Genomic DNA, 72,089 nt, shown 5'->3' with positions numbered 1-72,089 from the left:
GAAAGAGTCAGTTGCATAAAAGACTGGGGGAAAAATCGAAATTTAAAAAATAGAAAAAATAAATAAATTTAATACTGATGTGTAAAACTGTGGAAGATTCAAAAACTTTGGTTTTATATATATATATATATATAGATAAATAATGCACATAATTAATATCAGAGATTCATGAGAGAAAAAAGAGATTCATGAGAGAAAGAGAGAGATACTAATATTGTGTAAATTTTTTTTTTTTTTTTGAGAGAAAGTGTGTAAAAATATTTTAAATGTAAGTTAAACTAATAAAAAAAATATTTTATATATAAATTTTTTTTTATTAAGTTAGGAGGTTGCTCCCGAAGAACTGTAACGCCGCCCCTGAGTGATAACGCCGCCCCCGAGTGACGGTGTTTTGCTCTTTTCTTTTGTCCACTAGAGTTTAGCTTTATTAGCTTTTCTGCCTCTTTTATATTTATTTCAAGTTTCTTTTTTTTTTTTTTTTTGGTAAACTATTTATTTCAAGTTTCAATATTTCATTTTGCTTCCCCTAGTGTGAGCTCACGTGATTAGCTTTCGGAAATGACAGAGAAAAGTTTTTAAAAAGTACAAGTGAAGTGAGTATCAGACTTATTAACTTTTTTTCTTTTTTTTTTCTTTTTTGGCGAGAATCAGACTTATTAACTTTATTTCTTCTTAATAAGTTTTTATTTTTATTTTCCCCATTATCTAGGTACAATGGTACATGTTAATGTTTATTTATTCTTTTTTAAAAAAAAATTATTATTATTATTTGGGCTTGAAATCCATATATTAAATTATTATTTTATATAATAGTAACACTCCTTTGAATTGATAATTTATGTTGAGAGAGAGAGAGAGGTTCAAATTACACATTTTTTAAACAATTAGATTTAAAGAGAGAGAGAGAGAGAGGTTCAAATTACACATTTTTTAAATCATTAGATTTAAGTAGATCCAACGGTAAAAAAAAAACCCTCATTAATGTTAATATTCTAATTTATTTCATTTATTATCCCTTATTTAATATATTCCATACTTACTTTTAAACCCAAAAAAATTTATACGACTAACTCTTTCTCTCTCCACTTCACGTCTCTTTCTCTTTCTCTTTCTCTTTCTCTTTGCACATTTCTCTCTCTATCTTCTCCATGGCTCTTCCACCTCCATAGCCTGGTTGCCAGCAACAACCAAAAAAAAAAAAAAAACCCACAATCTACCATACTTTGTTGAATAACACAACGTTTCTAGACTTTGTTGTAGGTATGAACTTTTTTTTTTTTGAGTCGATGAACTATTTTATTCTATTGCATGTGAGTGTAGTTGGTTAGTTGACTATTTTATTCTATTTTGTTCTCTATCTCCAAGTTTCTAGACTTTGGCTAGGATTTCGGAAAAAATTGCTTGTAGGACTAGGAGTTGATTACTATATTATTACTATAATTTTTGAGAGGATCACAAAGATCATCCGCTTTACTCTTTCTTGTCGCTATTGTAGATATAGATGTGTGATTGTAGTTGGTTTATGCTAAAGGAACTTATGTATTATTTTTTACCTTGTAACAACACTTATTTTTTCTTGAGCACCTCCGATATATCTTACTGTTAATTATGATTATCCATCTGATAGTGAGTAAAGACTAAATAAGAAATGTTTAATTGAAGGAGTGTTGAATTATGTGGCAGCATAAATTGTGAAATTTGTTTAATTTATTTTCTCACATGAATCACTGATATTATATTAGACTTTGCTTTTATCATTCTCTATCACTAATATTTTGTTCTATTGCATCTATATTTAAACCTTGATGGAGTTTGATTTGCAACTAATCCTATAATCTTGACCGTGGTTACTTATTTGTTTGAGTAATAGAAGTTGAAAAAGAATAAAGAAAAAAAGTTTGATTACTTAAAGGAGTTGTCCACCACAATTTTTTTTTGTCTTCTACCCACTATGCTACTTTGGGCCTCTTTTACAATTTACTCATATAGAATAATAGAAACAAAAGAAGAACTTCTTAACTTGTTAGTGGTTGGCAAAATAAATATTATATATTTTTTGGAATAAACCCCACCTCAGCTTTATAGTTATGCATCACAATAGTAAGGATGTTTAATTTTCTTTCTTATTCAAGAATAAACCATCACGTATTCATCAATCCTTTAGTGAGGGTTGCATCATCATGTCCTTTTACGACAATAGTTGTGTTAGCCACACCATTTAAAGATGAGCATGAAAAGTAAGGATTTATGACTCATCACTCACTCCATTTAATTTTTTGCAACATTGCATTGTTGTTTGCTAGTTGTAATAAGAAGCTCAGAAGGCAGATTTTACTTCAATCATAGCTTTGAAAGGGTGATTATTCTTATTCTTTTGATTCTTATCAAGTTGATTATTCTTTCCCCCATTTTGTAGCTACTATTGGTAATATGTTTGCATATTTTTTTATTTGTGTTCATTATTTATATTGGTTCTTCTAGTTACTAAATAGCAAATGAAACAAGAAGAGTTATATGATGCCCCGAACAATTCAGGACTATCAGAGCAAGAGTTACCATTTGAAGATTTTGGTGATTGTGAGTTAAAATCTCAGCCATATATCAGAATGAAGTTTGACTCCCTTGATGGAGTTGAAACTGTTTACAAAGAATTTGCCAAAAAAGAAGGTTTTGGAATCCGTATACGTACGGGTAAAAAAGCACCCAAAAGTGATAATGTAACAAGCGTATTTATGTATGTTGTAGTGAAGGGCAACGCAAAACAAAAAATGCATTTGATAGTGGAGAGAGAAGAGATGATGAAAAAAAGGACCATAGAAGTTGCTTAAGTCTTAGAACTGGATGCAAAGCAATGCTTAGGGTCATGAAGAATAAGAAGTTACAGAAATGGGTTGTGAAGGGATTTGAAAACAACCACAATCATGGTATAATTAGTCCAAAAAGCGTGTCATACCTCCAATGCCACAAAAAATGTCTACTGCTACTGAGAGTCTTATTGAAAAATTTGGTGAAGAAGGTCTTCCAACAAAAAAAGTTGCCATGATGTTCAATGTAGGTGACTAGACATTTACAAGTAGAGATTGTTAAATTACTTGAGAGATGTTAGGGGAAAAAATCTAGATGCTAGGGATGCCTCAACTATCCTTAATTATTGCCAAAAAACAACAAGCTCAAAACTCCAATTTCTTTTATGCAATTCAATGTGATGATGTTGGCCATATGGTTAATTTTTTTTTGGGTGGATGCATGATCAAGAATGGCTTATCAATACTTTGGGGATGTAGTGACATTTGACACAACTTACAAAACAAACAAGTATGATATGTCATTTGGAGGGGAGAGAGAGAGAGAAAAGTAGACTTTTTTTTTTTCTTTTTTTTGGTTTAGAGATAGGTATAGAAATGTATTAAATATGGGATAATAAATGAGATCAATTAGAATATTCGCATTAATGTGGGTCTTTTTTTGACCGTTGGATCTACTTAAATCCAATGGTTTAAAAAAAATGTAACTTAAACTCATCTCATATATATATATATATATATATATACCATAAAGGGGAAAAGGGACGCACAGCTGATGGGAAGAGACAGAAACACAGCAATATTGTAAAGAAAGTAATGTACGTAACTTGAAAATAACTTGAAAGTAAGAACAATTATAAGGTGGTAGAACCAGCCAAGTTTATATGAAAATAATTCAAAGTAAATGAAAGCAATTTAGAACCGTCCGTTATGGCAGTAATCCGTCCAAGGTGGCGGTAGCAACAAAAGAACAATGATCATAAAACTGAAAATACTTGTTATTGAAAGTAGGATAAACACTTACAGTAGTAGTGAATACAAGATCTCAACAGTACAAGTTAACAGTTACAAAACTTGAACTAGTTCTAGTTACAAGGTTTGTAGGATTACAAAGTTTGTAGTGAACAAGGTAGTAGTAGTAGAAGTATGGTGAATTCTCTCTCTAAGAAGGCTTCCTAAGGGAAGGAGTTCTAAGGGAAGAGAAATCTGAACTAAAACCTTAGTAAAACTTGTTTCAAACATAAGGGACAACCCCCCTTAAATAGGCCAAATTTGGAGTGAACAGTGTCATGAATAGTAACAGTGAATAGTGACAGATGAATAGTCACAGGTGAATAGTGACTAAATAGTAATTTTTTTTTTTTACTCCAAATCTTGGGGAATCATCCGTAGAGTTGGAATATCTGAAAATTTGAGAACCTAGGCCATCTAATGAGTGTCTTTAGATTCTAGGCCATCTCATCCTTTAGGCCATATTATTGGTGCCCAAAAGAACCAATCACAAGAAAAAGAAACAAACTTTGTCATCTTGTGCCCATTGAGAGTAATTATTAGGAATCTTTAGAAGCATCATATTAGTGGGAAACAGGCTTCTAGCAGTAGTAAATATTGAAGCATTTGGCCATTGTGCAGGCCAGACAAATAGGAGAATCAAAATCTTCCGCAAAATCCAGAGTATCATGAAACAGTTCCGAATTTTCAGCAACATATACGTCAAGGACATTGAAATATTTTGGCTTTTGTGCAAGCCAGGCAAATAAAGTAGCATCAATCTTGTAACAGTAGTAACCTCAGGAATAAACTCATCAATCAGTAGAGGGAGCATCGGATGGATAACCATCAAAAGGATCAAAAGAACCTTGTGGAGAATCACATTCATGCTCATGGTAAACAGCATACTGGTTGTAGAATCCACAACATAAAATTGGCTTAAACGTTGGAGTTTTCTCCGGGATGAGAAGACTTCTTGGACTACAATGATCAGCAATCCGCAAATGAGCAATGGCATCAGAATATGGTCTGGGACCAAAGATAGAAATCCTATCTGTGCTTCCCATGAAATGATATTTTTTCCATAAATTCTGAGCAACATTAATAATTTGGTTATTAAAACAATTTCTCCAACATTCTGCAAGAGTAAAAGGATCATTAAAGGACAAATGAGAATTTCCTTCAAACCATGGCCCTTGGTGAGTGTGACCATTTATGAGAATGAGATGCTTTGAGGGCTGGACATTCATCCAGTTGTCTCTTTCCCATTTTGGCAACGTACTCCAGTATCTGATGGAAACAAAAGGACTGTTAAATCCTTTAATAACATCCTGAATAATTTGTGGGAGTTGGCTAGCTTGATAATGGCTTGTTAATTTTATAAACCTGATAAAGCCATATTCAAACATTTGGGAAAGCCAGTGAGGGTCCCTGTCATCATCATCATCTAAATCATTAGCAACAATTGAATCATCATCATTATTTATCAAGAGGCCAGGAAATGGGTGTTTCTTTTCATACACTCTAAGGGTACTCCCAAAGTGTTCTTCCCAATCAAGCTGAATAAAGACATTATCACCTTCGTCTGATTCATCAGGATCAGGAATAGTGGCTGTAACAAGTTTTTTGAAATACCTAAACCATAGGTCAACAGACCGGAACATAACCTTGCTGTTCAGAATACGAGATTGTATATCTGTTGGCAAGTTGGTAACAGCACTTCTTAACATAGATTGGGTCTTAAGGATCAATCTTGCATAATCAGTGCCCATTATAGTCATTTTATCCTTTGAATGGATATCCTTTTTGCCAAAGAGTTGACTGATGTAACAATCATTTGTAATATTTGGATGGTCAACAAGATGGCTTCTAAAAGCCTCATTTTCTGAAATAAGAATATTTTCTGGAACGAGGTTTGAAACAAGGTCATTTTCCGAAGCAAGGATTTTTTTCTGAAATAAGATTAGCATAGCGGCTTATATAAGCTTCATTCTAAGCAGTAAGATTAACAAGGTGGATTTCAAGAGCTTGGAGGGTTTTTTTAAACAGTGAACGATGGTTTCTAGTAAAAGCAGCATAGAGATTATCAAGAATATATTTTATGGAATCTGGTAATTCACTATAGACTCCATTATGAAATTGTAAGGATCTGGATAAGACTTCCTATAAAGCAATTATCATATCACCACTGGAATATGTCATTTTAGCTAGGACATATCTCTGAAGGGATGTTGATCCCCTAGGTTTTACCCCAGAAGATGCGCCTTCATGCATTGCAAAAGGTCCTGCTGGGAGTCTTTTGTTTTGAGAATAGTCCTATGTAGGAGCTTTTCCCTTGTTTTTTTTTTCCATAATTATCCACTTACTAGTGGTATAAATATGAATATTATTATTATCCCACTTATTAGTGGTATTTATCCACGCATCAGTGTCCGATTCCTGCAAAGAATCATTGATAATGTCAGGATGATTGATAGTATTTAACATTTTGTCACTATGAAAATTACCTTTAAAATCATCAGTGAAATATTGGCAAGAACTCAACACTAGTTCTTGAATAAGTTCATTCAAGGGAGAATTTTTCTTATAAGACAGATTATCAACATCAATTTCGAATTTTGAAGCAAATTTGAATTTTACTTTCTGTCCAAAAGGATCAGTAGTAATTCCATCATGTTCAACAAGAAAAGGATATAAAGCATTTATAAATGGCAGACCAAGAATCACTTTATCAGTCATATTTTTAACAAGAACAGAAGGAATCTTGAAATAGACATTATCATGGCACACATGAGCATTATTCAATTCATACTTAATTTTCATCTAAGAACCATTAGCAGAAACCAATCGTTCAGTAGATTTTTCAAAATATTTTGAAGGAATCAGTCCTTCTTGGATACAGTTCATATCCGCACCAGAATCAATCATAGCAATAACAGTGAAATTATAATCAGGAAAAACAACAATTTTAACTATTGTAAACCATTTTGGAGGAAGAATTTTATTAACAAAAGCAAGTTGAGGATTAGTGAAAGTATCAGGAATACCTTTATCAGAAAGAAGAGCTTGTTGACTGGATTCACCTCCATCTTGGTGCTCATCATGTTCACTATCAGATTTATCAGATTGTTGTTTATCAAGGTTTTTATCAACTTTTAACATTATCAGCTCTTGTTCAAGATTATTGTTATCATTTTTAATATATTTAAAATCATGTTTTAATTCGTTTATTTCTTGTTTAACAATATTAATTTCATGTTGCAAATCATTAACAGTTAATTCTTTGGATTTCTTTTTATCAAATCTTTCCAAAGTTTCTTCAAAGCTTATAGTTGATTTTAGTTTTTTATCAGTTTCATCTTTTACCAAATTTTTCTTGAACTTATCTAAATATTCTTTTTGTAATTCAGGATTTTGAATTTGATTTATCAGTTGAATTATTAATTTTTCATTTTCTTCACTTTTAGTGAGGGTTTTAACGGATTTAATAACATTGCAACAAGAATCTCTACAACCAAGTTTAATATTAGGAGAATCAGAAGAATCATCAACAGATTGATAACAAGAATCAGAAGAAGAAAAATCATCTTCCAAAGAATTAGACAAGTTGTTTGATTCAAGGATTCTGAATAATTCTTCTTGCACATTATCATCAATATTTAACATGTTGAACTTGTTTTTTAACTTGCCTGGTTTTTCTTTACAGTCTTTACTAAAGTGTCCAGGTTTACCACAGTTAAAGCATTTACCTTTACCTGATCTTTGTTTAACATATTTTTTAGAAACATTTTTCTTCTTAGCATAAAAATCATTAGGTTTAACAAAGTTGGTTCTGTATCTTTTATGTTTTTTATGGCTGTAATCTTTGTGACTTTTATCATGTTTTTTTCCTTTTTGCCTGGAAGGAGCAATAGGGGGTAAACCATATTGTTCACAAAAATTACCCATTTTATATTTAGCTTTTCTTTTATTTTTTAATTGGTGTTTTAACAGTTTTTCATCATTACACATATTGATACCAAGTTTTTTAATAGTACTGAAAAAATCACCATAGGTTAAATTATCATAATCAATAGAATCATTTTTACCCATTAACTCTTGTTTTACCTTATGAGCAAAGATAGGAGGCAGACCGTCAATAAACTTTTCTTTCCAATAAGGCTTATGACAATCTTTCCGGACTCTGGAAGTAAAAACATCTTAATACCATCTGTAATCAGACATAGTAAGACAACTCAAATTATTTAAATAGTTAGAAACACGAGATGAAATATTGGATGGAGTACCAACAAAATGTTTGAGAATAGTATAGATCAGCGTATTAACACCATCAGGAATACCATAAAGAGTGGCTCTGATACCATAAACAGTATTAACACTATCTTGAGGTTCCTCTTTCAAGTAACAACACTATGGTATCAGAGCCACTCTTTTCTGGCCGGTGATAGTGTTGTTGTGTCTTTGTTTCTTTTTCGTGTCTACTCGAGACTTTGATATTCTGTTGTTGTGTTCCCTTCTTACCGCCGTTGGCGCCACCCTAGTTGTAAAGTGAATTCCTAGAACCGAACTGTAAGGCCCGTTTGAGCCAAGAGGGCGTGTAAGGCATGAGAGGTATAAGGTTGGTTAGGGTATGTGTTACGAAATGCAACGGTTGTAAGAAAAACATGATAACTAAGTGTTGAACCTAGGATAGTATGGATAGGCTATGGAGATCCAACTCCTCTATCAACTCCAGGACTAGTTGTCCTCCTGATATTGTAAATGAAGAAGATCACACTATTGATGATAATGAGTTGATCACTGATTTTTGTAATTGGAATGTTCCTAAAGTTGACACTAAAACTGTTTATAAAACTAGTTTTGTTGAAAGTGCTTTTCATTCTACTTACAAAGTCAGAACAGTTGAACAAATTTTCTCTATTTCAAAAGTTCATGAAAAATGTTGTTTGTTCACTAAAAGAAATGTTAGTGAATTCCTTGCTGCTAAAAAATTCAGTTATTTGCATATTGGTATGGTTCAAGTTGCTATTGAACCACTTACCCGAAAGGGTATTAATGCTTCTGTTCTCATGTGTTTAAGAGATGCTAGATTTAAGATTTTTAAAGATAGCATTCTTGGTATGATTACTGCTTCTATGTATGATGGTCCTGTTTATTGTAACTGTTATCCTGATCTTACTCTTGCTTTGGATGATCCTAATATTATTAAAGCTTTGACATTGAATATTGCTTCATCTGGTTATCACATGGAAGAAGGTAGTAAGCCTTTTGCTTTGATTTACCGCATTTATTATAAATTATTGGGTACTCAAATGAACCCATGCGCTAAAATCCCTAGAGAACCTTCTAGTAAAACCATGTTAATTCAATGTTCAACCCTTGATGCTAAAATTCAAGTTCCAAAAAAGATCCAATGGCAAGATGTTAAGCTTCCTAAGGATTGGTTGTTGGAACAAGAATCCCCTCCTGCTAAACCTGTTTTTGATGAACTTGATCTTACTCATATTCAACAATATCTTGATGGTACTGTTAAAATAAGTTTTCAAAACAATCCACCTTTAAGGATCAACAAAGGAAGACATTCCTTTGCTGGATCTGATAGTATTTCAAAAAGAGATCAAGAGATCAATGATTTTTTGAAAAAGAATTTGGAAAAATCCTCTAATTTAAAGCTAAAAGGAGTTTCCAGTAGTAATTCACAAGTTCGCACTCCCTTCTATTCTGCTAAAGCTGAATCTTCCTCTCCTTATGGCAATGTTGCCGTTGATGATGAAGAAGACTCTGTTTCTGTCACTCCTTTAGACTTTGATTCTCCTCCTATTGAAAATCCTCCTGTTTACCAAAATCAATTAAGAGTTTTGACTATTTTAAATGATGATTTTGAAATTGATTGGTTTGCTTTGTACAATGAGTTTATGCTTTCAAAAAACAAACCTAAAAGAAAATATTTCCAAAATAATTTTCCTCAGTTTGAAAAAGACCGTGTTAAGAGAAAATGGTTGGAAAAGATGAATCAATGGAAAAAAAATATTTTGTTTTTTGATTTTCTTGAAAACCATTATGTTTCAAAAGATGAGGTTTCAAAACAACATTTAAATGTGATAAAAAAATCAAATTGTGTTAAAATAGATAAAACCGTTGAACAAATTTTCTCTACTTTGATAACTACTAAGAAGGATGAAGTGACAAAAGAGGAAGTGAAAGCCTCTCCTTTCAAAATTGCTGATGACCAAACTCCCATTATTAGTCTTATTGAACAAAACAATTTTACTAATAAATCTTTGCATATTATTGGTCAACAGCTAGACCGTATTGAAGAAAAAATTGTTGAAAAACCTATTTCTGAAAAATCTGTTTCTGTTAAAACTGAGAAACCTTTGATTGATTTACCCAATCAAAGAGAAAAAGTTATGTTTAAAACTTCTCTGTCCAAGACTCTTGAAATTGTTGAAAAAATGCTTTCTAATTTAAAAGTTAAAACTGAAGGTACTTCTACAAGTACTCCAGCTACTCGAACTATTTCCAAAAACGAAATTGTTTCTGAAGAAAATACAGATTCTGATACTGTTTCTTCTGTTTCTACAAAAAGAATCTTTGATGATGATTTACCAGAAATTAAAAGATTTGTTAGAAACTCCAAACCCATGTGTTTTACTAAAAACTAGTATTCAAAACCCACTCCTCCTAATATGCAGTTTGAAGAAAGATCTTTTCAAACACAGTTTTCTATCTCTGCTGATAAGCTTTATGAATGGAATATTGATGATTTGTCTGAACAGGAAATCATTAATAAAATGAGTCATATGTCTGTGGTTGGTATTGCTTATCAAAATAACCATGATCTTGATCAACCTGAAATTGTTAATTTACTTGTTACTGGTTTTTCTGGTACTCTTCGTGGATGGTGGGATTCATACATCACTGAAGAATCCAAAGAGTCTATTAAACATGCTGTTAAAAAGAATGATGAAGGTTTGCCTATTTTTGATGAAAGTATTGGTTGTGGTATTCCTGATGGTGTTAATACGTTGATCTATACTATTCTCAAACATTTTGTTGGTACTCCATCCAATATTTCATCTCGTTTTTCTGACTATTTAAATAATTTGAGTTGTCCTACTATGTCTAATTACAGATGGTATCAAGATATTTTTACTTCTAGAGTGATGCTTCGGAAAGATTGTCATAAGCCTTATTGGAAAGAAAAGTTTATTGACGGTCTGCCTCCCATCTTTGCTCAAAAGGCAAAACAAGAGTTAATAGGTAAAAATGATTCTATTGATTATGATAATTTAACCTATGGTGATATTTTCAGTACTATTAAAAAACTTGGTATCAATATGTGTGATGATGAAAAACTGTTAAAACACCAATTAAAAAATAAAAGAAAAGCTAAATATGAAAGGGGTAATTTCTGTGAACAATATGGTTTACCTCCTATTGCTCCTTCCAGGCAAAAAGGGAAAAAACATGATAAAAGTCACAAAAATTACAGCCATAAAAAACATAAAAGATACAGAACCAACTTTGTTAAGCCTAATGGTTTTTATGCTAAAAAGAAATATGTTAAACAAAAATCAGGTAAAGGCAAATGTTTTAACTGTGGAAAACCTAGACACTTTAGTAAAGACTGTAAAGAAAAACTAGGTAAGTTAAAAAACAAGTTCAACATGTTAAATATTGATGATAATGTGCAAGAAGAATTATTCAGAATCCTTGAATCAAACAACTCATCTAATTCTTTGGAAGATGATTTTTCTTCTTCTGATTCTTATTAACAATCTGTTGATGATTCTTCTGATTCTCCTAATATTAAACTAGGTTGTAGAGATTCTTGTTGCAATGATATTAAATCTATTAAAACCCTCACTAAAAGTGAAGAAAATGAAAAATTAATAATTCAACTGATAAATCAAATTCAAAATCCTGAATTACAAAAAGAATATTTGGATAAGTTCAAGAAAAATTTGGTAAAACATGAACCTGATAAAAAACTAAAATCAACTATAAGCTTTGAAGAAACTTTGGAAAGATTTAATAAAAAGAAATCCAAAGATTTAACTGTTAACGATTTACAACATGAAATTAATATTGTTAAACATGAGATAAGTGAATTAAAACATGATTTTAAAAATATTAAAAGTGACAACAATAATCTTACACAAGAACTAATAATGTTAAAAGTTGATAAAAACCTTGATAAACAACAATCTGATAAATCTGATAGTGAACTTGATGAGCACAAAGATGGAGCTGAATCTAGTCAACAGGCTCTCCTTTCTGATAAAGGTATTGATGATGTTTTTACTAATCCTCAACTTGCTCTTGTTAATAAAATACTTCCTCCAAAATGGTTTACAAAAGTCAAAATTGTTGTTTCTCCTGATTATCATTTCACTGTTATTGCTATGATTGATTCTAGTGCGGATATGAACTGTATCCAAGAAGGGTTGATTCCTTCAAAATATTTTGAAAAATCTACTGAAAGATTGGTTTCTGCTAATGGTTCTCAGATGAAAATTAAGTATGAATTGAATAATGCTCATGTGTGCCATGATAATGTCGGTTTCAAGATTCCTTCTATTCTTGTTAAAAACATGACTGATAAAGTGATTCTTGGTTTGCCTTTTATAAATGCTTTGTATCCTTTTCTTGTTAAACATGATGGAATTACTATTGACCCTTTTGGGCAGAAATTAAAATTCAAATTTGCTTCAAAATTTGAAATTGACACTAATGCTGCTTCAAACATGATTCATGCTAAAATTAAACATCTTAAATTCCTTCAGCAAGAGGTTAGATACAAGAAAATTGCTAACCAAATTTCTGATAAATTGTTGCAATCCAAAATTGATAGTTTTCAGAAAATGTTGATCGATGATGTTTGCTCTAATGTTACTAATGCTTTCTGGCACAGGAAGAAACATATTATTGACTTGCCATATGTTAAAGATTTTGATGAGAAAAATATTCCCACTAAAGCTCGTCCTATTCAAATGAATGTTGAAACTATTGAATTTTGCAAAAAAGAAATCCATGATTTGTTGCAGAAAAAATTGATTAGGAATAGCAAGTCCCCCTGGTCTTGTTCAGCTTTTTATGTCCAGAAAAATGCTGAGATTGAAAGAGGAACCCCAAGATTAGTCATTAACTACAAACCCTTGAATAAGGTTTTAGAGTGGATTCGGTATCCTATTCCCAATAAGAATGACCTGGTCCATAGGCTAAGTGAAGCAGTAGTGTTCTCCAAGTTTGACATGAAATCTGGGTTCTGGCAAATCCAGATTAGTGAGAATGATAGGTACAAAACTACTTTTACCACTCCTTTTGGACACTATGAGTGGAATGTTATGCCATTTGGTCCTAAGAATGCCCCGAGTGAGTTCCAAAACAATATGAATGATATTTTTAATTCCTTCAGTCATTTCACCATTGTTTATATTGATGATGTTCTTATTTACTCTAGCTCTATTGATGAACACTGGAAACATTTGTATTCGTTTCTAGATACTATTAAAAGACATGGTCTTGTTGTCTCTGCTAAGAAAATGAAATTGTTTCAGACCAAAGTTTGTTTCCTTGGCTATGACATCTCTGAAGGACAGATTCGTCCTATAGATAGAGCCTTCCAATTTGCTAATAAGTTTCCTGATGTTATCATTGATAAAACACAGTTCCAAAGATTTCTGGGATCATTAAACTATGTTGCTGATTTTTACAAAGACATGAGGAAACAATGTAAACCCTTGTTTGACCGGTTAAGAAGTAATCCCTCTCCTTGGTCTGATGTTCATACTTCTCTTGTTAAACAAATCAAATCTCATGTTAAGACATTGCCTTGTCTTGGTATTCCCACTGTTGGTGCTTTCAAAATTGTTGAGACCGATGCCTCTGACATTGGTTATGGTGGCATTTTGAAACAAAGAGTTTCTCCTGGGTCATCGGAACAAATTGTTCGTTTCTATTCTGGTATTTGGAACAATGCACAGTTAAATTATAGTACTATTCAAAAAGAGATTTTATCCATAGTGCTAAGTATTTCAAAATTTCAAAGTGATTTATTAAATCAAAAGTTTTTGTTACGTATTGATTGCAAAAGTGCTAAATATGTTATTGAAAAAGATGTTGAAAATATTGCTTCAAAACATATTTTTTCTAGATGGCAAGCTATTTTGAGTGTTTTTGATTTTGATATTGAATATATTAAAGGATCTCAAAATGCTATCCCTGATTTCCTTACTAGTGAATTTCTGCAGTGTCCCAATGGCAAGTAGACGGTCGAAAGACAAGACACCTGCCGCTGCTGATCTAATTGTTAAAAATGAACTTGTTTCCTCTTTGGACATTGTTAACCGTTTTACTCCCCTATGTACTATTCCTAAGCCTAATTATTCCTCTGTTTTAGCCTCACCATATAATCCTTATGCTTTAGCCACTGTTCACTAACCTATTAAAACTGTTTACCCTAATGCTTCCAATGCTTCCCAGTATGTTAGAAAACAATATATCCAAAACCTGTTCTCCGTAGAGCCAAATAGGGCCTCCATTACTAACCCTTTTAGGCTTGCTACTAGTTATTTTCCTCCACAATTTCACTGGATTCCTGAGCACTGCCAAAAGACTATGCAATACTATTCTGAAATTCTACGTCATAAGAATTCAATTACTATCAAAGCCATAACTGACAAGGCTAATAGTGATAAGATTATTTATCACGGTGTTTACTTAAACCACATTATTTCTGAAGAAATGTGGGGCTCCAACCCTGCCGCCACAAGAAGATTACCAAAATTTCCTATTCCCTATTCATATCATGATTATGTTACTGCCTGGTTCAGATTCATGCTCCACCAAAATGAAAACATGTCTCATTCATGGTTTGTTAATTTTGATAAAGATTTTGACTCTAAATTCCCTCTCTGGTTCATCCGCTGGTGGTCCCAATTTGGTTCAACTGTTGAAATATTCCCTGTGCCATTGAAGGATTCTTTCCAAAATTTTGCATTAAGGTTCCACACTGATGATCATGGAGCTAAGTTCACTCCTGTGCTTCATTTTGCTAAGAAATATAAGGTTCCTTGGATTCTAAAATGGCAATATGTTAAAGAAGGTGATGTTCTCACTCGTTGTTGCTATGTTAAATGGTGGGATAAGTTTGCTCACACCCAATCCATTATTAACAATGTTGCTAGAGATTTCCCTTCCCCAAGTGCTTCCCCATTAAGATTCACTACCCCTATGCAAAAAGCTGTGGCTGATGCACCTGCTTCCTCATCTGCTAAAAATGTTAAACCACCTGTTAAGACCAAGAAGAAGAGTTCTCCTTTGGATGCAATCCGCAAGGACCCTAATGCTTTATATGCCCTGCTCACTAAAATGGTTAAGGAAGATGAAGCTGCTGATTCAGAAGATAAACGATCCTCTCAAGCCTCTGTTTCAAAAGACCCTTACTACCCCTACAATCAGGAGTGATTTGGTCATGATGACGAAGATGCTGATGACTTAGCAAAAGATTGATTGGAAGTTTGATTCCCCTATTTGTCTGGCCTGCATAACGGCCAAAAATGTTGCAATGTTTACTTTCTGGTCAAATTCTACTGTTGATTTCCAACTCTGATGATGATGTTCTGGAAGAAAGATTCCCATGTTTCTTGCTGAAAAGAAGATTCTCCCTGATTCAAAGGCTTTTGGTCACACCAAAATCACTTTGGCAAGCTTTTTCTATTCACTACACTAATTCACTATTAACTTTTACTATTTGTTGAACTATTCACTTAGACATTTTGCCTATTTAAGGGGGGTTGTCCCTTGAAGTTTTACTAAGGTTTTAGTTCAGATTTCTCTTCCCTTAGAACTCCTTCCCTTAGGAAGCCTTCTTAGAGAGAGAATTCACCATACTTTTACTACTACTACCTTGTTCACTACAAACCTTGTAATCCTACAAACCTTGTAACTAGAACTAGTTCAAGCTTTGTAACTAGAACTAGTTCAAGCTTTGTAACTGTTAACTTGTACTGTTGAGATCTTGTATTCACTACTATTGTAAATGTTTATCCTACTTTCAATAACAAGTATTTTCAGTTTTATGATCATTGTTCTATTTGTTGCTACCGCCACCTTGGACGAATTACCGCCATAACGGACGGTTCTAAATTGCTTTCATTTACTTTGAATTATTTTCATATATACTTGGCTAGTTCTACCGCCTTATAATTGTTCTTACTTTCAAGTTATTTTCAAGTTACATACATTACTTTCTTTACAATATTGCTGTGCTTCTGTCTCTTCCCATCAACTGTGTGTCCCTTTTCCCCTTTATATATATATATATATATATATATTTATATTAGGGCCATCCAAGCAAACCAGCCACCCGACAAAACCGACCGCCAGTGGCTTGATCTGATCCTTTCGTCAGTTGGCTACTGGTCCAGTCTTTTAGAAACTGACTCCAACAGGTCGAGTGGCAGGCGTCCTCCACCGAAACCCAAGCTACCTGACTCGATCGGAAAATGAACCCTTGAATCTACCGGATTCTACCCAGATCTAGCGACTTTTAGACCTTTCACCTCTCAAATTCGGCCATGTTTATCCTTTCTCTGCTTAGATCCGCTGAGATCCGATGATGTTTGATTAGATTTTCTCAAATCTGGCGATATTTTACATAGATTTGCTCAGATTCGACAATGTTTGGTGTGGATCCAGCAACATTTGGCTTAGATCCGACAAGGTTTAGCTTAGATCTACTCAAAATTTGACCGAACTTTTCTCTCCTTTGCTCAGATCCGGCGAAGATCTACCACCACCACCGCTCCATCGGTTCAACCGAATTGACCGATCATCTACCAAAGCCTAATCCAACTTAACCCGCGGTGGTTGTCGGTCAGTTGCGAGTCGTCACTTCTTCCACCCGATTTGAGCAGGTCGAGTAGTAGGTTGATCTCAAACCTAATCCGACTGAACCGTAGACAGCCCTAATACACACACACACACACACACTAATGTATGCCCTTAGGACATGCATTAATAAACTATTTTTAAAAATATTTTATTATAAAATAAAAAAGTGACTAACTTTTTTAACAATTTTTTCAATTATATATATATATATAGGAATCTAAAACATTTTGAAACAATATACCAAAAGAGACTATTATAAAATATTATGTTCTACTAAATGAACCAAAACAGGTTCCTAAACGGAATTAATAACATTGGTTGACTTCAATTAATTTTGAAGTTATATAATTTTGAAATTACCATTTAACTGAAATGTAAACACGAAAATTTTAAATGTAAATTAAACTAATAAAAAAATATTTTATATATAAAAATATTTTTCTTTTGTTAAGTTAGGAGATTGCGCCTGAAGAACAAGTATTGCCTCCCCTGGGTGACTGGTGATTTTTTACTCTTTCTTTTGTCCACTAGAGTTTAGTTTTATTAGCTTTTCTGTCCTCTTTTTTATTTATTTCAAGTTTCAAAATTTTCATTTTGCTTCCCCTAGGTGTGAGCTCACGTGACTAGCTTCCGGAAATGACAAAAAGTAAAGTTAAAAAAAAAAAAAAAAAAAGTACAAGTGAATATCAGACTTATTAACTTTATTTCTTCTTAATAATTTTTTTCCCCATTATCTAGGTATAATGGACCAATGGTACATGTTAATGTTTATTTCTTCTTTAAAAAAAAAGTATTATTATTATTAATTTATTATTACTATTATTTGGGTTTGAAATCCATATATTAAATCATTATTTTATATATAATAGTAACACTCCTTTGAATTGATAATTTTATGGTGTGTGTGTGTATATATATATAATCTGTTCAAACAAACCGGCCACCCGATGAAACTGATGGAACCAACCGCCGGTGGCCTGATTCGATTCCTTTGTCGGTCGGCTATGGGTCTAGTCTCTTAGAAACCGACTTTGATGGGTTGAGTGGCCGATGTCCTCCACCAAAACCCGAGTAACCCGACACGATTGGAAAACGAACCCTTGAATCTATCAAATTCTACTCAGATCCAGCGATTTTAAGACCCTTCACCACTTAAATCCGACCATGTTTGGCCTTTCTTCACTTAGATCCGCTCAAATCCGACAATGTTTGATTAGATTTGCTCAAATCTTACGATGTTTGGCGTAGATCTGCTCAGATTCAGCAATGTTGGGTGTGAATCCAGCGACATTTGGCTTAGATCCGGCAAGGTTTAGCTTAGATCCATTCAAAATTCGGTCGAATCTTTCTCTCCTCTGCTCAGATCCAACGAATATCTACCACCACCACCGCTCCATTGATTCAATCAAATCGACTGATCATCTGCCAAAGCCAAATTCGACTCAACCCACGGTGGTTGTTGGTCGGTTGCGGGTCGTCACTTCTTCCACCCGATCTAAGCGAGTCAAATAGCGAGTTGATCTTAAACTCGATCCACCCGACCTGTAGACAACCCTAATACACAAAATTTTTAGAACAACCCACGGTGGTTGTTCGAAAAATTTTATTAGAAAATAAAAAAGTGACTAACTTTTTTTATAATTTTTTCAATTATATATATGAATCTGAAACATTTTGAAACGATATACCAAAATAGGTTGATATAAAATATTTTGTTCCATTGAATAAACCAAAACGAGTTCCTATGGAATTAATAACTTTGGTTCACTTTGGTTAATTTTGAAGTTATATAATTTTGAAATTCTCATTTAAAACTAAAAAGAAAACACGAATTTTATCTTATTATTGCGCACGCTTCGTACACACGGATAAGTGAAATAAAATTTGTGATCCTCGTCGAACCGTCCAATGACATCACCGTTCCCACGTTGTTCTTACGCACTTCTTTGCTTGCCGACTAAGAAAGTTCCAGAAGTCTTTGCCTTATCTTTTTCTATTTTTTTCATAAACCAAAATTTTTTTTTGCTTCTGGAACTTACCTGAGGCCCTATAAATACGAATATTCTTACATATTCTCTCGCAAAGAGTCGAAATAAGCAAGCTTAGGACAATACCATAGCTCATAGCTCATAGCTCATAGCTCTCTGCATTTTTCACTTTACTTTCACACACTTTCCACTAGAACTGTTCAGTGAGATAAAAAATGGCAGATGGTGGTGAAGAAAACGTTACCGAGACTGTGATCAACGACGAAGCTCACGACTTTAGCTCGCTACTCTCTTCTTCTGAGAGAGACTTTCTTGTCCGCAACACTGGCGATCAGGTACTATTTTATTCTGTCAACTTTTTTTTTTTCATTTAGTGATTATTGATGGGTGTCCTTTTTTAAAAAAATATATATATATATATATATATATTATTTTTACACCTCTCTGTTTGGCTAAGCAAACTGTTTGATGGGCATGTGATGTATTCATCCAACAAAGAAAATTGGTTGATGGGACTTTTCTTGTGATTTTCTCGGGAAAATATGATCTATGAGAGAGGGAGGGAGAGAGAAGAGTTTATGATGACTTTAATCGCTGGTTTTATTTTCCTATGTAATAAGTAAATATAGCTTATAATCAGTTCATGATTTTGATGCAATTCCTTGTTACTTGTCATTTATAATTTAACGAGCACTGATTTCATGCTCTTTTTCACTTTTATTTCAAAAAAAATATTGGAATAGTATTGGAGAAATTTGGATATTTTTTTTATTTACTTAGTTCATATATGCCCAGCAGAGCTTTAAATTTTTTTTTGCAAAAAATTTTATGAGCAAGAACTTAACCATGGCTGATCCATGAAATTCTTTTGTGAAGATCTTGGGCTGCATAGTAGACCCCTGTATTTTATAATACTTACTAAGGTTTTTTTTTTTTTTTGTTCTTTTTAATTGCAAGTAATTTGAATATTTTGGATAAACTAAGGCTGCTCAATAAAATTAAGATTGTATTTAGGTGAAAATCTTTCCATTAGTAAAGCTATTCAGAAAAAATTGTGGCGTTTTTATTTATTTGGTATATGTCAGTACATCCGCATCACATTTTTCAGTTTAGAAGTTACTGTATGTCTCTGGTCCAATTGATAAATAACTTTATAAAACAATGATGTCTGAAAAAACCTATAATAAGTTCGATAAGTTTCTATGGAAAGCAAATTTAACAAATGATGAAGCTTTTTAATTGCCAATGGGTAAACTGGTGAGGGGGTTGGGGGAGTTTAAGAAGAAGAGTTGTCAGCTTATTTATCAAAACTTATGGTGAACTCAGTGGAGTGTAAGTGGCTGGATGTATGGTGTTAGAATGATTAGTTTGTTAAAATTAATTAAAATATCATTTAAACTTGCCTTTTTGATTGTATGAAGTGTTCCATGGACCGTAGTCAAGTATTGTACTAGTATGAATATTAGGGAACGAGTTAAGAGGGAATCATTTCATGAATTGTGAATTTGCAGGTTAAAATTGAGACCCTGAAGGGGAAGAAGTTGGCATTGTATTTTTCAGCATCATGGTGTGGCCCCTGTCGCCGATTCACCCCAACGTTAATTGAGGTGTACAATGAACTCTGTTCAAAAGGTGATTTTGAGGTCATTTTTGTCTCGGGTGATGAAGATGAGGAGTCCTTCAAAGGGTACTTCTCCAAGATGCCATGGCTTGCAATCCCATTTTCAGATTCAGAGACACGTGATCGCTTGGATGAATTGTTTAAGGTTAGAGGCATACCCCACTGTGTAATCCTTGATGAAGAGGGGAAAGTTGTGAGTGACAATGGAGTTGAGATCATTCGGGAGTATGGAATTGAAGCGTACCCTTTCACACAACAAAAGATCAAAGATTTGAAAGATCAAGAGGAAGCAGCCAGGAAGAATCAGTCCTTGAGATCTATCTTGGTATCCAGCTCACGTGACTTTGTCATTTCATCTGATGGAAAGAAGGTAAATTTTCATGATGTTGCTCGTTATTTTGTTCATTAACATGAAATAGAGTATTCCTCTCCCCTAATCTGTATTTATTCTTGATGTACAAGGTGCCTGTCTCTGAACTTGAAGGAAAGACAGTAGGTCTGTATTTTTCATTATTCTCGTACAAGGCTTGTGATGTTTTTACTCCAAAACTTGATGAGGTTTATGAAAAATTGAAAGCAAAGGGAGAGAACTTTGAGATTGTGTTGATACCACTTGAAGAGGATGAGGAATCATTCAATCAAGGCTTCAAAAGCTTGCATTGGTTTGCACTACCTGTCAAGGACAAGAGCTGTCAAAAGCTAGCTCGGTACTTTGAGCTGGCAGCCCTCCCCACTTTGGTTATTATAGGGCCAGATGGGAAGACTCTTCAATCCAATGTTGCTGAAGCAATTGACGAACATGGGGTTCTGGCATACCCGTTCACGCCAGAAAGGTTCACAGAGCTTGCTGAGGTGGAGAAGGCAAAACAGGAAGCTCAAACCCTGGAGTCAATTTTGGTTTCAGGAGATCAAGATTTTGTCATTGGAAAAGATGGAGTCAAGGTAACCTAAGATTTATTCAATGCTGCAAACTTTATAGTAGCTAATGGATTATGTCAGATAATTTGGTCCAAACTGTTGTGATGACGAATGAATTCGTACCTCCCACTAACAGTGGAAATATTTGTATTTAGTTCTTGGTATATATGCGATATTCTATGTGCTATGTAGAGAAGTTTGCATCCTGTTAAAATGAATTTGATCACTTGTTTTCCTTTCCAGATTCCAGTAACAGATTTAGTGGGAAAGAACATCCTACTTTACTTCTCAGCACATTGGTGCCCTCCATGTCGCGCCTTTCTACCAAAACTTATGGATGCATACCACAAGATCAAGGCAAAGGATGATGCCTTTGAAGTGATTTTCATCTCTAGTGACAGGGACCAAGCCTCTTTTGATGAATTCTTTTCAGGGATGCCATGGCTAGCGCTTCCCTTTGGTGATCCTAGGAAGGCGTCCTTGAGTCGCACTTTCAAGGTCCGTGGCATTCCCCTGCTTGTAGCCATTGGACCAAGTGGCAAGACTGTCACAATAGAAGCTCGAGATATTATAATGATTCATGGGGCTGATGCTTATCCTTTTACTGATGAGCGGTTGAAGGAGATTGAGGCACAAATTGAGGAGATGGCAAAGGGGTGGCCTGAGAAGTTGAAACACAAACTCCATGAGGAGCATGAGCTTGTGCTTGCTCGTCGTAGGGTTTATAATTGTGATGGGTGTGATGAGAAGGGACAGGTCTGGTCATATTACTGTGACAAGTGTGACTTTGATCTTCATCCAAAGTGTGCCTTGAAAGAAGACAAAGGAGCCAATGATGATTCCAAGGGGGAAGAAAATCCTCACGAAGGATGGAACTGCGATGGAGAAACCTGCGTCAAAGTCTAATAATACCGTATCTTAAATTTGAAATCATTTGATCTTTATTGTCCTTTTCTTTTCCTGAGTCATTTGTTTGTGAGTTGTGATGTAAGTCTTAAGTCTTTAGTTTTTAAGTGTGCTGTTGTGGTAATAATGGCCTCTCATGTGAATATGGTGCCAGCCTAAAAGTTATCATGCATACTGATGAAAGTGCTAATGGTTTAAGTGAATTGCGTAATTTGAGAGGGGGTTTCTCATATTATTATTAGACTAGATAATTTCCCGCTCGCCTTTTTGGATACTTTGAAATTTATTTGAATTAACTTTTATGTTTTTTAAGACTTATTTATAATACTCATTTTGTTGTATAATATTTTTATGTTTTACTACAATATTGTTGAATGCTTTGAAAATTAATTTTTTTAAATCATATTTTATATAATAAAAAAAATTCTCATAGAATTGTTTTCCAAATATTAAGTGAAATTGCTCTATTAATCTAAATATATGAGGTTGGAGCAGTCAAGATTTTCTTGACATTTCTAGGAAACTAATATATTATATTACAGGTAGACTTTATTTTTTAAATTGATTAAATAATTTTGAAATTTATAAATTTAAATTCAAAGTATAAAATATTGTCATATCTTAAAATTTCAAAAATTCAAGTTATTTGGTTCTAAATATTTAGTCATAAATGTTTAGGTAATTATGTTGTATGTTGGCAAATCTTGTTTAGGATTAGATCTTGGGGTCTATGAAGTTCTTTAGACATTGTTTAAGTTGATGCGAGTCAAGATTTAAGAACATACAAGCTGCAAAAATTAAGAGGATATTTGGTACACGTACTTAAAAACTAAAAATATGTGTTTGTGTGAGTGTACCAAACGGAGCCTAGAATTTAAAATCTGTCAAGCTCAACTGTTTGAGAGAAGCCTTCGATCAATCGAACTGCGAATTTATAGAATTTTGAATAAGGTATAATAGCTTGCAAAATGTTTAGGGTTTGAGTCCAACACTACTAGGTATAAAAGAAAAACTCTAATACACATTTTTCAAGTCTTAAGAGTTACTTTTATGAAATCTGTGAGGTTTTGTATCTTTTGACTTTATCAAGCACCTATCGAAAATTAAATTCATATTGCTAGTATCGGTGAAGTAAAGTTGCAGCCAAGTCTTCAACCATCAAGTGTACTAAAGATCAAAACATGAATAGGTGGTTCATGTGAAAACATATCTATATCAAAGAAGTTTGAGGAATTCAAAGCCTAGTTTGGTAACTGTGTTAAATTTACTATGTTATATGTAATGAATGTTTAACCTAAACCTGAATAATTAACCTAAGTAAACTACTTGGCTAATAAATTAGGTTAAACATATTGTGTTTACTAGGAGGTCTAAAACTTGACAGAAACAATCTCCCAAGCACTTCAGCAACTACTCAATTTTCACAACCAAATACTGCCCCACAAATTTCAGACACCCATTTCATTATCTCAATGAAAGGAAATCATTTGTTAGTAACGATATATAGAGAATGTGATAAAATAAAGAAAAAATGGTTAAAAACATTTCCATTTATAAAGATATAATTGCCTTTAGCTAGGTGTGAGAGACCGCAAATGGGGTGCTCTCAAAAAAAGAGCTTTGAGTACTTTAAGGCACCTCTTCTTTGGGTAAGTAGTATAGGGTCGTCATTTATTTTTTATAAAAAAATAAGAAAAAAATAAATACAATTACATGTTCAAAATACTTCAAATGTCATTGATTGAATAAAAAGGTACAATTTTGGTAAATTAACCTTACAATGCTTTGGTCCTAGTTACAATTGGTCCTAGTTACAATATGTGCAAAGAAAGACAAAACTTTGGTCCTAATTACAATCTACCAAAATTAAAAGACAAAACACTAATCTACCTATCCAAAAATCCTAGGCTTTGGGGCTAGGTTATAGAATGGAAAGGCGTTAGGCACCCATTACGTCCAGACAGATTCTAGTCTTCTAGACTCTAATGACCATTATATACCCTTTTTTATATGATGTTGAATGATATGTTATAACACACATGACAAACACTTGAGAAAATTAATTTAAATAAATTTGCCTTATGGATAATATCATCTTTTAAAAGAAAAATCAAATTTGTTTTTGTAAGAAAAAAAATATATATAAATATATATATATATATATATATATATGAGATTTGGTTTGTAAAAATCATATCTATTTCTGTAAGTTAAAAAAAGGGGATTTGATTGGTAAAAATTAGATCTGTTTTTGTAATTTTTTTTTTTTTAAAAAAAAAAGGGGGATTTGATTGGTATAAACCAGATCTGTTTTTGTAAGTTAAAAATAATGGGATTTAATTGGTAAAAATTAGATCTGTTTTTGTAAGTTATAAAAAAAAAAAAAAAAAGGATTTGATTGTAAAAATCAAATCTGTTTTTATAAGGGGTAAAAAGAAAGAATTTGTTGAGAAAAAATTAGATTTGTTTTTGTAAAGGGTAAAAAGAAAAAATTTGTTGAGAAAAACCAAATCTTTTTTTTTTTGCAAAGTAAATAAAAAAAAAAAAAAAACTTTTAAAAGAGGATTCACATTCATGAGACAAATTTACTATGCATGCATCACATATTAAAAAGAAAGACTTCAACCTAACGCTTAATTTCTTCTTTGAAATTTCAAAATTTGCAATTTTATCAAGAAGAAAACCTTTTCAAAACAAAAAATTCAGATCTATATTTAATGAAAATACATATCAGTTTTTGTGTTTGAAAAAAAAAAATCAAATTTGCATCTAAAGAAGATACAGATCAGTTTTGTGTTTTGAAACAAATTTAGATCTACATCTAAGGAAAATACAGATCTGTTTTGTGCTTGAAAAAAAATCATCTAAGGAAGATACAAATCTGTTTTGTGTTTGAAAAAAAATTCAAATTTGCATCTAAGATACAAATTTGTTTTATTTAAAAAAAAAAAAAAAAAGGTTTTGATGATCATTAACAGATTTTGAAATCAAAAAGAAAAAATTAAAACAGATAATCAATTAAGGAACTTGTCAAAGAAAATTCCAACAAAGTATCTAAGCATAGCAATTATGTATTAAGAACAAGGCACAATAAAACATATGAATCACATTCATGCAACGAACAACAACGTACTAATTAATGGAAAGAAGAGAAAAACAGAAGACATAATTAAACACCTCTTGCATGAGTGTGCTCTTCAGTAGAAGAATATTTTAGAAATCAAAGAAGTTTTTACCTCTTTGATGGCTAAAATACTTACAAAAAAGAAGTTTTTAATGCAAAAACCTCTAGAACGTCATTAACGTAAGGGGTGCAAAAAAGTTAGAAAAGAAGGGTGCCTTATTCTGATTTTTTTTCCTCTATTTATACAGGTTGGGATGCTTAAAAAATAAGCTGAATGAGATCTGATACGAATTGAAACGCGTTCTTATCTCTAAAAATCAAAAAAAGATAAGCTTTATCTCAATCAGGAAGTACCCAGACCGGGCTGAGTGTTTGGGCTAATCGGCACTCCAAGAGTGCCGACAGGCCCTCTTAGGTGCCAAACCCGTGTTTGAGTTTGAGTTTTAGTCCAATTTGGACTCCTTTCTTGAGAATTTTTTAGCCAGAAATTGCACATAGATGCATTTTTAATCCGTATTCTAAAAATTAATCAATTTTTCTTGATATTCAAGTCTTTAAAGTGATAATTATCTTGTAGATAAATATTCTAAAAATACTTGATTATCCACAACTTCTTTGTTATCTAATTATCCACTTTATTCCCATGCAAGTAAGCATATTTTTGACACTAACCAACAACCAATCACAAAATTATTTAATTAATTTTTATTATTTAACCAATCAAAATTAATTTAAATTAATCATGCATGATTGGCTCCACTCAAACAAAATGCATGCAGACCGTGAAAACTTGATCTTGTGATATCTTTCAATCCGATGGTTCGATTTGGGAATCAGGCATACCATCGTGATCGTTAGAATCTCAAGATCATTTTTATAATATGCGATGAATGAATTAATGCGTGTAATGCAATCTTAAATGTTGGGTATATGAATGGTCATCTAGCCATCTTCTAAAATTAAATTATGGGTGCAAAATCGAGTGTCTACACTAGGCTTTCACATAAAATAAAAAAATAACATGAAAAACACTTTTAAATCATCATTGACTTTAACTAAAATAACATGAAAAACACTTTTAAATCATCATTGACTTTAACTTTTATCATCATAGCTCATACAGTGACGCCTCTAGAAATTTTTTTTAGGGTGGTCACTAAGAAATTTAAATTACCACAATATTTTTATTGGTACAATTTTTTAAAGAAAAATGAAATTAGAAATTATTTTTATTGAATAGGTTGAACGAGTTACAAATTTTATCTTTTTGTTTTATAATAGGCTTTTTGTTGAATAATTTTTTCATTTGTTGTTATTTGGTCTTGTCTTGTTTTTGTTTGGTTTATGTTTGTTGTTATTTGAGTTAATATTTATTGTTGTTATTTAAGCTTAAAAAAAAAGGATTAAGAATTATGTTTGGAGGTAGAATTAATTTTGGAATAATGCTACATCCACAACATTTCTACAATAAATTTTATGCAAAAAGCTGTTGTAGGGTGTAAATGATTTATGGGCCAAGCCGAGGAGGATTATGGCCCAAGTTCAACGAAATAGACTTTGGGTACCGCCGAGGGTAGTTTAGTCCTCGGCAGACCCAAAGTTCCCCCTCGTAAAGAAGGGTAAAAATGGTATAAAACTGAAACTCGGAAAAAAGATCTAAAATATCCAGGGAAAGCTGCCCTTACTGCCATTCAATGCTCTGAACCTGACAAAGCCGCATTCTTTGGCTTTTACAACCACCCCCAACGACTTTGAATATGGGCTGATGGGACAAGTATCAATCTAGGAAAGGTTGATCCAATACGTGGACGAAGGACAATGAACGCAGGCAAATATAAAAGGAAAAATAAGTAACCTAAAAAGGGGGGTTGGGAAAAATGGCCAGAAACCTGAGCCTCCCAGCCCACCTCCAGGAGAAAGACTCCAGGGGTGTAGGAAAACTTAAACTGGTACGAACACCGTGAAAAACCCACCGCCTATCAACCAAGGCCTAGCCTTCCAAACCCACGCTCTACAAATGATATTGTTAGGGCCTTTTCACGTGCGAACCCGACACTGTTACGGTCCGCCACGAAACGCGTCCTTACAGCTGTTATTAGTGGGTAAAAAAATAATATTAGTATTTGGCCCAAATAAGAATCAGTAACAGCTTGCTATATTAGATTTGCGGTAAAATTATTGTAAAAATGTTGTGAATATAGTAGCACTACTCTTATTTTTGTTAAACTCAAATTTTTGTAATTCTCAAGTCAAGGTGTTCAAAATTTTTATTAGGATAGTTACAATAAGTTAGTTTAGCATATAACATTTTTTTAGCAAGTGTATATATACATTTTTTTTGCAAGTCAGGGTAGTCCGGTGACCACCCTAGCTTGCAAGTAGAGCCGCCACTAAGCTCATATCGATATTGCACTAAATAGTAGTAAAAAATTACAAAGAAAACTAAAAATTATGAGTTCTAAAACATAATAATAATAATAAAAGAACTAACCTCATCAATATTAATTAGAATGTTTCTTTCAATTTCTCTTTTTTTTTTTTCTAAAACAAAATACAACTATTGTTTTTCCACGCCAAACACCTAAAGACCCAAAGACAATCACATCCTGTACATAACACCACTAAGGCATGGGAGACTGTATAAGTAGTTGAATTTAGACCTTACATGTGGAACGGCTGTGAGCAAAGGAAGAGGAAGCGTTAGCTAAGGGATTTTGTCTTGGTCCATGCTAAAGGAGTGACTGCATTGGGAAAAAAGTAAGATTTGCACCTGACATCTCAAACACTCATAAAAAGGGAGATAGTAACTTTTAAGATCAGAAGCTGTGAGAATAGCCCTTATTGGTTGAATGCATGTTGGACCACATCAGAGACATGTGTATCAATCATGGTACTCCTAATGTCCCTCTCAATGTCCAAGACTTGTTTCCCAAGCAATGGCAAGGTCACCTACCCATGAGTCCCAGTGCCACATTGGCACAATTCCTATCCTCTAGTCAGCAGATAACATCACAGCTGTGAAAAGGTCCAAAATAGAGAAATGATGACTTGACACCTGTCTTTGTACTCAGCCATATTCCTCAGAGTATAAGAGGAACATGCAGCTGTATTGTAAGGCAAAAATCCAAGTAGATATTGTTAGAAGAGAGTAGAGAGTTAGTAGGAGGGAGGAGCAACCTTGTTGTAAGAAATTGATCTCTTTTCACACATAATACACTCTGAACAGAGCAAGAACATTACATTCTTGCTCAAACCGTGGTTTTTCATCCCTTCTCTAGGGTTTTCCACATACACCCTGTGTTTCTTTCATCATCGGTTCCTTTTTCTTGTTTAAATGTGTGTCTTTTTTCATGTCCTACCATCACTTTCTTCTTCTTGTTTGAGTGTCATGTCAAAGCTAGCATCTTGTCAAGTTTCTCATGTAGATGTACTGTTAGATAATTTATTTTAGTTTCCTATATAAGTTTAAATCTAACTTGTACATACACATCCTTTGTAGAACCCACACCTCAACATCAAAACAATAAGGCAAAGTCGTCACTCAATAAAAAAAAGTAGGCCTTCTTCCTTGGTTATAGCCAACTCATACAAATTACGATAAGATGAGACAATGAAGTTGGAGCTAAATAGGTGTCACTGAAAGGTGAAAGATATATGACATCATTCTTGGTTGGGATATATTTGAGATGGGATGGCATGAAGGGTTGTGAGAATGTATATATAAAGGAGTATAAGTGTAAGAGGTTTTTAGCTTGAAACATTGAACCAAAGAAAACAAAGAGTCTTATAAAGAATCCTTATTCTTTAATAGGAAAAGTCATGAATTATTGAACCAAAGAAACCAAAAAGTCTTTATTTATTTTTATTCTTATCTTGTGGCTTTAAAGATTATTTCAATTTTCTTTTCAAATAGTGTCACATGGTAGAACCTCATACTCTCTCACATGAGATCTCTGTTTATATATACATATATATATATACACACACATGTATATCAATGATTGATTGATTATTACTATATATTTTAAACCTTGGCTAGTGCCCAAAGGGAGATTATTCGAGAGGGGGAGAATAAAGGAAAAAAAAAAAAAAGTTTTTGAGTTGTAAGAGGGAGAGGAAAGTTATGGGAAAGGTGGTTGGAAGTATAGTTTTGTACATTCTAGTCATTTTCTATTCTTCGCTCCTCTACTCTTTCTTTACTCATTCCATGCAAACATCAAAAATTATTAGATAGTCCGGGAGCAATGCTCCCTCATCTCATGTGAGAGGAGGAAGTATTGCTCCTAGAGTATTTACGTATTACCCTCCAAACATAGGGTAAAATATGCTACAAAGTATGAGCCTTTATCTACTATGGAAGTTTAAAATGTAAACCTTGGGCTAAGGCCTATTTGAGAATTAACTAAACAAAATCCATAGCATGCTATGAAACAAACTCATGAAACCTTTCTCTTGCAACATATGTAAGTTCCATGTATAGGTTTTACATGCTGTGAGGAAAATGATATGGCAATTTGTACATCTTTATATTTATAATAATAAATCTAAATCATAAAACCAATCAAGTTCAAATTGAGATGATCCTTTTTCAGTTGAAAGAGGGTGATCTCATGAGACCATTTCATGAAACCCTCACCTTGTGTAGCAATATTTAAAAGTCATTGGCTTTAAAGGGTTTTTATTTATTATATTTTAATCTTACAAAGAATTTTGGAACCAAAAAAAAAAAAAATCATCCAATTTTCTGTGTTGTCAAGAGCAAGGGCAGAGCTATAGCAATGCTTGGGGAGGCCATGCCACCCGCCCCCCCCCCCCCCCCCCCCCCCCAAAATTTTTTTTTTAAAAAAAATACTTTTATATTATGTGTATGTACTAAAAACTTTAAATATTTGTATGTACTAAAAACTTTAAATATTTAGCTACATGAATAGAATTTGGCCCCCCTAAATGTTTGAGTTAGTCCAATAATACTCATAAAAACCAATAGAATTTGTCAATCAATCTAGTAATTATAGAAACAAGGTAGTTTTTGTTTTCACAAATTTGTTTTTTTACATTTTTAATATCAAACTAGACAGCTTTTGTATTCTTATTGGAGCTTAAAAGATGATAAGTTCCCTTAAAAATTATCTTGCGAAGATACATATGCGAAAGTTGTTAATTTTATATATACTATATTTTATAAAGTATGACCAACTCTAGTATCAAAATATAATTATTTATATATGTGAATGTGCACATGTATGTGATAATTTATCTTGTCTTGTGACTATTATATTAATACCAAAATTTAGCCAACCAAACAAAAAATCCTAGCTATGCCTCTAGTCAAGAGTCACATTCTACAACCAATAAAACAAAGAATATATGAATGAAATTCAATAAGGACTTAGTGCAAAAGCTCATTTTTATACCCTTCAATATCAATGCACCACATCAAATTTCTGTAAATTAATAAATAGAAGCTTATACACACAATCATACTTTTATTAATACCCTTCTCAACGTTCAACCGAAGAGCCACCTTTGCGAGGAGTTATCGGCTATGTTACCAACACCGTTGAATTACATATATATTAAAAAAAAAAAAAAATTGTTTTTATCATGTATACCAAAATTTTGTGATATTCGAGACGAGTTATATGTAAGAATGATACAAAGCAATGTTTCAACATCTCGAATATATACAGTACCCCTATTCCAAACAAAAAATTATCAACACAGAAATTTTTTAGAGCAACCACTTGAAATTGCCAAAGGCCGCCCAGAGTATTACTACTAGACTATGAGGTATATTGGACTAATGGGCTGGCTGGTGGCCTATTTGAAAATTAAGCAGTGAAGGTCCACCGCCCTTTATTTGTTTTTTTGGAAAATCGTGTACCTGTCATTTTGCGTAGGCATGGGACTAAAAAACCAAAGTCTTCAGCGTTATCCAAAGTGTTATTTTCCACAAGAAAATGAATTGTCAATTACTTAGTTGTACGAGTCTTCCTCCTTAGTCGCTAAGGCTCCCTTTGCCGTGGGGTCAGGGTTCACTTTCCAACTCATTTCTCATTCGATCAAATAAAATAATAATAATAAAAAAGGCTTTACCTATTGGATTAACTAATCTCTATATAAAAATAAAAATAAAAAAAAGTAAAAATGTTAAAGTTATTACAAGTTTTCTTATATATAAATAAGGTAATAAATAATTAAATAGTATTGGTAACATATCAGTTTATAAGTTTAATATAATAAAATTTATAGGAACAGTAATATTCAAATAGAATTGTAATTGGAAATATGATGCTCAGCCTGGAATTGGAATGATTAGCTAGGGCATATTCAGGTGGAGCTGTAATAGAAATATGGTGCTCATTTGGAATATGGTGCTCAGCCTTAGTTCTCATGATTAGGGAGAGTAATGTTAGTAATATAAAAAATTGAACAAATAAAAAAAAAATCACAACAATTTTCGCAATAATTAGATTTACAAGTTTTTACTGATTCTTATCTTAATCACAAAACCTTTCTACTTATTACTATCACATATAAGATGCATTTGGATAAGCTATTGCAAAACAATGTTTTGAGTTTAAAATGAGCATTTAAAAAAAAAAAGTTATAAAAAATTATTGTTTTGAAATAGAGTTTTAAGTTTTAAAAATGCACTTTTAAGTTCTTAAAATTGCTTAACCAAAAGGACCCATAAATTATTGCGAAATTTTTTTGTGTCTATAAAATTTTTTTATATAATATATATATATATATATATGAACAATGCTAAATACACATAAAATTTGCTATTAATACAACCTATGCACCAATCATATTATACCACATCAAGCAATGTACACACAGAATTTGCCATTTATTCCACATATGCGCCAATCGCATTATACCGCATCAACAACTTTGACGTCACAAGGCTTAGCGAATGAGAAAGTATTTTTCAACCCTCATGACTCATGAGTAAAATAAAAAGACCAAAAATATAAGCAGAAGTGCAGAGACAAGCAGAAAAACAAAGGCACAGCCTATAGTTGCAGACATAAAGAGAGTGAGTGAGCCCAGAAAAACACAAAGACATGGCAAACGGCGACGTTGACAACGTTTCTCATGATCTAATTTCGCTTCTCTCGTCTGAGGAGAGGGACTATCTAGTCCGTAACAACGGCGATCAGGTATTATTTACTATATATATATATATATATATATATAGTAGTAACAACACAGTCTTTCCTGTGTGAAACAACAAAATGATGTTTTTCTTTTTAATACTATAGAATTTTATCTTATGGTCCGTTTCATGATGATTAATCTTTATTATCAAAGAAATCGATCCGTTTTTAGTTTAACAGCACAATATTTTCTGAAAACAACAAAATAATGTTTTTAAAAAATATGACAGAATTTCATCTTTTGCGCTGCATGATGATTTATCTTTATCATGAAAAAAACCAATTAGTTTTAAGTGGAAGTGGGTTTAAAACTAAATCTTTTATTTTGACTCTAAGAGACTTTTAACCGAGTTAATTGAAAACCCGCAAACAAGACAAAAAATTACTCAGTATACTATGCTCATATATTTGATCATTTAATTCTTTGAAGATTTTGTGACTACGCATTTTATAAATTTGAAACGTTTTTTGATGATTGTTAGAAAGAACGTGGGAAATAAATTAAAAGGGAAAGAGAAATTTTAAAATTAGACCATTATTCGGTTAATATAGGATCATCATTTTTTTTTCTTGAAATAAAACACATAATTAGAGAAATAGAATCCTAATTTTAAACCTTTTTTTTAGGGATGGTCTTTTCAAAATCAACAATTTTAAGGACTAATTTCTTACCTAGGTCGTCAACTTATGATGGGAACAACATTATTTTCACATGAATTTCACTACTTATATTATGAAAAATACTATGACCACATCATTTTCACAACAAATTTTAAGTGACAGGTTACTGGTTGTTATTATTGAGGCAAAAAAGTAATATCAGTGTTACTATTTATATTATGTATCGATCACAATTTGACATATTGGTTGTGTGTTTGTAGACTTATTGTTTCAAACTAGATATATAGTCGGCTCATATTATCTAAGAAACTTAGTCCATTAAATATTTATGCAAGTACCTACTTCAATTAATTATCTGACTTTTTAAGATTTGCAAGAAGATTTGACTTTGATCTTATATATGCTGAGCTAGATCAAAATGAATTTTGCTTTTCTTAATCATATATTGACCATTGAAAAGGGCTTGGATTTTAGATCCCCTGTGTTAAAATGTTAAATAATTAAATTTATCATTTCCTATCCGTTTAAACTTGTAAGGATAAGTAGTAATTTATCATTGCGTGCATGACTCCTTTAACTTACTAATTTTGGGGGAAAAAAGAGAAGAATCATATATATCTTTTATGTTTTTTCATAGGTTAAAATCAGTAATTTGATAGGAAAGACAGTGGGGTTGTATTTCTCTGGCTCATGGTGCGGTCCATGTTGCCATTTCACTCCAAACTTGGTGGAAGTTTATGAAGAGCTCTTGCCTAAAGGTGACTTTGAAGTGGTCTTCATCTCTTCTGATAGGAATGATGAGTCATTCAATGGCTACTTGGCCAAGATGCCTTGGCTTGCTATTCCATTTTCAGATTCAGAGACCCGGAAACGCCTCAAGGAATTGTTCAAAGTGAGGGGCATCCCTAACCTTATCTTTCTTGATGCCAATGGGAAGGTTGTGACTAATCAAGGGGTCAGAATCATTGGGGAATACGGAGTGGATGGTTATCCATTTACTTCAGAAAGAATCAATTTCTTGAAAGAGGAAGAAGAGAATGCCAAGAAGAATCAGTCTTTGAGTACTATTTTGGTTCATGGCTCCCGCAGTCATTTAGTTTCCAATGATGGAAATGAGGTATACTTTTGGCTAAGTACATTGATAGCTCTGCTCTGGTCCTGTTCTTCTAAATATGTGAATGACATAATTACTAGTTGTTAATGTTATTTGTTGGCAGGTTCCTATACCTGAGCTTGAAGGCAAAACAGTTGGCTTGTATTTTTCAATGAAAAGGCTATGCCTTGATTTTACTCCGAAACTTGTGGAGGTTTATAAGAAACTCAAGGAGAGAGGAGAAAGTTTTGAGATTGTGTTGATATCTCTGGACGATGAAGAAAATGATTTCAAAGAAGGGTTCAATACAATGCCATGGTTGGCGGTGCCATTTAAGGACAAGTGCTGCGAAAAGCTTGCTCGTTACTTTGACCTTGAAAGTCTTCCTACTCTAGTTGTAATTGGGCCAGATGGGAAGACATTAAACCCAAATGTGGCTGAACTCATTGAGGAGCATGGTACTGAAGCTTACCCTTTTACTCCAGAGAAGCTTGCTGAGCTTGCTGAGATTGAGAAGGCTAGACTTGAAGCACAGACACTAGAAACAATTTTAGTTTCTGAGGAAAGTGATTTTGTGATAGACAAAAGTGGTTCCAAGGTACAATTCTTGTTGATTGGTAAAAAATTTTAATCCTTGTTGCTATCAATTGAAATTCAAATCCTAGAAGTTTGATGAACATTGATATTTGAATAGTACCAATAAGTGAATTGTCATAAATTAATTTTGAATTATGTATCTTGTTAGGTCCTGGTATCTGAACTAGTTGGAAAGAACATTCTGCTCTATTTTTCAGCTCACTGGTGCCCCCCATGTCGCGCATTCCTGCCTAAGCTTGTAAAAGCATACAATGAGATCAAAGAAAAGGACAATGCATTTGAAATCATATTCATCTCAAGTGACCGTGATCAATCCTCGTTCGATGAATTCTTTGCAGGCATGCCTTGGTTAGCCCTCCCATTTGGTGATAAGAGGAAGTCATTTTTGGCACGCAAGTTCAAAATTCAAGGCATTCCTGCAGCTGTAGCTATCGGCCCCAATGGCAGGACAGTCACTAAGGAAGCCCGGCAGCTCATAACAGCTCATGGTGCAGATGCTTATCCATTCACCGAAGATCATCTGAAGCGTTTGGTGGAAAAGACTGAGGAAGTGGCAAAGGAAGATGAGAAGAAAGCAGAGGGATCTGCTTGCGATGGAGGTCACTGCCGTAAAGCTTGAGAGCATTCAATGATAAAATATGTGTATGGGTTACATACTGTTGGTGATTACTTAGGTACTACGTTATTGTAAATTTTTGTTCTTTGTTAGTGTGTCTTGTGTGTAATTAAGTGTGGCTAAGTGAAATATGAGTGTCATGACTTCAAAGTACTAGTATAAATATGGTGTGATAAGACTGAAGCTGCAATGTTAGTGTTCTTGTTCTATGTGATAAATAAAAACCACTGGTGTTAAGTTTTTGTGACTTTGAACCTTGAAGTTTTGTTTCCTGAGATAAATATCCCTCAAAGAATTAGACTGTGTATTTCTTACTGTCACTATATGATTCATTTGTTACATTGAACCTAATTCTAACATTTGGGGAAGATAAAGCTGAGGAGGAAGTTGCAACATTTTTTCCATACCATTCAAGGGAGAAAAACATATACAGTACAGGTTACATCATACCGGCAGCAATTGGAGAAACCCAACAAAAATGAATTGGCTCACGGGTTGCCAATTTAGCTACAGTCCAAGACTCTTTAACAACCACATGGGGAACACAAAGCATATCACAATGAAAACCAGAAGTAGACAAAAAACTCAGATCGGCTAGTCTAGTACTATCAAGCCAATCCGAAGCTGTTTTCATCTTGAAGGTCTGCAAAAGTTTCCTGCTGTCAGTGAGATACAAAACATGGTGAAAACCTTGGTCCTTAGCTGCCATACCAGCTTCAACCACAGCCTCCAACAGTGCCCCAATTGATGTTCTAGCATTGCTACTGTTCACTCCAAAAAACACCCTTTCTCCCTGAATTGTTAGAGCTTCATAAGCAGTGCCATTTCTATATGGTCTCCTGCTTCTAACTCCTGCAATCTTGATAATTAGCTGCCAGTCCCCTGCTGCAGATTGCCCCTCTGATCTGGTGCATCTGCCTTCTCTGTCTGCTGAGGTGCTGCATCTTGAGAGAGAGTCCCTGTACCTGTAAGAGAAATTTTGAGCTATTAAAATAACTTCCACTGGATTTGGGCTCAGTCCTTGATGAACCACCCTGTTTCTGTAAGTCCAGATTATCCAAAGAATGACAAAAACATCCTGCAAAAAATTCATAGTATCTGAACCATTCTGAATATCTCTTGAAAGTAAATGCTTCAACCATTGTTGCACAGATAAATTGATGAATTCAGATGTGTGTAAAGCCAAAGTAGACCCGTGCCAACAGGCTCTTGCAAAAGGGCAATGAAGAAAAAGGTGAGTATGACTCTCTTCCTCCTCATTGCACAGTGGACACAATTTTATAGAAGATATACCCCTGGCATGAAGATGAAGAAAAGTAGGAAGACAATTGTGGAGTAGTTTCCAGATGAAAGTACTAATTTTCAGAGGCACTTTGATCTTCCAAAAAGTTCTCCACCATCCCATATTTTGAAAATACCGAGGGTGACTTGCATCATCTCTAGTTAAAAGCTCATAAGCTTTCTTTACTTGGTACTCCCCATTCTTAGAGGACCTCCAAAGAAGCTTATCCTACACAGATTAGTCTTAGAAATTGGAATTTGAAAATTTTCAAGGCTTGGGAAAACAGATACAGCCTTCTAATTAAGTCCATTTTCCAACTTCTAGTATTGTGGTCAATCAAATCCCCCACAGTACATGTAGGTAGATGATGCTGTGATAAATTCAGAGTTGAATGAGGAAACTAGTACCTATGAGTGAGAGGAATATTGTACCCATCTCCAACTCTCCACTTTCCTTCTCTTAAACCATGGTTTTCCTATTTCATGATATTTCTCCAAACCCAAGAGTGATGAGGCTTAGACCTATAGTCATGAATAGAATAGGTAGGAAAATACCTGGCCTTAAAGGTTTTAGCTAGAAGGGATTGGGGATTATGACAAATTCTCCCGTATTGTTTATTCAAAATAGCTTGGTTCATGTACTTGAATTTCTTAATGCCCAACCCACCTCTCCCCTTAGGTTGACTGATCCTATCCCAATTAAGTAAATGAAGCTTCTTCTCCCCATGCTCATGACCCCACCAAAAAGCACGAACAATAGAATCCATTTTGTTGCAAACATGGTCAGGAACTTTAAAGCATGAAAAGGAATATAAAGGAAGGGATTGCAAAATAAAGGCTATTAATGTTGTTCTACCAGCTTGAGAAAGGAGTTTCATCTTCCATCCTTGAAGTTTTGCTTTAAGTTTATCAATAAGAAATTGAAAGTCAGCAACTCTATTACCTCTCAACTTGAATTGAACACCAAGGTACTTGTTGGATGTTGAACCAGATTGACCTGAAGGGTTCTGGCTAGGCATATTTGCTCCTCCTTAGGCATGTTTAGTGAGCAAAACACATATAATTTGGCCAGGTTGATGGATTGACCCAAAATGGAGCAATACCATTTCAAAATGCGTTGAAGATTTTGAACAGAATTGTTATCCTTTCTAAAAAACAACAAAAAATCATTAGCAAACAGTAACTGCAACATAAAACAATTGGATTGGTGGAAGATATTAAGGGTGTTTTAATACAATTTATGTAAATTTATATTATTAGTACACTTTTAGTGGTTAAAATTTGAGGTTTATTTTTTTATTTTTTTTATTTTGGCCTTTTTCCTTTCACAATTTTTATTTTATCTTGTTATCTTTGATTTTGATTTTATATTAGTTTTGTCTTCCATTTCTATTAGTAATTTAATTGTACATATTATGTTTGTTTGTTTGTTTGTTTGTTTTGTTTTTGTTTTTTTTTTTTTTTTTTTTTTTTTTTTTTTTTCCTACCTATAATTATGAAATTCTTGTATTCTATAACATTTTAGAGATAGTATTCTATGAAATAGTTGTCAAGGGAAAAAAAGTTTCCCTTTCGATAAATGAGATTTATGTTGGGTTGGGGGCCTAAACCAAAACTCAATGATGGGCTTGATGCATGGCCCAAAGGCTATCGGTGAAGATCCAAAGAATTCATTGTATTTTATGCCTTGGGCTTAGGTTGAAACTGACAAAAATGGCCCATAAACAATCCCTACAACAGACACGTTAGCATGATTAAAAAGCATACTGTAAGAAGTACCCAGCAGTAAAATGTTTTTGCAGAAAATAGCCCAATAGTAAGATGTTTTTGCAATAAATTAGCCCAGCGGTAAAATGTCACAGTGGTAAAGTAAGACAAAATAGAATAAATCTCCAGCTGTTAGCTATTTCACAGATTAAGGAAAACATCTACATTTTCAAACTCGTCATCCGTTAGCTCTGGAAAAGAGTCTTCTAATATAATAATATGAGGGAAAAATTCTATAGTAACAGTTACATCATAACCTTTAATAATAAATGAATAAGTAAATATCATGGGTTCCATTATGACAAATAATAAGGAAAACTTAATGTGAGATGAAGGGAGAGAGAGAGATCCCAGCTGGCACAGTAAGATAATTATGGTACTAAGACATACTCGTGAATATAGTGAGTAATGAGGGACATTTCAGGTAGTATGGGTAATGAGAGAGAATGTGTATAGTAAAGCTGCTGAGGCTTTTTACTGGGGGTAGATAAGTGTTTATGAGTAAAGCTATGAGAAGCGTTTGTGAGCTAGGAACTGGGAAACTTAGTTTCTAAGCTTGAAACTAAGAACTCAGTGACTTTTTTCAGAGTTTAGAGAAGGCTTAAACGGAGAGGTTAAGGAAGAGTTCTTTTTTCTTGGTGTATAACTTAGTGTGTTAGTGAAGCATTAATGGAGAGTTCCATTTATATTTTTGGGTTTTAGGGGGGAGTTAGCAAATAATCTCTGTTGAATCTTTCTCAATCTTCAGAAAATCCTTAGAGAGTCGTTCCTAGGATTTTAGCTAAGAGTGATAAGCTCAACTTTTAGAAGGTTCTTGCCATTTTGGGTAATAACAGCTGGAATTTTGACTTAGTATTGAATGCTGATTGGTCTTGGCTGATGGGATTAAAGCATGCTTTAGGCTAATGATTATGGTTATGCTGCTGCTAGAATCAAAGCTCCCTAGGGTAGATTGTATCACTCCAAGCTAGGTATCAATCTTGGAGCCCTTGCTAGGAACTCTGCCGGGATCCCCTCGGTGCCCTCCAAACCACATTTTCCTAAGTTTCCCCATTTGAGGTTCATATGATTAGTCCATGAACCAGAGAATACATGTTTTTAGTATGAAAATGAATTGATTTCAAGTTGTTTCAAGAGCTTTAATGGTCTGGTCATGGCTGCTCTTGGTTCTTGACCAGATGGGTTGGAGAAGAAAGAAGGGATAGCTAGCTAAAACTTCCCAGCTTTCTATCATGTCACTTTCAGCTTTATGTCACATAAATTATGGAATTTCAGCTTATTAAGGAAGGGTTTAACCCCTGATGGACACATGTCCTCTTCTGATCTAATTGGACAAGTTGGGACTTGATGGCAATGGGCTCCAACTGTTAAGTTGTGCCGAAATTTGGCTGGTCAGCTTATGTGAGCTTCAACTGCTGGGATTTGTGTGTGGACTGTGCTTGCTCAGCTGAGCTTTGTAGTTAAGCTCCTTTGGGCTTGGTTATCCCTACAAAATAAAGAGTTTTGCCATGGGTGATATACATAGGCTTTTGTAGTTAGTTGATTATGGAAAAATAAGCATAGTTCCCATAAATTTTGTTGAGAGAAATATTCTTGAGAGGTGAGTCATTTATATTTCCCATGAGTTAGGGACTTTAGTATGTATTTTGCCAAAAAATAGTTTTAGGCTTCAAGCATAATGTAATTGTTTTTGCCAAAATAGTATTTTGGGCTTTTATAAATAGTTGCCAAAATAATATTGGGGGCTTTTAAGAAATGCCGTGTAGCAACGGGCTTTTAAAGGTGCCGTATTATAACGGGCTTTAGAGGTGCCGTATCATAAGTGGCTTTTAGAGATGCCGTATCGTAACAGGCTTTTAGAGTGCCGTATCATAATAGGCTTTAGAGATGCTGTATCATAACGGGCTTTTACAGATGTCGTATCGTAACGGACTTTAGAGGGGGGTTTTGTTAGGCTTTTTTGGGGAGATAGCATAATTTTGTGGCCCAATTTTGGTAGCAATATGGTGAGTATTTTTGTGAAAACCCAAGTTGGATAATATGTGGGATATAATGGGTAATATTTGTGAGAAGGCCCAAGGCAATTTATGAGGCTTATATATGGAATGTTTATGGGAGCCCAATAACATGGAGAATATTTAGGTAATATATATGGGGAATATTTATGTGGGTTCAAAATAATTTATAGGCTTGTGTGAGTGTTTTTGTGAGTAGGCTAATGAAATTAAGACCCGATAATTTGTACCTCAACAATAGTTAAACATAAAGGGTATTTAATGGTAAGATTACTAACAAATTGAATATAAAAACAAAATCAAACATGAATGATTAAAATTAAAATTATGAAAGGTAAAAGGTCAAAATGAAAACAACTTCAAATTTTTAAGGCAAAAAGTATAGTTCATTATGTTATTATTAACTCATATCAAACATGAGTAAAGTAATGAGTTTTAGAAAGAAAAAAAAATCATATAAATAATAATACAAAGGCTTTTGATAACAGGTATGATTGGACTGTTGGTAATGATGGATTTATTAGGTAACACTACATTGAGAAGCAACATAAGCAAATAAACAAACATTTCTTTAACTGATTTTTTTTTCTCAAAAAAAAAAAAAAACATTTCTTTAACCGATTGAAGTGCCATTGCACCAAAAAAGTTGATTGAAGGCACACCGCACTCATTAATTGGACCTTAATATAAAGAATAAATAATAGAAAGTGGGAGAGACTGTCGTTGTTGTTATTATAATTTATAATTAAGTACCAATCATCTTGTTTTCTCAAAAAAAAAAAAAGTACCAATCATCAAGGTATATAATGAATCCATATTTATTTGTTCAGGACTATTAAATGACCTTACTTTTAAGTGAAGATGCCTTTGATAAATTGAGTTTTATTATTCTAAAATTTAAAATTTTACTGCAATAAATGAAATATAAAAAAAATATTTAGATAAAACTCTTATAAATATAGAAAAGTGTAAAAAAAATTAACAATAAACAAATTAGTAATATCTATATATAATATGAATAATGCTAATTATACAAATATTTTTACAAAAAATTTTACAAACTACCGATATGGTGAGTAGTTATTGGTAAATGAAAAAGTGATGTCAATAGATGATTTTTGGCTCCCTTCAGGTCCCTTAAGGAAGCAGATTGAGGGACCCCTTGCCGAGGGAGAAAACTATATGTCAATGAAGATGTTCCTAAATAACCCCAATGGGCTTTCCTTCAACTTTCCAGCAATCATTATGAATGACATACAAGGAATACCGTTAGCTTCGTGTCCAGATCAAAAAGATAGGCTTATTTGGGCTTTCTCAAAGGATGGTTCCTTCTCCCTAAAGTCTACATATCTCCTTGCAAAAGGTTTAAATCTGTTGAACCTTGCTACTCATCCTTGTAGGTGGGTCTGGGATGCTAACACCACACCAAGGATCAAATTTTTTTTGTGGCTCACATCTCATAATAGCATTCCTACTCGTGTAGTGCTTGGTTCAAGGGGTTTCAACCTATGTATGTCTTGTGAAGTGTGTGGCAATACCGCTAAATCTACCATCCATGCTCTATGTGACTGCCTTGGGGCTAAAAGAGTGTGGACCAAGTTGGACATCGAGTACAAATCAAGCTTTCTATGATCTTCCCCTTCTGGAATGGCTAAGGAGCAATTACAGCTCTTCTGAATTTTATTCCCGGCCTTGTATTCCCTAGAAAATGCTCTTACCACAGGCACTTTGGCTAATATGGCTCCAAAGAAACAAGGTTATATTCCGCAATGGTAATATTGATCCTAATGTCGTTGCCCACTGAGTTAAAAAAGGTGCCAAGTTCTTTGCGATTGAATGTTCAATTAGTGTGTAAAACACTATGAATGTTTAGACCCCTAAATTACAAATTACCAATTCAAGCTTATTATCAAACAATGTATGTACGGAATATAAACATAAGCTTAGAACAGAATTGATAAACAATCTAAACCAAATAAAATCACATCCACTGCAGAAATTAAATGGCAAAGATTATGGGAAGAGAGATGCAAACACAAGGACGACACAGCTATGTGTTATGGAAGAGGAAACCGAAACTCTCAGCCGCCCTCCAAGCGGTCAATAATTCACTAGAGAATCAAGTTGGAATACATGAACAACAAAAAACCCTCCAAGCCAAATCTACCCAGTGTACCTAAACCCTCCATGCTCCTACTCTAATGAGGTTACGCTAAACCTTTGTCTTTTCTAGCTTACCGGATTCCGCTATAGCCCATAGCATCAACCAATATTAATTGGTCCCTTCCTAACTGCTTCCCAAGCACCAAACAGCCTCCTCACAGATATTGGTATGGTGAGAAAAAGATTTGGCTAATGAACCTCTCAAGGATGTAACAATGGAGAGGGTGAGAGTTGAGAAATTTGGAGAATCAATATGTAAAAATTGTGGATGAGTCAATCTTGTTTTTCTCTAGGGTTTCTTTCTCAAAATTCTCTTTGGAAGCTCTTTACATTTTGTGGGTATAAGGGGTATTTATACTAGTGTGTGTTTGGAATGCGAAGAGTCAGTTTTTCCCAAATAGAGTGGACTGGTGACTTGACTAAGTTACGAGTCCAAGCCGCGAGCTAACTAAATGGCCAGATTGGACTTTTTGTCCTGTAGTGCTCCAACTGGCGTGATTGTTCAGCTCCTCTACATGCTTCACTCGTGTGCATCCTTTGGCGACTTGCAAGCCGCGATCAAGGCACGAGATCCAATCGCGAGTCCATTGCTGAGTCTACAATCTTGAGCTTTTCTTCACACTCTCTCACACACTACCCTTACATGATTCCCACCTAAATACAGGGTTTCTAAATGTTGAATTACAAGCAAATTTGGCACGGAATAAAGCCAACAGGATGGTTGATTAAATTCAACCTTACAATGATTGTTCCTAAAAATCCTAAAAAGCCGAGAAGAGTTCTAGCCCAGGTGACTTGGATGGGTGAAGTTGAACTCGGATGGCTCGGTTTTGGGAAACCCGAAGAAGGCTGGAGGAGGGGCTGTGCTCAAGTGCAGCAATGGGGATTGGATTGCAGGTTACCTGAGGAAGCAGGGGAACACTTCAAGTATCCTGGCTGAGCTATGGGCTCTCAGAGATGGGCTTCTTTTTGCCAAATAGCTTCACTTAGAAAATATTTGTGTGGATATGGATGTTGAATTCCTTATTTATTTGCTGTCTAATTCTTTTATGGTTAACCTTAGCCTTGAACCTTTGTTATCTGACTGCAGGAACCTGATGAAGACGTTCCTTTAACTGCATTGTGGCGCATGTTTATAGGGAGGCGAATAGGTGTGCTGATAGATTAGCTAGGTTGAGGGCTGATCTTCATTCAGACCACCTTATTTTGTATAACCCACTACTTGTGGTGGAAGATCTCCTGGCTAGTGATAAAGCCGGCCATGTTTGTAACAGACTTATGGTGCCTTAGTTGTTTTAATAATATGTGCGTGTTTAAAAAATTAAAAAAAAATTAAAAAAAAAAAAAAAAAGATGTCAATGGTAGGCTTAGATGAAAACCAATAAGAAATTGGTCACATCAACCATTTGTAAAAATGTTGTAAAATAGTTTGTGACTGTAGTATTACTCATAAAATATTTAAAAGCTTACTATAATATTTATTATTACTATACTCTTGTTAAACCATATCAATGTAGCATTTCAGACTACTTCGATCCATTTTGGTCTACTTCAGTTCATTTTCGTCCACTTTGGTCCATTTCGGTTCATTTTAGTCTATTTGGTCTATTTCGGTCCATTTTGATATATTTTCATCCAATCAATCCACCTCAGTCATGGTTTGTCAGGTTTGGGAGGAAAGGTTTGTCTAGAAAGAGGAGTTGCTTCTTTAACAATTATGTCACATTTTCAGCATAATGTTAATGGTTCTTGATAAAATTACATTTTTCTAATATTATTAAAGTCTTGTATTTTTTTCTAATATAAGTGATGGAATTACTTAATTCTACTTCCTCTTTAAGTCATTCAATACATGTAGAAGATGAACCGTTTGTAAGGGTATTAAAAACAAATTCCAACCAATATATTACAGTATTTATGCAATATCTTGCCTTATATAATAATTGAGTGTAAAATTCATTATATTTCCTTGAAATAAAAACTTACAAAATTTAAAACACTTTCAAAACAAAAATAAATAGCTTAATTTATAAAATCTATATTCCTCAAAAAAAAAAATATAAAATCTAATATATTTTATCAACTATACTTTATTACAAAATAACCACATCATTTTAAAAAATGATTTTAAAGTAATACTTACAAGTCTCATATATTATTTTTATTTTTAACTTAATAAAAAAAAAATTTCAAAATTTTCGTGCTGACTAATTGCATTTATTTTATAAAGCTGTTGACATTTAAAACTACTTTAAATTGTAATAAATTACTCCATATAAGCTTGTTGGCATTTGGGAGACCCTACGATCCTCAATACGTAGTGGAGACCATTGGTGATTAACACCGTTGGATTATTGCAGAGAAGTAGATGAGAAACAGACAACCAAGCTCTTTCAAGACAATTGCTGGTGTGCTGGTACTCACTTTTTGTAAAATGTGTGCATCACGTGGCCAACAGTTGTTTAAGTTTTCGTATCATATCCAACTGCAAATCTGGGATCAGCTTCAAAAGAGTCTACAGTGGACTGGACTTGGGATATTCCTTTTAACAAAATTCCCTTTGTAAGTGAATCTATTCACTTTGATTCCTTGCTAAAAATTACTAGTAAGTACTAACATTCTTTGATTATGAGTTTCTTTTTCTTTTCTTGGTCCTCTCAATTTTTAAAGAGCTATGGGGTTTCTGAACTGCTTTTTATCTCTTGGGTTTTGGCTTTCATTCATTGTTATTTGGATGTTTCATGCTTGATGTTGATTATAACTGAACTAATTTTCTTGAATTTGGAATTGGTGGTGCACAAACCTTGGTGGGTAGTGCTTATTGCAAGTTATGTGACTCATTTACTCATATATGGTGATTTGGTAGCTGTCTTATAATTACACACTGTTGTTGGTTGCTGTGTAGATAGACATTATGTAGAAAATGACTCCCAAGTTTCAAAGAATTAATTTTTAATCAGAACAAGGCCTTAACTCTATTGCATCTGTTTGCATAGTTTCTTGGGTTTTAACTAGCTTTACTTGTATTCTTTCATTAGTTAAATTAAGTTTTCTATCGTTTATCTCCAAAAAAAAAAAAGTATAAAACACAGAAATTGAACTAACTTTTCCAAACTACTTCAGGGTTTAATGGGTGAGACAGAGATGTCAAAAACAAACATAGATATCCACATGAACAAGGAAAATGGAAAACGCAGGGCGTTTGATTCAGCATTTTCTACATTTTTTGTGCAGCTTCCTCACAAGCTTCACAATTGTCTTAAGGTTAGCCTTCTCATTTGAAGCCTATAGTGGATTAGTGGCAGTTAATCTTTGTTGATGGTTGAAGAGATTCTCCCTTTTCTGACACAGTCTCGGCTTCAAAGATTAGCTAAAGATATTGAAGGAGTAAACTCAGTGAACCCTGTCCTAAGAAAGGAGAAAGGATCATCTACAGCGTGGGAGGTTGATTTGGAAAAGCAAATGCAAGCATGGACAGAAAATCCATCATGGGTTGATCAATCTCCAGAAATAAAGGTGAGAGTTAAGCAACAAAAACGTTCTTCTTGGTTTTCTAACGAGTTGTGACAAACTGGCTCAAGTCAAGATTCGAGTAGAAGATTTTGCAATAGTCAAGTCCTGACATGATTAATCCTGGTAGCTACACTTGTACATTCTGTTATGCCAGTACATAAATCCAGTTCCACATGAAAATTTTCGTGTGGGATGAAAATATGATATAAACTTAGATTGGTATTAGTTGCCCCAAAAGCAACACTGGCGGTGTAGAAAAGAATACTGGAGTTATTTTGCTGATGGTAAATGTCCAACCTATTGCATATGTTGCTAGGATAATCTTGCAGAGTTGATAGCTTCTCTGGGTGACTGGATGTCCATACTGATTTCCATCAAAGCCACAACTTATATGGAATTATGGATTCTAATATTTCTCTCTGGCAGGTCAGCGTACCAAAAGGTTCTCTTTGCAACCTTAATGTCAAAGTTAATGTTGGGCTGCCTCCAGATGCAGTATATAATATTGTGATCGATCCTGATAACAAGAGGGTTTTCAAAAATATTAAGGTAGGTAGTATCTGTTCATCTGCTATTTCTTTCAGATTTTAGTAGCAAGCGTCATCTCTTAGGGAAGTAATGAAACATTGCAGTTAAACATGCTATTCACTTATTAAAACTTGTATTCGATATATAGTAGACTTTTTATCTTATGGTACTCTCACTTATGATATGATAGTTCTCCTAGTTTTAAAGCTGTATCATCTTATTGAGATTCTAATTTTTGTATGACAAGTTAAATGTCTTGCTTCAGGAAGTAATATCCAGAGAAGTTTTGGTCGATGAAGGTTCGAGGCAGGTGGTTGAATTGGAGCAGGCAGCCATATGGAGATTTCTTTGGTGGTCAGGAACCATCTCGGTTCATGTTTTAGTAGATCAAAACAGAGTAGATCACTCGGTAAGATATCAGTTTTCATTGTTGGTGTGTGTGTGTTTTGCTAGGGAAAATGAAGGGGGTGGGGGAACTGTTCATGTTGCAACTTACAAACCTGATTTTCATCAGGCATGAGGATCTAAAGAATTTTTTATTGTGGTTGCATTTAGTTGTTAGGAAACTCATGGAAAAGGAATTTTACAATTCTCTGGTATGAAAAAAACATACTATTGCTGGATTTTCTTTTAATCGAACACCAATTGTAGAGCTCCCCAACACAAGGTTTTGGAAGGAAACTTACTGAAATTATATGCATTTGTCTTCCATTTTGTTATTTTCTGACAAATAGGCTTGCTATATTATTTGATGCCTCATTTCGTATTAGTAAGTACCATCATTACCATCACATGACGTTCATAAGCAATACCTCATATATCAACCTTGAGACAATACCACATTTGGGGCAAGTTCATCCCTTTATTACATTATTGTGCTTTAGGACATGGAGATTGGATTATGTGATGAGAACAAGCCATTTTTTATCTCTCTAATATATGATTGTTTGTCAGATGAAGTTCAAGCAAGTGAAAACGGGATTTATGAAAAAATTTGAAGGGTGCTGGAAAGTAGATCCTGTGTTTATTGATGAGAAAATCTGCTCTCCCTTTAAGCCTAAGACATGGGAACAGTATTGTGCATGTACCAAAGGCAAAGGAAGGGTAGGGTCAATAGTGAGCTTGGACCAACTTATTCAACCAGCCATTGTTCCACCTCCACCTATTTCCTGGTATCTTAGGGGAATAACAACCAAGACATCAGAGATGCTGATAAACGACATGCTTGCTGAAACTGCCAGAATTAGGGAAAGTTTAAACCCTGAAAAATCTCGCAAGGCGCTAGAGATATCTGTGGGAATGTCTGATGAAGGCCTAGTTGATAACATATGGGATATTAAAGAAAGATGGACCCTGCGTAGGAGAAGTGCAAAGCAATGTCATAGAAGGCTGCTGACTCCCAAATGATCTACTTGTGAATAATTTCTGTTTAACTTGTGAGCTTCTTATACGTATCCACTGTAGCTGTAATTGATATCTGAACCTCTAGCAATATTTTGTAATAATATATTAATCAAAATCATTGGATTGTTAGTTATTTTGGTTCATTTACCTTAATGTCTTGAGTTCAGTGTCTGAAAACACGATCAATTATTAGAACAATGAAGCTGCTAACTTTCAGCCAGATGTTTTGCATCTGGATTGTTGAGTAGTTTTCTTCAAATTTCTCGCCTTTCTTATTGCTAAGAGACTGGATGTGTTCTTGGCAGAGTAGAGCATAGCAAATGGAACCCAAATTAACACTAAGATGATATTACATATTTTGATTGCTTTTGATGATTGCCTTTTACCATCAAGCTAAGATATATTTCTTTTTGGCATAGATGAGCTTTGAACACAAGTATCGCATTCGATAATAAGAAAATTTACTAATTAAGCCAATTAGAACCTATAAGGTACTCTTGTTGGATTAATCCTAAACCCCATTTTTGGTGATTTACACATTTCCATTAGAAGTTTCAAATAATTATTGCTACTTTGTTAGTTTTTTTAATATTTTAAATCATGTTTTGCTTTGTTTCCTCTTGAAAACCAATTCCCGAATATTTGATGAATATTCTAAAAAATTTTAACAAATTTGATTATCATTTTTGGCCCCTTATTTTAAAAAATTATTTTCCTAAACTTTAAAAGTGTGATGTTAGGGATAACTCTTGCGTATTAGCCACTTGTTTTAAATTAACAGAAGAAAGGACAATCTTCTAAACTCATATCCACCCATGAATATTTTGACACACAGTGCCAACTGGTTACCCACTAATTGATACAATAGGTTACCAATCTCATATCAAGTATTTTTGTTAGAATGCTAGCATGATCACATGATCCATTGTGTTAGAGAACTCACTTGTAGGAATAAATCGGATCGGAGTTCTGCAATTTGGGCATCACAATCAAAGTAGAAGAGAACAGAAACTAAAGTTCAAAGGTGAAACAACTCAAAAGTGATAGTAAGATATTGATTAAACAATAAGAGTTACAGTATGCTGAATTACAGAATACTAGTCAAAATTGATACAAAGACAATTAGGGAAAGTAACATTGTTTATTTTCATGTTGTATTGTTGTTACTCTCTCAGTATCTCTCCCCTTAATTTTCTTTTTCAGATACTTTTCCTACAACCCTGTTACTATGTTACAAATATTACATAGAATTTCAACTCTTTGACTTGCTCGGAATGAACACAGGCAACCAAGCATTGCCTTGTACAGCATCCTGTATCCAAGGCCAAGAGAAGAAATCACTTCAGATTCTAAGATGCATAGACACTGCATTCTATACTTTCATTGTCATTCAATTCCCCATTTAGTGGACTACAAATCTTATCTCCTACAAGGGAAGACATTGGGAATTTCTGCGTTAGATGATGGATCATCGAGTCATCAAGACCATGTTTTTCATAGCTCATGAAGGCACCCAATGCTCCAAGAAATCCTTCATGCCGCAAAAACATTGCCTTAGCCTCACCTTTAGACCTAATAACAGAAAAAAAAAATGATGATTTTTTAAATTGAAAGCCTTTGTCAAAGAATGGAATAATAGATCAAAACCAAAATCAGGCATGGAACACTAACATTCCTAGAGATTGATCCTAAAACCAAGAATGAAAAGAAGGTTGGGAAGAACAGGATGATCCCCCACCCAAAAACATGGAAAAGCATGACACCAGATGAAAAATTCTTCAAAAAATATCCATGTGTGCTGTGACCAAGAAAACAAACGTTATCATAATTACCAGAAGTCAACTGCAACTGCAATTGTATCCATGGTATAAGCATGACCCCGGATGAAAAATCCTCCAAAAAATATCCGCTTGAGCCCAAATCGGAGTGCATTCAAGTAAGCAATCTAATCATAAGAAGTAAAACAAAATATTATCAAACACTAACTGTTGATTATAATTTAGGGAATTTTACATTGATTTCAGATAGAATTAAATAATAAAAAATTTTGCACAACGGAAATTCTAAGACAAAAAAGGAAATGAGTTGTCAATTTGTTTTTAAACAACAAAGAATCATGGATTACAGACTGCATCTCAAGGAATGCCTAGCAAATGGCAGCATCTCCAGGCATGGCAAAGGAAATCAACTAACTTAAGGGAGTATACTTCCAACCCTCAATTACAATATGATACTTTAATGAAAGTGCATTCAACACCATGATCAAGACCAGGAAATAAAAAATAAAAATAAAACCAAGGACACCACCCTACTTCTATAAAATTGCAGACAGACTGCTACTTATGCATGCATAAGCATACATAATTTGCATTGAAGAATCTAAGTTAACCCCAGAATGTGCTAAACAAATGAAAAGTAGAATAAGTAATGTGGTCAAGCACACCAAGTATGCCTGATCAGTAAACACAATTTTAAGATTTATGATACCATTCTTATGATTTTATGATACTATTAACTAGCTTAACGTTTTAAGTTCGTCTATGTACTACCTGAATCCAAGGCTTGAACCTTGCCATTAAGAAAGAACAATCTAGAAAAGTTTGAAAGTTCTGAAAGTAGTAGGGGTTACTAAAAGAACATGAAAGTAGGAGATGAAAGAAGAACTGAAGCCTCAACATATAACCCAATATACCCATGCAGCCCACTCAAGGGTAGAAGATATTTTTTGATAACGACAATATGCTATTGTTTTTTTTGTTACATGTTACATGATAGGTTGAAACATATTGTTGTGCTGTACGTACATGAAATCATTAAAATTGACAAGCATACAGAAAATAAAATCAAATGGAGAAAACCAGGAAAGTAATAAGAAGGAATTGGGAAGACATGGAACAAAATGCTCATAATATATGAAGAGAGTACTACAGAGGAAAAAGTAAGATGATTACAGGGTTTGCAAAGGAATTCTAAAATCCAAATTGCACTACCTCACTAGGCATAGTATCAATTTTGAGGAGCTCATTTGACTGCATTTTCCTTTACTGCATAAGTGACTTCAAGATTACAACTTGTCATATTCACTTAAAGTTTGACATAAGACTTAAGGAGATGGGAATTACTTGTAGCAAAATAAATTATCTACACATCACAACATGTGTTATGAAAACAGATATGACTGACAAATCTTGGCTAGTTTAGTATTGTAGTTGGCTACCAAAGCTTCTGTAATAGATGTGCAAAAACCAATTTCTAGAATTGGAACATCTAAACAAAAACTAAACTACATTCTAGGATTCGGCCAAAATTTTCTCTAAACTCTTGACAGGACAAAACATCTACTAGTAATCTGTCTTCTCCAGTAAAGGCAGACACATCACCACATCACAATATATTCAATTTAAGGCAAATAAGAAATCTGCCCCACTGCAACTGACCTGTCCAATGTTGTTTGAAATCATTCTTAAGAGTGACCGGGCAATATCTTCAGGTCGGTAATCTTGAAGCTCTTTTTTATCAGAAATTGTCTTGCCAAAGCTAGAAGCAATAGTTGTTGATGAAAGACCAACCTGTTAGCATCAAGATGTTGGGGGGGGGGGGGGGGGGGAAGAGGAATTCAATTAACTTAATTATAAGATGGAAAATTAACATGGAAACTAAAAGGCCTTCATCATCATCTGTTAAAATTAAGACCAACTAGGTGATGAGCTGTGCATCACACAGGAACGCTATATTTTCGCTTCAAAATAATTTAAATGAAGTTTTCTATGTAACCCACGTCACCTTTACAACAATACCACTACTGTGACAAAATCTTCAAGATAGCGAGGAGTCTAATCAATGAGAAATTTTTACAATTGAAGGAAACCACATGATCAAATAAATGCGCTAGAACTTAAATATGAAGAAAAGAGAAGATGAAAAGATAGAGAGACAAGTGAGATGAGTTGGAAAAAGAGTTGAGGAGTTCATGAGATAAGAGAATCAAATAGGCCCCATATCCAAACTATCCAAATGATGATGTCTCTATGGATTTAACATGGTAAACTGGTCTTTGCACATAACAAATGTGGTTACAAAATGGTATTAAGGAAAATGTTTTGAATGTTTGAAAATAAACTGCGATGTGGTGCATTGAGGGTCTGGCATTCTAAATCCCTTTTAACAAGAAACCACATTACAAAAGTTCAGGCTAACTACAGCCTGATTTCTGCAATATATATTCAAACTAAAACTTCAACAGGAAGTACACAGTACACATAACAGCAAATCTCTCAGCAAGCTAAATTAAAGCAAAGACCTGTCTATCAAGAATACTCACCTTTGAATAGTCTGTTCCACCATAGATGTCCCCAACAAGCATGTCTATCACTCGGTTATTTCCCTGGTGACTTATTTGCAGCAACTCATCAAAACTGAGACAGAAAATACATTGGTGGTCTGTAAATTAATGGCTATGTAATGATAAGATAAATCATCGTACTGCAATAATCAAAGATAGAAGCTCCCTCTTGCACTTTGTTCTATAAATCAAAAACAAAATAAGAACAAGGCCAATCATCACACTGAAATAAAAAAATATCGAAATTACCTCTTGCACTTTGTTAAGAGCCTTCCCAACCCCCAAAAAGTGCCACCACCAACATTTGTTCCACTCACTCTCTCAAACTTCCCATCCCCTTCAACCTATACAAGCACAGGACAGAAATTAACAACGAATTTAGGAACATATCATTATGATCAAATACTAAAACAACAACAACAAAGCCTTAGTTCCAAAACTATGGGTTTGGCTATGGATCCTTAATAGACTAATTGGGTAGAAGGTGCCCTAGCTAACCCTTGCAAATCATTATGATTAAAAAAAAAAAAAAATTAAAGTTTTAAGAACATGAACCAAAACCAGTTACTGGAGCAAATAATAATGACTAGTATACCTTGATCATGCTGACACCAGACCCAATATTAACAAGGAGGTAGGGGTACAAATCATTATGGTCAATCTGCACAAATTCCTTCTTTCCGTCCAAGTATGTAAATGCTTCTTGATGAACTGCCTACTCAAAAAATGTATAAATGTCAATTGAAACTATCAGTCAAGACATTGGTATGTATGGCAAACAAGAAAGTATATGCAATGAAATAGTTGGTTTGAAACATGAATGAAATAATTTTAATATCAATAATAGTTATACACTTGTCACACAGACATTTGATAGAATACAAACATTTCTTGACCTCTCCTCTCCCCCAAACAAATACTATTTTGATTGACGCAAATGTGTGGGTATGTATGTGACGAAGAATCAGAACAGAATTCAAGATAAATAAAGGGCAAGATACTAAGTACAGCATGAAAGAATTTAACTTCATAATATGTAAAAGACATATATTTAGTTCTACATACCAATTTATGGTAAGTAGGGTCCCACCTTAAGTAAAAAATTAGCCCCAGCTACAAGACAGTCCATTTCATCTTCCTTGTCAAGACAAATGCCAAGCTTTTCTTTGAAGAGATCAGCATACTTGTATGCCCCTCCACCTGTGGCCTGCTCACATATGGTAAGTAGTTAACACCAAAAACCAAGTTTCTCATGACATAATCTCTCTCCATATCCACCCATTTCCTTTTTTTCTTCTGCACATGAATTACATGTGCTATTTTGCCAGTATATCATGAAAAGATATCCAGCTGCTATCTAAGATTATTTAAAAAAAAAAAAAAAAAAGACAAACCTAATTTGACCAAACTACTTAAGAAGAATAGCATGGCAATGCTAAACAATAGCTTTTACCTTAATTATGGTCTTCTCAATGGGAAGAGCCCCAAGTCGCTGGCAACCTAATTCATTCAATTATAAGCAGAATGACAAGAATTAGCAAATACATCATGAAGATTTAAAGAGCATTTAAAAATAACTTTAAATGATTTTAAATTGCAGCTTTCTAATTAATATCACAAGGATTGAGGAAATATTTTTGCATTCAAGGAATGCCTACTTTATGGGATTTCTTTTGCTAAGAACATCACAGACTGTTAAAACATACTCCACCCTTCTTGTCAAAAGGCAGGTGCTACCTATGTCTTTTAAGAATTATGTTAAACCAATGCAAAGGCCATCCAGGACCATAAATCACATTGAAACCACGTGAACAAAGTGGGTTTGGCTCTTTAAGGAGCTTCTAACCAATCACAGTGAAGCTTGAGATCGATGCCAAAAGCTTGTTCTGCTAAGCTAGAGAAACACTCAGGTCAAGCAGATAGTGACATCTGCTTCATGAGGCATGCTCCCCAGCCAATTTTGCTATCCCTTGGGGTAATACAACGAAGAATTATTTAAGGTTTAAAGTATATTAAGATTACTAAGTTGTGTTCGTAAACTAGAATTGCGAGATTTTGACATGCATTTTAATGATGTATTAGGCTGACTCATCAGCTTGGTTATGCTGTGAAACAAGCTTGAGCTCAATCAAATCAAGCATAGACAAAACAGGCTACACCAAAGTGCATTAACAACACCTCTCTCCGTTCAACATGGTTCCAAACATTAGCACAAGTTCAATGACTTCTACAACAAGAATCAGTTTCTGAAGTAGCAATAACATGTAAGTCCACACATACCACCAATATGAAGCTGCTTGGTTTGTATGAAATCTAAGCAATCATTGATCTTGCACGTCTCGAACTTCGAAAAATGGAGCCTCCCTTTAAGAACCGGAAAACTCCTGTTACCATTAGAAACCCCAACACTTTCCTTTCCCAACCTCCCCAACTCATCATCATCATCACCATCATTGGTTGAGAAATACACCAACTTAATCAGTGACCCTGCCCAAAAAAACACACACACACAACGCTACTTCAACACTGGCATAAATTGCATTTCTAACACTTCATTTTGCACCATTTGGGGAGCCTAAAAGAGCATTTTTAAATCCCAAAAATTCATTTCGCAACAACACAAAACACAGTTTACTGTAAAAATTTATTCTCACAAATGGGTCATCAAAAAGGGACTCTCATTACAGCTCAGTAAATCAATTTTTTTTTTTTTAGATAAACAGTAAATCAAATTTGAATATGGGAAGGGAAGCTACTTTAATTCAATAGTACTGAATTTTTTTGGACACGTCCAAAGTGGCATGTAACAGATATAACTGATTTGAGGAAAATCAAATACATGGGCCAAAATGAAATAACGAAAAAAAAAAAAAAAAAGATTACCTCCGATATCGAGAGATAAATGAGAGGTTTTTTGATTTGGGTCAGAATTCCCCGGAATTTGAAATTCTCCGAGATCCATTTTCTCCTTGATTTCTTCTCTCTCTGTATTTCTGGACTATGAAGTGGGTGTGATTGTTGTAAAGCTTTGGTAGAGCAGAATAAATATAAGCAACTGGGCTGTGTACCAATTACCTAACCCATCGCTGCCTAGAAGAAAAAAAAAATGGCAGCATGAGAGAGTTGAAAACAATTTTTTTTTATTTTAGGACCTACTGGCTCTTATCTTAAATAAATAGACCCAGTTAAATGTAATTATTACGAGTTGGGACCCAAAACTCTAATCTAATCTAATGGTGGGCTGCTTAATTCTTTCATTCATAAAGTTTTTTTTTGTTGTTCTCTTTCAATTTTCTTTTTTCACTCTAGACTTTCCGAGGTAGTTGACAGGGAATATGGAGCATAGGAGCCAAACAACTACCCAGCAAACGTGTTGCTGTGTGATAGACAGTTAGAGCAATATAACAAAGTGAGTTACTAAAACCAGTAAAACTGTCCTCTTTTTTTTTTTTTAGAATCAACCGGTAAAATAGATGAGATTTCGGGTTGAAATTACTAAAAATAAATTGACATATTGGCCAAATAATAAAGATGAATCATTATTGAAGATGTTTTAAGTTGAAATTTTATGATATTTATTATAATAAAAAAAACAAATTAATTATAAAATTAAAATTATTTCAAACTTTAAGAGTGTAATCAGTCGGTACTTATGTAACTTTAAGGATAAAGATTTAAAACAAAAATTATCATAAATTTTAAGACTGCAAATTTTAATTTAATCTTTTCCATAAATATACATGATTTTTTTTTTTGGGTTCAAAGGATACATGATTTTTTAAAACCATAACAATTAAAATAATTGATAAGAGCATTCTGATATCGTGAATTTTAGTTAATTCAGTTGCATGGACTTGCTATGGAAAAGTTATTAAGCAACGGGCAAGCTATATAGGGTAAGGCAAGGTTGGGTTACACAAATGTTTTGGCAAGCTGGATATGTGAGAATACACGTGTTTTGGGATGTGACTTGCTTGCTCTAAGGGCAGTTTGGATGCATATGCTCAAGGGCGGAACTAGGAATTAATTTTCATTTGGTGGCCTTGTTATAGTATTGATACATTACACACACACATACTGTTGAAGAGGACTTATCATCTTTTATACTTTAGGGATTATATAAATGTTTAGTTTGATAAAAAAAAAAAACTTGGTATCTTTAAAATGTATAGAATAAAACTCGATGAGGATATTTAATACAATAAAATTCATCAATTATCATATTCATAGTAATATCTTAAAATTTTTATTTGTAATATAAAATTATAAATTACTAAGTTATCTACCAAAGTGAATAAAAAATTTCCAAAGGAACCAATGAAGTCCTCAAATTATGAACCAAAACTTTAAGGTTTAAGTGCGTTATTGATAGATGTCAACTCTGCGATAAGCTTCCTGAGTCATCCATTCATGCTATGTGGGAGTGTGAAACTATTCAAGCATTGTGGAACCTGTATTTTGGGTGGGTGGACAGAGCTCAAACTTCTGGATTTTCTTTTGTCGAATTAATTAATTTTATTCGTGTGAAGCCTCAGCTCATGGAGTTATTTGCTACTACCGCTTGGTACATTTGGTGACGAAGAAATAAGGTGAGGTTGAAAGAACCTGTGTTGCCGCTGTGCAGTATTGCAGGGGATGCTTAGCGGTACCTGGCTACATATAAAAATGGACAGCCACAGCCAGACTTGCTAAGCAGAAAAACATCAAATGGAAACCACCACAGTGGCAGAGCCAAGAATTTTGAGTTGGGGGGCGAACTATTCTGTCAAAATAAACTCAAATAAAAAATAGACACTCCCCTAAAAAATCCATATAATATATATGTGTGTATGAAAATATAAAATATATAAATTGTTTGCAAAACTTCATCCATGTTTGACAAATCAATATCACAATGTTATAATTGAAGTATTATATGAGTTTTTTTTTTCTTAATAAAATCTTGAGAATAGGAAATTTTAATCAAATTGCATATATTATCAATGTTGAATGATTTGAACGCATTAATTGAATTTGAAATTGAGCTAAAAATTAGGGTTTTACACTTTCACTATTTACTCACAAAACTTATTATCTAATTATTTCATTCTATTGCAATTGTATATCAACTTTAAACTCTCTTTTTTGAGAAAAATTACTAAATTATTTTATCAATGCTTTCTTTTGGGAGACAACTCCTATTTTTTTCATATAACTTTTAAATACTTATAAAATATACCTAAATTGTAAAATTAAAATTAAAATTTTGGAGGGGCCAAGGCCTCCCCAAGCATACATGTGGCTCTGCCACTGAACCACCTTCGCCTGGAATGTATAAGACAAACTTTGACGGTGCGATATTTGAAGATTCGGGTGAGATAGGAATTGGGGTGATTATTCAAAATTCTAGAGGTGAGCTTATGACATCTCTAGCAGAAAAAATTTTGAATCCTACTTCGGTTGAGATGGTGGAACTCTAGAAAGCATTGACGCAGCTATAGGGGTGTCGCATCGGCGTCCGAAGTGGCCCAACACGGGGAGCGGTGGGCAACACCGCTGCCCATGATCAGCATTTTTTTTTTTCATTTCCGAATACGCGCCAACTTGTGCCAAATCAGGCCAATTTGTGCCAATTCGGGTCAATTTGTGCCAATTCGGGTCTAATTGGGCTGTATCGACCTGCTAAAACTACCCATTCATGTAGTACCAGCCGATTCAGGGCGAAACCGATTTTGAATCAGGCTGAAATTCAAGTAATTTTTTTTTTTTAAGTGCAAAATGCACCATTTGAACTTGAACATCTTTAAAATAAAAAATAAAAAAAACCCTAAAATCTCTCATTTTCTTCTCACTGCCTCCCTGCCTCTCTTTGCTCTTTGCTCTCTACTCTTTGCCTCCCTCCCTATATTCTAATTTCCGAATATCATGGAATGTTTTAGTTTCAAATTTGTGGATTGTATTTAATTTATGAAAATCATGTTTTAGTTATTATCTATTATTGGTCTTAAATTTGGTATATGTTTATATAATGTGAAAAAGTATGCTTAGTAATATATAGAAAATATAAATAAATAAAATTTTAATAATATTTTTAATCGTCGCACCCGCACCTTATTTTTTCAAAAAATTACCGAGTCCCACACCCACACTCGCACCCAAATCCATAAACACACCAGTGCTTCATAGGTGGAACTTCTTGCAGTTAGGCGGGCTGTTATATTGGTATAGGAGCTTGGGTTCGAAAACTCCATCTTTGAAGGCAATTCCGAAATAATCATAAACTCTCCCAAAACGGTGATGGGCTGAAGTTATCTATTAGACTTTCTTTTTCCTTTGATGTTTCGATGTTTGTGTTATATGGGTTGTGTGATTAGACTTGGAGGTGGCGTTAGCACGGTTTCAAGTCCTCCAAATTGTAGTACATGGACCACAACCGCACGTCAAGTAGTGTGCTTAAATGTTACGTTGATGGGCAAGGCATAGAGTGGATGGGAACATGTGCAGACTATGAACATATCTTTATTGAGAAACACGTGTCTAATAAGTAATAAATGAGATGAATATGATGTGTAGACGGTAGTTACTGGCTGTTGTCAAGAATTGCATGTAATTAATCAAAAGCCGATGATGTGGCAGTTATTGTAATTACCAAGCATTTTATTGATAATTCAATAGTTATAACAATAATAAAGAGAAGTTTTTATTTTTATTTTTTTTTTATACTAATTATTGGTTGATGATGTAATGCCAATGATTTTATTAAGGATAATTTTAAACTTTTTATAAATAAATAAATAAATGTTAGACAAGCTGTTATCGGCAAATTTTGCACATTTAAATATCTAATTTTTTTTATTTTTTATGTATTAATAAGTGTAGGTAAAGATATTTAAACCCGAGATGTTTTGGAACATGTCAACCAAATAAGCTAAAACCTAAAATCTCTTGGCAGTTGGCACCTAAAGTTTGCTAAGTGAACCTTTGCTAAAGTTTTGAATTATTTCTTTTCATAAGTGTGCCAGCAATATATTATTAAACAACTAAGAGATTAGAAAAACAAAAACAAAATAAGGAATATTTGTCTGACCACGCATACCTGTTTTGAGTCTTTTCTTCCTTTGGATAATAACGTGTAGTAAAAAGATTGAAAGCCAATTCTATATAATGATTTTTCAATAATTTTCCTCAGATAAGACTATTGTCTATACCAACTCCCCTACATCACATTGACTTGAGCAAAATCAAGACAACCGAGCAAATTAAGAAAACACACTGATTCATGTGAACAGTGAACCCTTGCATCAAATCTTATTTTACCAACCAAAACCAAATCCAACTTCTTCTAACTCGGTCAATGACATTGGTTTCACGTTTCATGCAAGGCATGGGTGGTTATATCTAGTGGGTTAATACTATAATCGAAAATTATTTTGTATTCTATATAAGTATGTTCATTTTCTTTTCATATCATGTAGGTCTCATAATAAGCAGGACGTGACCTATATAAATAGGAGAAAGAATATTCTTGACGTACATATTAACAAGCCTACTATAATAGCAATATTCGCCAAAAGCTGTATACAAAATTGAAAGATGGATTTCTATCGGCTAACTACTACCTGATTCTCCTCCTAATTAATGTATATAAATTATTGTTGTATTCTGTCTGAAATGGTTGACTTTCTTCAGTGTAGTGTACTAGTGCCAGAACTCTTAGTTTGACTTAGTATTTTTCCTTGATTTAAGTCCAACCGAATTGTTATTTTAGGATCGATTTGAATATTATTTATTATTAAAAACTAAAAATTTATTGCTTAAAATACTATAATAAAATAATTTTTAAACTATAAATAATTTCCTGAGACCTAATTTTAAAATTAGATTTCCTTATAATTTATGCCACAACATAGTATTCAAAACTATCTGTAGACATGGCACCCAAAAGAGAATCAACAACTACGCCACTTTTTTTTTTTTTTTTTTTTTGAGAAACACAACAACGCCCCTTTAGACATGGGTCTATCACATCATTAATGGGTTGGTATTGGAATTGGAAATATGACCAAAGTCAGGGATTCCAATTTCCAATACTTCAAAGTACTCAGTTTCCTTTCAATGTCATTATGGACTTAAACATTATAGTCCACTTACTCATGATTCTTAAAATAAATATATATATATATATATATATTGATAATAATGAAAATAAATAGTCCACCTATTCTTTCATCTCTATGGAAAGCAAACCGTTGGCCCAACTAGTTTGACGTTTGACCTTGCCTTTGTTTAATGATGAGAAAATGGAACGTGAATTCGTTCATATGTGTATGGATTGGGGAGAGAGGCAAACAAAGGGAAACCGGTGCGGACTTTTGAGTTTTGACCAACCTATTAAATGGTGACAGAGGAAACATTTATGTGTAGTTTTTGTAGCATGATTTTTTAAAGGGGAATGCTAATGAGTAACCTTAAGTCACTGGTTAAGAATCCAATTAAAGAAAGTTTTTATGGGGAAAAAAAAAAACAATTAATATTTTGACAGTTTTTTTCATTTTCCATAAAAGTGATGTCAAAACTTTCTTAAAATGGATTCTTAACCAATGCCCTTAGGGCACTCGTTAGCATGACCATTTTTTTAACTAGTCGCTAACCCGTGCGATGCACGGGATAGTTAAACAAAATTTATACACATCTTTTATTGGTACAATCATTTAAAAATAATTCTAACTAATACCCAAATGTAAGAGACACATTGACTTACTATTTAAAGTAGCATTCTGAAGAATTTACACATATTGTGCAACTGAGCCTTAAAACAATATGGAAATTCAAAACATGGAAAGAAAATAAAAATTATAACAATTAATTTCATTATCTTTCATGCTATACTTTGTAATTGTACGGAATTAAGTCAACTCAATTTAAGTAGATGTAATAAAATTGGCTTCTACTATTCTCTATTCTATAAAGATATGAACATATTGGATTTCTCAAATAATTACCGATATTGCAATAAAATGATTTATTATTGAAAATAAGAAACAAAGAAAATCTGTCTATAGCTTAAGAAACACAATATACTAAAATTAAAGAGATAAAATTTTCGGAGGACAAAATATTATAGATAATTTTAGAAACAGATTATACACTTAAAAGGGTTAGTAATTTATAGCACTTACCCCCCACTATTAGTATACAGACACCAAGTGCGGTCGTTGTAACCCTTTGAAAGAACCTTCTCCAATTGGACCCTATCAAAAAAAAAAAAAAACACCCAATTAACAAAATTGATCCAAAATGATCTAAAAAGCACACAAAATCAATACAAAAAACAAAAATATGAGACAAAGTAATTACTTTCTGCTGCCAATGAAATCGTCTTTTGTATTGTTGTTCCAAACTGCAACACTTATCTCTCTAAGGCCTTCAATTAATGAAAACACAAACTTCTCTTGAAATACCGGAGTATTATGACCATCTATACACACACACACACAAAAAACAAAATCAGCATAACTCACTATAACTCTATAGAAGCCTCAAAAATATAAAGAGAAATTAAAGGGGTTGAATTTGATATTTACGTTTGGAGAGAGAGAGTTTGCAGAAACTGTGGCTTTATATTTTTTAACTTGAGAGAGGGATAAAGTTGCTAGGGTTTTGAGGTGTTATAATATTTTTATTTTTATTTTTTATTTTTTAAATATTGTACTGACGTGGAAAATTGTGGTACCAGCAAAGGTTTCAGTTTTATATATATATATATATATATATATATATATAGATTAGTCATTTGATTTTTTAAGAAAAGATAAATATTTGATTTGTTTAAATGTAATATACATAAATAATTTTATAAATTACTATGCCCCCATTTGGTAGAGGGTGAGTTTGGTTCAGTTTTTTGAAAAAGTGCATAATGAAAAAGTGTTTTTCCAAAAAGCTAAGTGTTTGGTAAAAGCTGTTAAAAAGTATTTTTTTGAAAAAACTGAGTGTTTGGCTAGCACTTATAAAAGTGGCAGTTTGAAATGTAAATTACCAAAAAGGACCATGTATATATAAGAGAGTTTATTTCATACTTAAATCAATATTGTGAAATTATTTTTTTCACCAATATTGGCTAATAATAACCTACCACTTAAAATTTATTGTGAAAATATTGTGATAAAAATTGATACTAATTTTGATTTTAACATGCTATTAAAATTATATTTTTCTCTTTCTAAAAAAATTATTTTTTTCTCACCAATATTAGCTAATAATAACCTACCACTTAAGATTTATTGTAAAAATATTGTGAAAATATTGTGATAAAAATTAATACTAATTTTAATTTTAACATACTATTAAAATTATTTTTTTCTCTTTCTAAAAAAATTATTTTTTTCACCAATATTAACTAATAATAACCGACCCCTTAAAATTTATTGTGAAAAAATTATGAAAAAATTGTGATAATATTTCATTATTCTTTTTTTCCTTTTTTTTTTCCACTCTTTTTTTATCCTCCACACGGCATTTCTTTCTTCTCCTTTTTTTTTCCTTTTTTTTTCCCCACTAAATTTCTCCTCCACACACGTACCCATTCTGTTTTCCTTTTTAATCCTTCTTTTCCTCCTTTCTTTATTCCTTCCCTGCCATTTCTCCAAACACCAAAACATTCTCCTTCTTCGTCTCTTTTTTTTTTTTTTCCTTTCTCCCTTTTCTCTTAGCACTTTGTTTGTTGGTTCTTGGCAGAATCAATAGCATTCCCACTCAAGTTCTGGCGACGTAGAATCCATCGGAGTGCGCGACAAAGATGAGGTGGTGGAGTTCGGAGACGGTGAGTGGCTGAGAGGAAAGGGCTTGGAGATCGAAAATGGGGTCGGAGTCAGAGTCATCCGGGTTTGATTGGGTGGTGTTCGCCGATTTGATCGAACCTAGAGCTCGGTGTTTTTGACGCTTCGACTTCGATTTTGTCCTGTAATTCTCTATGCTATATTTTGAATTTTTTTTTTTTTTTTTTTTTTTTTTTTTTTTTTTTTTTTTTTTTTGCATTTTGAGGAATCCTAATTTGCAAGGGATTGATTTTTTTTTTTTTTTTCCCTTAACTGATTTGAGAATTTGTTATAGATTTTTTTGTGTTTGGATTTGGAAATTTGTTGGGAGAGCAGAGAGATGATTTGGGAATTTGTTATAGATTTTTTTGTGTTTGGATATGGAAATTTGTTGGGAGAGCAGAGAGATGAGATGAGAGCTGATGATTTATCAAGGGTAATTTGGTTATTTTTGGAAGAGCCCAACGGATCAATTTGAAAACGCGCATGAGCTTTTTGTTTATGGACCTCCAGAGCTCCATAAACTCAAACGCGCGTTTCTTCACAAATCTAAAACGCAACTTTTTCCAAAAAGTTGCGTTTATTACTTACCAAACACTATTTTTGGGCTGGCTTTTTTGAAAAAGCGCGTTTTAGGCTTCAAACATTGAAATAAACAGGCACAGAGTGGTTAACACAACTCATTTTCAGTTTTTAAACAACATTTTTTTTTTTTTTTGGTTAAAGAGGCGATGCATTAAAAATCAAAGGGAAACAACAAAGTCATGACAGGTCCTATTAACATACAACCTGTCCCTAACTGGAGAATTTGCAAAATGTCCACAGGCGGACTCAAATGATTAAGTAATTCTATTTCTTGCTCCACTCCCATTTTGGCTAACACGTCTGCACATCGGTTAGCTTACCGATAACAATGCTTGATTTGAATTTGCTGGAAACATAACACCAGCTGCCTGCAATCATCCATAATAGGAGGATATAATCCTGTTATCATAGTTATAGTTCCTTAGAACATCAACCACTGCTTTAGCATCCAACTCTACAAGAAGACAAGGTATATTTAAAGAAAGGCACAAGCTAAGTCCATCCCTTAAGCCCCAAAGTTCAGCTGCAAAACTGTCAGTAGCCCCTATATGTCTTGTGAAACCCACTATCCATTTCCCATGATCATCTCTAACAACACCACCACACCTTGCTTGTCCAACACTACCCAAAACTGACCCATCAATGTTTAATTTCTTCCATCCCATTGCTGGCTTTTCCCATCTGATGCTCCTTGTCACTACTCGGGTTGGGTTCCTAGGTGAAGCTGCATAACACAGAAACTCCACAGCTTGGTTCACAATTTCCTTGGAAAGATTCGGGTTTTGGCTTTTCCTCTTGAAAATAAACATGTTTCTAATCTTCCATAAATTCCACATCGCTATTGGAAATATAATATTCCATGGAGGATTACCTTGAAAGAAGCTTTTCCTGTCTTTACTATTGATCTTGATCCAATCTTGTAGATTACTTGTCCAAAAAACTCGGTCAGTCCTCTGAATTCCCAGCTGCCTCAAAACTTCTTTAATCTTATGGCAGTCGCTAATAGCATGTAAAATTGATTCCGAGGTCCTTTGACAGATTGAGCATAACTCCTCCTCAACCACTCCTCTTCTCACAAGGCAAGCCTTAACCCCAATACTTCCATGAGCACACATCCACAAGAAAGTCTTGATGCGGGGCAACGCGTTCAACTTCCAAATCCACCCAAAATCACGCACAACTAGATCAGTTTCCGTTCCCATGGCAATAGAGTATGCACTCCTTAAATCAAAGGTGCCTCTTGGGTTGCCCTTCCAAGAGATTCTTTCCTTTCCTCTATTAGTGAAGGGTGTAGGTATGGCCTGAATCAAGGATTTTAACTCCAAGGGCAGCTCAAAAGGAATTTTGCTCCAATCCCACCTCGTATCTGTTAGAACGTCCTTCACTTCCAAGTGAGTTGCACCTTGAGTTAAAGGCCCTTGAATCAAATTCCGGAGAGGTCCTTTACTCAGCCAATTACCCCTCCAAAAGCTAAGATTACTATCCCTACTAATCCTCATCAAACTACCCTTATTAAAGGTCTCCCTACCTCTTTTAATGGCTGTCCAGACCTGTGAGCATGGCAATCTGTCCGGGTTGCTAGCATTGAGTCTTATATTGCTGTGGTACTTTTGCCAAAGGACTTGAGCCCACTGAGCTTCTCTTTTCGTGTGCAAACGTCAATTAAGCTTGGTAAGGAGGGCTGTATTTCTACCTTTGATGCTTGCAACCCAAGCCCTCCTTCCTCTTTTGTTCTAGTAACTTTTTGCCACCCCACCCAATGAATCTTTTTGGCCGTCTCCATGGTTCCCCATAGGAAATTTCTATTAACCTAATCAATTCCATCCAAAATTCTTCCCAGTAACTTAGCGCACTGCATAATATAGGATGGTATTGCCGCAGAAGAGACTTGAATAAGAATGGCATGACCAGCAAAGGAAAGCATATTCGCCTTCCATCCTACAAGTTTTTGTTTAACCCTATCCAAAACAAAATTATACTCATGGGAGGAGGATCTCGGATGCCTAATAGGTATCCCAAGGTACTTACCAAGTGAAGGAGTGGAGACAAAATCAAGGATATCACTTAATGATTCCCTAGTATCCCTATCCACATTGGGAGAGAAATAAACTCTAGACTTTGCCTCACTAATTTTTTGCCTAGATATGCTACAAAACTCATCCAAAACATCTCTAATGGTAGAGCAATTGGTCCCATCAGCCCTTGCAAACAAAACCAAATCATCCGCAAAAAACAAATGTGAGAAAGCCGACCCACTACTAGACACCTTAACAGGCTGCCAAAGCTTAGCATTGCATTTTTCCACAATAAGTTGACCCAAATACTCCATACAAAGTATAAACAAGTATGGAGAGAGAGGGTCTCCTTGTCTTATCCCTCTAGATGGGTATATCAGCTCCAAGGCTTCACCATTAAACAAAATGGATGTAGAGATGGTGGATATGCAACTCATAATTATATCAATCAAATCAGCTGGCAAATTTGCTCTAATGATCAATTCCCTAATGAAACTCCACTCAAGCTTGTCATATGCCTTCTCAAGATCAATCTTCAAAGCCATATATCCCACTTTCCATTTTTTCTTACTTAAAGAGTGAATAACTTCTTGCACTATAATTGCATTATCAACTCCTTTCCTTCCGAGAACAAATGCTGCTTGAAGGGGTGAAATAAGCTTATCCAAGTGAGGCCTTATTCGAGCAACAATGATCTTAGTTATGATTTTGTAAACAGTGTTGCATAAACTAATCGGTCTGTAATTAGAAATCGTTTCCAACCCTTGGATTTTTGGAATGAGGGCAATGTGGGTTTTGTTGAGATAATTCGAAACTTTTCTCTCCAAAACACCTTCTTCACTACACTAACCACTGAGCTACCCATAATCAGCCAAAACCTATGGAAGAACCTGACATGCAAACCATCCGGGTCCAATGCTTTGAAAGCTTTCAAGGACCACAACGCTGCTTTAATTTCATCCTCCGAAGCAACCCCCCAATGCTTTTGTTTCTCCTCTTTAGAAAGACTAACCTACTATCAGGAAATAGATGGGGCAGCTCGAGTAACACAAGAAAAGGAAGAGGCATAAATACCCTCAAACCCATTCCTAATGTGCTCCTTGATAGCCCTTTCCTAAAAAATCCACTCACCAACTGAATCCTTGATCGCCAAAATCTGATTCTGTTTCCACCTCACCAACGTAGAAACATGGTAAAAATTAGTGTTTCTATCACTTTGTACCAACCCGAGACTTTAAGGCCCATATCTCCTCTTGATTAAGCACTACCTTTAGCTCTTTAAGCAACTCATTTTCAAGATTGATGAGAAAGGTTGAAGGCCTATTAGCAAGAGCTCACTAGATGCCATTAAGCCTTGCCATGATATTTTTCTTTCTATTAAAGACATTCCCAAATTGCAACCTATTCCACCTTGTAGCCTCATTAGTAAACTTACTAATGGCATCCACTAGCATTTCAGAGTGACTCCAAGACCGTGACACAATGGAAGGAAAGGAAGGGTCAGACAGCCAACATGTTTGGAACTTAAAAGGTCTATTTCTCCCCCCCACCACCTCTTGGCTGCATCTCCAGTAAAATTGGATAGTGGTCTGAATGGCACCTAGTAAGATGCACCACTTTAGCTTCCGAGTATAACAGGCACCAACTAGGATTCACAAAAAATCTTTCTATCCTTTCTTGTATAAGGCCATGCAGATCCCTTCTGTTGGTCAAAGTGAACTGGGGTCCAGAAAAACTGATGTCTATCATACTACACTTATCCAGACATTCTTTGAACAACAAAGACCTATTGACACTTATTGCTCTACCCCCAAACTTATCCTCATCTATAAGCGGTTCATTAAAATCACCTGCTACCACCCAAGGCATGTTGTGAAGATCAGATACTTTAGCTAAATTATTCCACAGAATATTTCTTTCAGCAGTCCTAGGACTAGCATACACAGCAGTAAACATCCAGCTAGAATTTGAATTATGTACCTTGACTACTGCATGGATCTCTTGCTTAGTGCTTAATAGTGGTGTGACCTCCACTCTATTTGAGTCCCAGAGGATCCATAAACCACCAGCATAACCAATAGTCTCCATGTGATGAGCTCCGTCAAAAGGCATTCTATCAGTGATCTACTTTGCCCTTTCGCCCCCAATTTGAGTTTCCATTACAACCATTATAACCGGATTATGGTTGTGGACCAACGCACTAACATGCTTCAGAAAACAGGGCTTCGAAGCACTCCTGCAATTCCACACTATTATATTCATGAGGAATTCGGTGATCAACGGAGAACCACTTATAAACAGGTGGCAGCAGCTTTGCCCTCACCCTCGAATTCCATCTGCTACGCCTCAGCATATCCCTCCTCTATCCCTTGCCCGGCGGCATGAACATATTGTGCTGAAAAAACCCCAACTCCATCTCCTGTGAAGCCACGTGTAGACTGGGCACACCCATCAATTGAGGCGCCTAAATTAGCTACACAGTGTACTTGCTTCTCCAAAGACTCCATTTGTTTATCAGAGGGAAGCTTCAATTCCATGGTATCTGAAGCTCTCCGTTGACCCAACACACAACATGGATCAGATTTGCCATCTCCAGAATCGCGATTGCCACTCCCTCAAAGAACCTGTCCCACCACGGCTTGTTGACTGGTTGTGAACTCGGGTTTGCCATCACCGGAATCACAACTGCCACTATCTCAAAGAACCTGACCCACCACGGCATGTTGACCGGTTGTGAATTGAAATTGGGTAGTATAAGCCTTTTGATGTCCACCATAGTTGCTATGGCTTACACTTGCATCGTGGAGCTCATGCTCATGGGAAAGAATCGTTGATTGAGGACAAGCAGAGAAAGCTTTTCCAACGGCACTCACCATCAAAGATTGGGAAGCCTTTTGCCGTGCAAGGACTTTCATACCCTTGACAGAAGACTTGTAACTCGGATTGGGCTTGCTTAAGTCCACATTAAACTAGGTATTAGCAAGGTCCAACTCTTTTAATTATAGGCTACTCTCAATCTTGCCCTGGGCCTACCGATTGGGCTCATTCACAAAATGTTGGATAACACTATCTCTAGCAAACCCATCTAGTTTACGTTTTGCCTCCCTTGTCGTTTCACTTCTGGATTCAGTCTGGCATGGTACAAAACTCGTCCTCAAGACCGGCTCACTTCTCTTTTGGCGCTACTGTTGTTGGCCACTCCCTTGTACCATAGATACCCCACCACTCCTCTGACTCTTTGTCCCGTTCTTCTTGTGCGTAACCACTACCCACGGCCCATACCTCCCATCTGTACCTCCCTTCTACTCATTGGCAAGCATGCTCTCAGTGGGCCCCTAAACAGATTTTTCATTATCTGCAACACGTTCATTGCATGAGCCTAACTCTCGCTCCCTTTCTCCCACCGGCTTTGCCTTCTTTGATGACAAATCTTGCCGGAAAACTTGTGGGTAGAATTCCTAAGTGTGCCCCATCCTCCCACATACAAAGCACAACTTATGTATTCCCTCATAGCAAATAGATTGTTTGAACTTATCGATCAAAATAGTTGTGGCTAGAGGTTTGTTCACATCAACTTGGACACAAAGCCTAGCAAACCTTCCTCTCGTTTTAGAGGTCGTATGAGTATCCACCCTTAAGACATTACCTATAGTCTTACTGATTTGGTGCAGCGTTTCAGTATGATAATATTGAATCGGCAATTCGTTCAGTCTTATCCAGACGGCAATGGAAGAGACATTAGCCGTCGCCGGATGAAAGTTTGGCTCTTACAACCTAATGGATAGAAAATGCTCATCGATGAACCATGGTCCCCTTTTCAATACTGTTTCGAAATCTTCTCTCAAGTAGAACCGCATGAGAAAGAAGCCATTTCCTAAATCCACGTAGTCTAATCTACCTGCTGGTTTCCACAGAGACAAAAGCCTATTATGAAGGTAGTTAAATCCAACAGATCGGCCATACACCTTCACAATGAGGGTTTTAGCCCACGGTGTGTGAATCCGTTGCTTAAGATCCTTAGAAAATCTCACTGCTAGAAGCCCTTCATGGAGAGCTTCTACCTCATCATCTAACTCCATATCATCTTCCATAAGGTCTCCAAAGCTAAACGCTTGTGTGAAAGCTCCCGGTATCTCGCCTACCAGCTTATCTTTGAATGAGGCTGTATGGTCCGAAGGGCTGTAACCTTGGCTCAGCGTCGATGGAGTGGACTCCTGACCTTCGTGGAAGCCTGCATGGCTGACGTTTTTAACTTTCTTATTACTACGTGCTAATTCCTCTTGTTCTTCTCTATAGAGAGAGAGAGAGAGAGAGAGCGTTCCATGAGTATTTTTACACATTTTTTCACACACTTTTTCACCCACACGTATTTCAAAAAACTACAAATAACATTACTCAAACTTCTTTACCAAACAGGCCCGTACATAGTAGGTATGAGGAGATTTCTCAAACTGGTTTGGAGCTAATCCTTATCGATCCACCTTTCAAAACAAAGGAAAAAAAAAAAATCCTTGTCCATCCAAAAATGACACTATTGATTGGACAAAGTTTTCATTCAAATTAGTTTGGAGGAATCTTCTTCAATTCACTACATGCCAATTTTTAAGACCAAGGTTGTCAAAATTGAGATCCAACGTAGGATTGTTGAAGGTAGATGAGATTGTAGATTGTAGGATCGGATCGTGAATCGTAAGATTCTACATATTTTTAGATTTAAAACAAAAAACACATCAATAATGGCTTTATATGTTGAATAATTACGTAAATTATAAATTCATTCATAAAAAAACTTAGATTTGCATCATATGAATTTTTTTGGACACGTCCAAAGTGGCATGTAACATATACGACTGATTTGAGGAAAATCAAATACATGGGCCAAAAAAAAAAAAAACCAGATTACCTCCGATATCGAGAGATAAATGAGAGGTTTTTTGATTTGGGTCAGAATTCCCTGGAATTTGAAATTCTCCGAGATCCATTTTCTCCTTGATTTCTTCTCTCTCTGTATTTCTGGACTATGAAGTGGGTGTGATTGTTGGAAAGCTTTGGTAGACCAGAATAAATATAAGCAACTGGGCTGTGTACCAATTACCTAACCCATCGCTGCCTAGAAGGAAAAAAATGGCAGCATTATGAGAGAGTTAAAAACAATTTTTTATTTTAGGACCTGATGGCTCTTATCTTAAATAAATAGACCCAGTCATAGGTAATTATTGCGAGTTGGGACCAAAACTCTAATCTAATCTAATGGTGGGCTGCTTTAATTCTATAATTCATAGAGATTTTTTTGTTGTTCATTTTCACCTTTCTTTTTTCACTCTCGACTTTCCGAGGCAGTTGACAGGGAATATGGAGCATAGGAGCCTAACAACTACCCAGCAAACGTGTTGCTGTGTGATAGACAGCTAGAGTAATATAACAAAGTGGGTTTTAGTTAACTCCAACCAGTAAAATTGTTTTCTTCTTTTTTTTTTTCTTTTTTCTTTTTAAGAAATAAACCGGTAAAATCGTTGAGATTTCAAGTTGGAATTACTAAAAATCAATTGGTATATTGGCTAGATGATAAAAAACAATTATTCGGTAAAATCGTTGAGATTTCAAGTTGGAATTACTAAAAATCAATTGGCATATTGGCTAGATGATAAAAAACAATTATTATGGAAGGCTGTTATAAGTTGAAATTTTATGGTATTTATTATTGTAAAAAACAAATTAATTATAAAATCAAAATTATTCCAAACTTTAAGAGTGTAATTAGTTGGTACTTATGTAACTTTAAGGGTAAAGACTCAAAACCAAATTTATCATAAACTTTAAGGGTGCAAATTACAATTTAATCTTTTTCATAAATATACATGATTTTTTAAAATTATGACAATTAAAATGATTGATAAGAGCATTCTAATATCTTTCAGTTAATTCAATTGCATGGGCTTGTTATGGGAAAGTTATTAAGCAACGGGAAAGCTATATAGGGTAAGGGGTTGGGTTACATAAATGTTTTGGCATGCTGGATATGTGAGAATAAACGTGTTTTGGGATGTGACTTGCTTGCTCTAAGTGTCCTTGTTATAATATTGATACATTACACGCACATACTGTTGAAGAGGACTTATCATCTTTTATACTTTAGTGATTATATAAATGTTTAGTTTGATAATAGATATATACCGAAAAAAAAAAAACAAACAAACAAACAAACTTGGTATCTTTAAAATGTATAGAATAAAACTTGATGGTCATACAATAAAATTCATCTATTATCATATTCATAGTTGTAGGGTCACAATTTTGGAGCCCAAGCCCAAATTGAATGAAGTCTTGGTCTAATGA

General features: G+C 34.3%; 4 protein-coding genes across 6 annotated transcripts; 3 read left to right on the top strand and 1 right to left on the bottom strand.

Annotated features, from left to right (window-relative positions):
• Positions 1-18,756: 18,756 nt before the first annotated feature.
• Positions 18,757-22,362, top strand: LOC115982571 (probable nucleoredoxin 1). The gene is made up of 4 exons (XM_031105197.1): positions 18,757-19,017; positions 20,194-20,673; positions 20,766-21,245; positions 21,465-22,362. The coding sequence occupies exons 1-4, from the start codon at positions 18,898-18,900 to the stop codon at positions 22,125-22,127; spliced, it is 1,743 nt and encodes a 580-aa protein (XP_030961057.1). The 5' UTR covers positions 18,757-18,897; the 3' UTR covers positions 22,128-22,362.
• Positions 22,363-32,222: 9,860 nt separating this feature from the next.
• Positions 32,223-35,591, top strand: LOC115982570 (probable nucleoredoxin 1). Its single transcript, XM_031105196.1, has 4 exons — positions 32,223-32,420; positions 33,676-34,155; positions 34,256-34,729; positions 34,877-35,591. Exons 1-4 carry the CDS (start codon positions 32,325-32,327, stop codon positions 35,345-35,347), a joined length of 1,521 nt encoding a protein of 506 aa, XP_030961056.1. The 5' UTR covers positions 32,223-32,324; the 3' UTR covers positions 35,348-35,591.
• Positions 35,592-44,868: 9,277 nt separating this feature from the next.
• Positions 44,869-48,235, top strand: LOC115982568. 2 transcript variants are annotated; one of them, XM_031105194.1, is made up of 6 exons: positions 44,869-45,175; positions 45,694-45,834; positions 45,922-46,086; positions 46,510-46,632; positions 46,877-47,020; positions 47,566-48,235. In XM_031105194.1, exons 2-6 carry the CDS (start codon positions 45,700-45,702, stop codon positions 48,016-48,018), a joined length of 1,020 nt encoding a protein of 339 aa, XP_030961054.1. In that variant the 5' UTR covers positions 44,869-45,175; positions 45,694-45,699; the 3' UTR covers positions 48,019-48,235. The 2 variants fall into 2 exon arrangements, with proteins under 2 accessions (XP_030961054.1, XP_030961053.1); XM_031105193.1 differs by having other exon boundaries at positions 44,949-45,132.
• An 814-nt stretch (positions 48,236-49,049) lies between these two features.
• Positions 49,050-71,086, bottom strand: LOC115982567 (pantothenate kinase 1). Of its 2 annotated transcripts, none has more exons than XM_031105191.1 (10): positions 70,657-71,086; positions 54,638-54,844; positions 53,811-53,857; positions 53,448-53,564; positions 52,953-53,072; positions 52,607-52,701; positions 52,337-52,430; positions 51,453-51,584; positions 49,848-49,960; positions 49,050-49,587 (listed from the first exon to the last, which is right to left on the bottom strand). In XM_031105191.1, exons 1-10 carry the CDS (start codon positions 70,733-70,735, stop codon positions 49,365-49,367), a joined length of 1,227 nt encoding a protein of 408 aa, XP_030961051.1. In that variant the 5' UTR covers positions 70,736-71,086; the 3' UTR covers positions 49,050-49,364. The 2 variants fall into 2 exon arrangements, with proteins under 2 accessions (XP_030961051.1, XP_030961050.1); XM_031105190.1 differs by lacking the exon at positions 70,657-71,086 and adding an exon at positions 55,241-55,583.
• Between the last annotated feature and the right edge of the window lie 1,003 nt (positions 71,087-72,089).

The sequence above is a fragment of the Quercus lobata genome, chromosome 3, assembly GCF_001633185.2.
Source record: "Quercus lobata isolate SW786 chromosome 3, ValleyOak3.0 Primary Assembly, whole genome shotgun sequence".
NCBI classification, from domain to species: domain Eukaryota; kingdom Viridiplantae; phylum Streptophyta; class Magnoliopsida; order Fagales; family Fagaceae; genus Quercus; species Quercus lobata.
This window is presented reverse-complemented; position numbering and strand designations above follow the sequence as displayed.

Excerpts from the sequence above, each read along its gene's own strand:
- LOC115982568 (XM_031105194.1), top strand. The coding sequence starts at position 45,700 with ATGGGTGAGACAGAGATGTCAAAAACAAACATAGATATCCACATGAAC. Across the intron at positions 45,835-45,921 it reads AGCTTCACAATTGTCTTAAG|TCTCGGCTTCAAAGATTAGC; the intron begins GTTAGCCTTCTC and ends TTTCTGACACAG. Across the intron at positions 46,633-46,876 it reads GGGTTTTCAAAAATATTAAG|GAAGTAATATCCAGAGAAGT; the intron begins GTAGGTAGTATC and ends GTCTTGCTTCAG.
- LOC115982570 (XM_031105196.1), top strand. The coding sequence starts at position 32,325 with ATGGCAAACGGCGACGTTGACAACGTTTCTCATGATCTAATTTCGCTT. Across the intron at positions 32,421-33,675 it reads TCCGTAACAACGGCGATCAG|GTTAAAATCAGTAATTTGAT; the intron begins GTATTATTTACT and ends GTTTTTTCATAG. Across the intron at positions 34,730-34,876 it reads TAGACAAAAGTGGTTCCAAG|GTCCTGGTATCTGAACTAGT; the intron begins GTACAATTCTTG and ends GTATCTTGTTAG.
- LOC115982571 (XM_031105197.1), top strand. The coding sequence starts at position 18,898 with ATGGCAGATGGTGGTGAAGAAAACGTTACCGAGACTGTGATCAACGAC. Across the intron at positions 20,674-20,765 it reads TTTCATCTGATGGAAAGAAG|GTGCCTGTCTCTGAACTTGA; the intron begins GTAAATTTTCAT and ends TTGATGTACAAG. Across the intron at positions 21,246-21,464 it reads TTGGAAAAGATGGAGTCAAG|ATTCCAGTAACAGATTTAGT; the intron begins GTAACCTAAGAT and ends TTTCCTTTCCAG.
- LOC115982567 (XM_031105191.1), bottom strand. The coding sequence starts at position 70,735 with ATGGATCTCGGAGAATTTCAAATTCCAGGGAATTCTGACCCAAATCAA. Across the intron at positions 53,858-54,637 it reads CAAGCAGCTTCATATTGGTG|GTTGCCAGCGACTTGGGGCT; the intron begins GTATGTGTGGAC and ends TGAATGAATTAG. Across the intron at positions 52,431-52,606 it reads CTCTTAACAAAGTGCAAGAG|TTTTGATGAGTTGCTGCAAA; the intron begins GTAATTTCGATA and ends TTTCTGTCTCAG.